The sequence below is a fragment of the Rhinatrema bivittatum genome, chromosome 2 (assembly GCF_901001135.1).
Source record: "Rhinatrema bivittatum chromosome 2, aRhiBiv1.1, whole genome shotgun sequence".
In the NCBI taxonomy this organism is placed as follows: Eukaryota; Metazoa; Chordata; class Amphibia; order Gymnophiona; family Rhinatrematidae; genus Rhinatrema; species Rhinatrema bivittatum.
Window position 1 is genome coordinate 150512345 of NC_042616.1, and position 72089 is coordinate 150584433.

The window sequence follows — 72089 nt, forward strand, 5'->3', positions numbered from 1 at the left end:
TACTGACCTGGGAAGTGTGAACACTTTGTTTCATTTTCTGTTGGTGTTCATGAGTTTCCAGTTCCATTTCCCATTCCCCCAACCATCACCTCAGTGGTAACCTTGGTAACATCAATAGATAAGAGGGCTGCCAGCCAATAGGAACACATATTCATTCCTAACTGACCTTCAGTGACCTGGAAAGTGTCTATTTGTATCATTTTGAGTTAGTGCGCACTAACTCGAGTTAGTGCGCACTAACGGGGAGTTAGTGCGCACTAACTCGAGTTAGTGCGCACTAATCGGAAAAAACGATTTTTAACGATTTTTCAACAAAATAATCGTGCCAAACACGATTTTCTTCTCCTGCCACACGATTTCTATCGTTAAGACGATATGGAAAACGATTCACATCTCTATCCTTCACTGTCAGGTGTAGAAAGTGAACAAAACAGCGGATACCCTGAAAACCCCCCCCATCTTCTATTGTCTTTACCATATTTGAACCATTGTCTGTCACAAAAAAATATACATTTAGACTCCTGGCTTTCCATTCTAGCTGCCACCCCTCCAGCTTCTCTCTTATAACTAGAATGAATACACTTCTCTACTGTCTGATCTCTCCTTAATCCTTCCTGCAGCCAAATTAAAGCCAAATTATTGCTAATAAACAACTTCTCCTCCACATGGTTTTTATGTAAACTTGGGCAACTACTAAGATTATTCTGGACATTATTTCCTCCAGACTATTTCTCTGCTCCTCAAGTTCTGCTTGACTAAATTAAGTAAAGAACTTCTTGACCAGTTCAGTTGCCAGCATCCTCTTGTTATTGTTACCTGTGCAGGTTTAACCACTGATAGCAACTTACATATGCTTTAAGCTTCTAGGCAACAATTTGTATCTTAAGAGCCAAATTTTGGAGAGAAATCCCATAGTCCTCTGGCTGCTGAAACTGGGATCTCCGTACCTTATACTGCAGCTGTCCACATAACAAAAGCAAGAAGAGAAATCATGCTTACTCTTAGAATTTACAGATTATAAGACTGTTTTGAAAATGGTGCCTGGTGTATTCAGCTTAATGAATCTTATCCTGCTACACTCACTCAAATTAATTAAAATCCATTGAATCAATTCCACCAGCATTTGTACAAGTCAATCATAAACACCACCACAGAAATGTCATCAAAATAACCCACATATCAGAAGATACTGAATCAAATTGTGTGATATGTTCAAGTTAATTAATTATGGGAGGTGGTGAGCTTTCTTAAATTAGGCAGCATTGCTGATCTATATCTATTTCTATCCATTTCTCTCTCTCTCTCTGAATCTATCTATATATATATATATATATATATATCTATATATATATATATATATATATATATATATATATAGATATATATATATATATTGTAAGGGCTCACCAGGTGGAGTTTTGCTCCTGGAGCTTCTTTTATTGGTTCTTCACCTCAGTATCCCTTCGTTTCCCCGAGATCTGGCTCCGGGTTCAAACACAGGTGAATCCACACCCACATGGGTTGAAAACAAAACTGGTTAGTCACACTCTGGAATCTCCATGTACAGTTCAGCCGGGTTATGCCTGCCCCATATCCCTGCCTAGGCCAGGCCGGGGTTTAAACACAGCCCTGCCAGTCCGGCTTAGTCCTGGCACTACGGTGCCACCGAATTAGCGCCCCCAAGCTGTGCCAGTCCCTGCACAACAGCCTGTAGCAGAAAGGACTTTTAAAGTTTATCCCCAAAGCTTAGCTTGGTCCTGGCACACTGGCTTCTTTAACACAGTTCAGTTCCAGCTGTCCCCATCCCCCATCCTTTTACTGCTTATAAACCCCAAAAGCCTTTAAAGGCAGTTCCACACAGCTGCTCCTGCTTTCAGGGTTCTCACTCACCACAATCTGTAAGACTCCCTTTGCTGCAACCCCGGGTGGCTCTCAGGAGCTGGGGTGAATTGCCACCGCCTCCTTCAGTAAGAAAACCAACACTGAAAAAGTCACTTTCAAACAAACACACATACCTCAGCGTTTTCCTACTCCGCCCCACAGCAGTTCCCTAAGGGTCTTTTGTGCAGCTAGTATCAGCTGCTTCCACCTTCCCTGTCCTCTTCTTCCTGCTACTCGCACCAGTGCCGTGTGTCTGTCTCCTCTCCTTTAATCCACTCTACACCTGGTTCCCAGCCATGCTCAATGGCCTCTCCCTTCAGGTGCTCAACTTCCTCTCCCTCTGCCCTCTGGGAGTTTAGTCCTCCCCTCCCCCGATTGAGGGGGATGGGAGGTTAATTCAGCCCTGGCTTGCATTCCCCTCCTGTTCACCTGCCGTAATGGGACATATCTCCTCTTACAATATATATAATTTGTATGAAGGATGTGTGAATTGCATAGGATAGTTATTTGTTTCTGCCAGGTTACTGCAGCATTCCTCTTTTCCAGTTCCATGGGAAGCATTGAGGTTTTATTTGGAATAGTGAAGGGAATATGGGTTGTCTGAAGAGGAAATATATAAGACCTCATACCACAATTAATACTTGAATATGCTGTCTCTTCCTGGCAGAAAAGCAGCACATCTATGCACAGTGTAAAAAAGTCTATGAATTATTTCTGTTGTTGAGCTTCCTGAGACTGAATATGTAGAAGCACATATTGATATTTTCTATACAGTGATGCCTTCTTGCAGCTAATTCAAAATGCAGGTAAAGTTTCTCAAAAACATGTACTTTGCTAAATACAATTTGTACATTTGTTGAAATTATGAATGACTACCCCCCTCCCCAGCAAGAAACAAATGTACTGATAGTGACTGAAGAGACAAGTATAAAGAGAATAAGGCTTGTGATTCTGCTTTACTTAGGGAATTCATTCAGAACTACAAATCCACGGATACACTGAGAAGCAGCAAGAGGAGAGGTTTAGACTGTCCCTGCTAACTTCAGTTGTTAGCAGCTTCTTATTTCAGGGCAGCAGGATAAAGTGTTACATTTTTCTATAGTGCAAGTCACAAGGAGAATTGGAATCCTATCAAGAGTTGAAAGATGACCTAATCATAAAATTATATATTTTTATACATATGAACAAATTAAACATTTACCAAAAGAAAAAGAGTTATAATCATGTAAAATATCTCCTTATATTATTCCTGATTTTACCCTCTTTCACCCTCATGAAAGAGTAAAATCAGAAGTAATCTACGGAAATATTTCTTTAGAGAGAAGGTGGAGAATGCATGGAACAGACTCCCAGTGGAGGCAGTGGAGAAGGGAACAGTGTCAGAGTTCAAGAAAGCACAGGGCAAGCACAGAAGATCTCTTGAGGGAGAGGAAGTAATTCCACTTTGGCTACTTCAGCCCTTACCACAACCTCTATTTCAGAATAGTCTAACTTCCCCATGATCACAATATCCAGTGAAGACACCCATATACTCCTGAGTGACTGTCATTTCTTCCCCATGAGCTAGTTTAAAAGGTGTTCTCCTTTTTAAATGTTAGCGCCAGCAGCTGGGTACCAGAAAGGTTAAGATGGAGCCCATCCCATCAAAATAATGTCCCCCTTCACCAACATGTTATCCAGTTCCTAACAAATCCAAAATCCTTATCCATGCATTGGGACTTTGGAGCTCAGCCTACTTCTATACATGAAACATAAGAACTTGGTTTGCTGCTTGAAAATAAAAAAGGAGCGGTTGTCAAGGTTCAAAGTTTAAGAACATAAAAATATAAGAAATACCATACTGGGTCAGGATAAAGGTCCATCAAGCCCGGTATCCTGTTTCCAGCAGTGGCCAAGCCAGGTCACAAGTACTTGGCAAGATCCCAGGGAGTAGATAGACTCCAAGCTGCTTATCCCAAGAATAAGCAGTGGATTTCTGCAACTCTACCTTAATAATTGTTAATGGCCTTTTCCTCCAGAAACTTGTCCAAACCTTTTCTAAATGCAGCTATACTAATAGCTTTCACCATATCCTCTGGCAATGAATTCCAGAGCTTAAGTATTTTATTTATTTATTTATAGCTTTTCTATACCGACTTTCCAATAACAGAATTACTGATCAATTTGGTTTACATTTTAAACTTTAACAGTGACAAGTAATTGTCTTACAATGAACAGGAAGAAATAACTTGGAAATAAATATATGGGGATAATAACATAGATACAATATATAGCCTAATGTAGGCAAAGGCATAAAAACATAGGCACAAGGACTGCCAAGGATTTGAATTGAATTGATGAGTTCTTTGGGGTATTATTTGTGTTGTTCATTGGGGTATTCTTTGGGGTTCGAGGAATGTTTAGAGTTGAACTTGTTTCTTTCTTATATAGATCTCTTGTCGGTTGTTTGAAAACCTGAGTTTTTAAGTAGTTCTCTTATAGATTGATTGAAAAAGACCTAAAGGGGACCTTGGCAGAGATGAATTCAGCCAGCTGAAATTATGGAAAAGCTTGGTGGAAGAGCCAAGTCTTAAGTCTTTTTTTGAAGACAATGGGGCATTGCACTGATTTGAGTTCAGGTGGGAGAGTATTCCAGAGTTTGGGGCCAGCTGTGGAGAATGCTCTTTTGCTTAACGCTGATTTCATTGGATGGGTTTGGAGGTTGTTTCTGTAGGCTTGTCTCACTGGTCTAGTAGAGGTGTGCAGTTGTAAAGGGATTTTGAGCTCGATTGGGGCCAGGTTGTGTAGTGCTTTGTGTATTGATGAAAGCACTTTGAAGAGTATTCTGAAATTGACTGGTAACCAGTGCAGGTCCTTTAAAACGGGTGAGTATGCATTGAGTAAAACAATATTAGTAAAACAATATTAGTTTTAATGTATTACCCAGTAAATTCATTGTGTGTCCCCTGATCTTTGTACTTTTCAAAAGAGTAAACAGCAGATTAACATTTACTCATTCCATTCCACTCATTATTTTCTAGAACGCTATGATATCTCCCTCAGCTGTCTCTTCTCAAAGCTGAAGAGTCCTAACCTCTTTAGCCTTTATTCATAGGGGAATTGTTCCATCCCCTTTATCTTCTTGGTCACCTTTCTCTGTACTTTTCTAATTTTGCTATATCTTTCTGAGATGTGGTGACCAGAACTGAACACAATATTCAAGATGAGGTCTCACCATGGAGTGATACAGAGGTATTATGATATTCTCTGTTTTATTCTCCATTCCTTTCCTAATAATCTCTAGCATTCTATTTACTTTTTTGCCTGTTGCTGCACACTGAGCAGAAGATTTCAACATATTTTCAATGATGACATCTAAGTCCTATTCCTGAGTGGAGAATCCTAATGTGGCACCTTGCATTTTGTAGCTATAATTTGGGTTATTCTTCCCTAAGTGCATCACTTTGCACTTATCTACATTAAATTTCATTTGCCATTTGCATGCCCAATTTCCCAGTTTTGCAATGTCCTCTTGCAGTTTCTCACAATCCTCTTATGATTTGACAACTTTGAATAATTCTGTGTCATCACCAAATTTGATTACCTCACTTGTTGTTCCCATTTCTAGGTCATTTATAAATATATTAAAAACTATCGGTCACAGAACAGATCCCTGGGGCCCTCCACTATTCACCTTTTTCTATTGGGAAAATTTACCGTTTAGCTCTACCTACTCTCTGTTTTCCATCTTTTAACCAGTTGCCAATCCATAATAGGACACTACCACCTATCCCATGGATTTCTAGAAAGATTTGACTTTGTCAAATGCTTTCTAGAAATCCAGATACACTATATCACCTTTATCCTCAAGTTTATTTATGCCCACAAACAAATTAGCAAATTTGTGAGGCAAGACTTCCCTTGGCTAAATCCATGTTGGCTTTGTCCCATTAAACCTATGCTTATCTATATTCTCAGCAATTTTGTTCTTTAAGATAGCTACCATTTTTCTTGACACAGACATCAGACTCACTGGTCTGTAATTTCCTGGATCACCACTTGATCCCTTTTTAAAAACTGGCATTACACTGGCAAACTTCCAGCCTTCAGGTACCATAGATGATGTTATTGATAGTTTACAAATTTCCAATAGCAGGTCCGCAATTTCATTTCTCATTTCTTTCAGCACTCTGGGATGTATACTATCTAATCCAGGTGATTTGCTACTCTTTAGTTTGTCAATTTGCCCTAGTACATCTTCCTGATTCACTGAATTAACACCTTTGAATATCATTTCTGGCATGGGCATATCTCTTACATCTTCTTCAGTGAATACTGAAGCAAAGAGTTCATTTAGTCTCTCTGCTATGGTTTTGTCATCCCTAAGAGCTCCTTTTACAGCTTGTTCATCTAATGGTTCAACTGACTCCCTCAGAGGCTTTTTACCTCAAATGACCTGAAAACGTTTTTAATATGAGTTTTTGCTTCCACGGCAAGCTCTTTTCAAATTCTCTCTTTGCCTTCCTTATCAATGATTTGCACCTGACTTGCCAGTACTTATGCTGTTTCCTGTTTTCTTCATTCAGATCCCTTTTCCATTTCTTGAAAGTGGCTCTTTTAGATATTAAAGTCTCTCTCACCTCACCTTTCAACCATGCTGGTAGTCATTTATCCTTCTTTCCACCTTTTCTAATGCATAGAATACATCTGTTCTGGGCTTCCAAGGTGGTATTTTTAAACATCCATGCCTGAGCTAAACTCTTAACCTTTGCAGTTGCTCCTTTCACTTTTTTCCTAACCATTTTCCTCTTTTTATCATAGTCACCTTTTTGAAAGTTACATGGTGTCATAGTAGATTTCTTTTTTGCGTTTCCTCCAGTTATTAAGTCAAATTTGATAATGTTGTGATCACTATTGCCAAGTGGCTCCAACACTGTTACCTCTCGCACCAAATCCTGTGTTCCACTAAGGACTAGATTAAAATAGTTTCCCCACTTGTTGGTTCTTGTACCAGCTGCTCCATGAAGCAGTCATTTTTTTTATTTAGGAAAGTTACTTCTCTAGAATGTCTGGATGTAACATTCATGCAGTCAATACTGGAGTAACTGAAATCAACTATTATTATTGTGCTGCTGATTTTGTTAGCTTCCCCCCATTACTATTTTATTCCCTTTTTCACCTGGAATTTCTATCCATAAAGATTCAACATTACATTTTGTTTCCTGCAGAACTTTTAACCTGTTTGACTTAATGTTCTCTTTAACATATAGTGCTACTCCTCCACCAATTTGATTCATTCTATCATTTCAATATAATGGGGTAGATTTTCAGAGGGTTACGCATGTATGTTACACGCGTAACCCCCGAAAACCTACCCCAAACCCCCCCCCCCCCCCTGCGGGTGCCGAGCCTATCTTGCATAGGCTTCTGGCATACACAAAGCCTCGGGACGCGCGTAAATCCCGGGGCTTTCCTGGGGGGGCTTGTCGGCGCGTATTGCGACCGGCATGTCATCGGGGGTGTGTTGGGGGGGGGCGTGACGTGGCCAGCGCGTCATCCGGGGGCGTTCCAGGGCGTGGCCGCGGCCTCCAGACCAGCCCACGGAATGGAACATGGTGTGCGGCAGCCAGCCCGGCGCGTGCAAAGTTACGCCTGCCTCAAGCAGGCGTAACTTGTTCAACAAAGGTAAGGGGGTTAGATAGGGCTGGGGGGGTGGGTTAGGTAGGGGAAGGGAGGGGAAGGTGCGGGAGGTGGAAGAAAAGTTCCCTGCTAGGCCGCTCCGATTTCGGAGTGGCCTCGGAGGGAATGGAGGCAGGCTGCACGGCTCACTGCGCACAGGCTGCTGATTTTGGGCAGCCTTGCGCGCACCGACCCCGGATTTTAATGGCTACGCGAGTATCTATTGAAATCCTGCGTACTCTTGTTCGTGCCTGGTGTGCGAACAAAAGTATGCCTGTGCGCAAATTTATAAAATCTACCCCAATTTGTACCCTATTATCACTGGGTACAAATTGGTTATCCTCCTTCCACCAATTATATTTCCTCTTCATCCAGTGCTATACTCTCTAACTACCCCATCTTATTTTTTAGACTTCTATCATTTGTATATAGATATTTCAAAGTATGTTTCTTGTTTGTATTAACAACCTGCTCATCAGTTGACAGGGGCAATTTAGAATTTTTCTGCACTTTATTTAAATGCACTTGATCGCCTTTGGCATTTATTGCAACCTCTCTACTGGGATGCCCTATTTTCCCTGTTCTCTTAGTATCCTTCAAAGATACATCAATTAGAACCATACGCTTTTGAGCAGCTATCGGCTTTCGCCCATCATCTAGTTTAAATGCTGACCTATCTCCTTTTCAAAGATTTGTGCCAGCAGCCTGGTTCCACTCTGAACCAGGCACCCCCTGCCCCAAAGTAAATCCCAGTTCCTAACAAATCTAAAACCCTCTTCCTTGCACCGTCTCATCCACACATTGAGACTTTGGAGTTCTGCCTGCCTCGGGTCCTGCATGTGGAATGGGGAGCATTTCTGAGAACCCAGAGGTGCTGGAGGTGCTGGATTTCAGCTTTCTACCTAAAATCATAAATTTGGCTTCCAGAACTTCCCTCATGCTCTTCCCTTCATTGGTACCTACATATACCAAGACAGCTGGCTCTTCCCCAGCACTATGTAAAATCCTTTCTATGTGGTGCGTGAGGTCTGCCGCCTTCCCAACGGGCAGGCAAGTTACCAAGCGATCCTTCTGTCCACCAGCCACCCAGCTATCAACCTGCCTAATAATTGAGTCACCAATTATAACAGCCATTCTAACCCTTCTATCCTGGGTACATGCCCCTGGAGGCTTATCCTCATTGTGATAGGATACTACATCATCCAGTAGCTGGTCCTAGCTACAGGATTGCTTCCTTCCTCATCAAGCTGATGCTCTCCTTCCAGGTGACCTTTCTCCTCTAAAGCAGCACAGGGCCTACCAGATTGGAGGTGGGACTTCTCTTCTATGTCTCTGGTCTCCTCTATAAACCTTTCTGTCTCCTTAGCTCCTCCAGGTCTGCCACTCTAGCCTTCAGAAATCAGACTCGTTCTCTGAGGGCTGAGTTCTGAGGGGAAGTATGATAGATATCTATAAAATAATGAGTGGAATGGAACGAGTAAATGTTAATCATTTGTTTACTCTTTCAAAAAGTACAAAGAGCAGGGGACACACAATAAAGTTAGTGGGTAATGTATTTAAAACTATTAAGAGAAAATATTTTTTTACTCAACGCATAATTAAGCTCTGGAATTCATTGCCAGAGGATATGGTGAAAGCTATTAATATAGCTGCATTTAAGAAAGAGTTGGACAAGTTTCTGGAGGAAAAGTCCATTATCCATTTATTAAGGTAGAGTTTAGAAATCCACTGCTTATTCTTGGGATAAGCAGCTTGTAATCTGTCTATCCCTTGGGATCCTGCCAGGTACTTGTAACCTAGCTTGGCCACTGTTGGAAACAGGATACTGGGCTTGATGGACCCTTCGTCTGACCCAGTATGGCAAATCTTATGTTCTTATGTTCTTTGCATGTAGGATACACATATGACCTTTTGCCAGCTGAGAGATAATCAATCATGTGGCACTCAGTGTAAAAGAACGGAAAGCTTCCCTCTCGCTGCTGGACTACTTCCTGCATCATAATTTTGTTGATTTGTTATTGATTTAAAGTTTCTAAGGGAGCAGAGATGTAAAGCTAACCTAAAGTATTTAATCTATGGATTTATTTTGTATGTGTCTCGCAATCCTATCTTCCTAGTTTCTCAACTTATTAATTCTTGTTTGAATCAGATTCTGGAAGCTGGGGCTATTTGGTTCAAAGCCTGGATTTCTCTGTTACAATTCTGCCTGGGGTGGGACCACGGGCAGCATCTCACCTTCATTTTGGCTTCTCCTGCAGCCAGGAGGCCGCCGATGTTTCATCTGTGTGGCTGGAGCCACTCCCATGTATCTCTTGCAGCCAGGAGGCCGCTCTGAGATCTCCTGCCTCCACGGCCAGAGCCACTGTTGTCACCGCCACTCCACGGCCTGGAGGCTGCCGCTACTCCCCGCTGCTGCTGCCTTTGTTGCGGCAGGAGGGTCGCAAACTCTGTTGCCATGCAGCCTGGGGGCCGCCCTGGGGCCTGTCTTTCTTGCAGCACAGGCCTGCTCTCTACCGCAGCAGGGAGAACAGTCTTCGGTGTCCTCTTCGTGGCAGGAAGCCGCCTACCACGTCGGGCCTGCTTTGCGGCCTGTTCCTGCTCCTGCTTCACTCAGCCGCAGGGATGCCGCTCTCCAAGCTCCTGCCCCTTCTTCCTTAGGGGCGAGGCCGCGTCTCTCTTCACCTTTTAAAGGGCCAGCGGGGGGGAGAGATTCTTCTGTGATGTCATCGTGGGAGCCTCCTCTTCAGCCCTATAAAAAGGCCCTGTCTTCATTGCTTTGTTGCCTTCACTAGGAGCCAGTCCTCCATAAGTGTTCTCGTCATCCTGCTTCTCGTTGGAACTCTGTTCCATGTTGGAATTCATGTCTTCATCTTTGTCTTCGTTCTCGTCAAGGTCTCTCATTGGATACTGTGTCTTGTCCATCCAGATCCTGATGTTCCTGATGTTCCTGATGTTCCTCCTTCAGAGTCCTTGAAGTCCTGATGTCCTATACTCTGGATGTCTTCACGTCCTGATCTTCTTTTATTCAGAAGATTCCAGAAGATTCCGGCTTTTAATCCACTGAACTTCAGGTTCCACACTCCGGGTACGCTCGAGCTCTATGCCGAGCCTTTTACTCCTAGTCCCTAGGAGCCTGAGGTTCTTCTCCTTTTCCTGTATCCTCTCCGGGTCTTTGGAGCCTCTTGCGTTTGCCTTGCCCACATGAATGAACTCTGCATAACCTGTACCGTAGCAGCATGGTCTGTGCATTGCCTTGACTGGCTGTGGAGGGCATGCCTAGGTGCAGACCTCATCGGAGTCTTCGTCATGGAATCTCCAAGTAACCTGAGTGGGGAACCACCAGCGTAGTCTGTTACCTGCATTGATTGGTTGTGTAGGGCGCGTGGTGTGGCAGTACCTATTCAGAACTCTTGACTTATGACTCCGTCTGAGACCTTCATGTACCTTGGAATACCATCTCAATTCTTCAAGCAACCTGAGTCTCATCTCAGTGCTTCAAGTAACCTAAGCTCCATCTCAAATCTTCAAGCAACTTGATTCCTGTCTCAGTTCTTCAAGTAACTTGAGTTCTGTCTCACCCTTCAAGTAATCCTGAACCTTCAAGTAACTTGTGACTCCGTCTGAGTCCTCTATGTATCTTGAATCTTCGGGCTCATCCTTCAAGTATCCTGACTCTTCGTGTGAAGCCCTCATCCTGATTCTTCATCTTCATCTGATGTCTTCGCCCTTCAGCCTCTGTCTGTCCTGTCACATTTGCTGTTCCATACGGCAGGTCCAAAAGGGCTATCGAGTGGCCAGAGGGCTTCCCCAAAGACCAACATTACATTGCTGGGTCTCTTTGATGCAATTAGGTTTGGCAGAGTCCAGGGTTATACATCTTCAGCTTGTGCTTGGACACTCCTCACCTGCCTCGGCACTTCACAGAGCTCCTCTGTGGTTGTGTTGTTGGCCAAAGAGTACACAATCTCTCAGAAATGGGACCGCCTCCCGCGTTCCCATAACACTCTTGCAGTGACCCCTGGCATTTTCTCCCAGGGGTTGCTGGGTAGAATATGCAAATTAGCCTTCTGGTCCTCTTCTGCTGCAAGTGGTGCAGGGTCTCTGGAAGCTGGGGCTGTAGAGTTTGAACCCTGGATCATTTGGGGAAACATTTCTGAGAAGACAACCATGAAGGTTCTAGATTTCAATTTCTTACCTGAAAACTTAAATTTCCAGAATCTTTCTAGTTTACCTTATTATTATGTCATTGGTAGTCACATATACCATAACAATTTTTTTCAGATCTGCAGGGATATCTTTCCATGGCTGATGTTGACATCATGGATGCTATCAAAACTGTTTCTAGAGTAATTGTGTGTTGGCTGCTTCCACACAAAACATATCAACTTCATATTACCAGATATTTGGTGTGAGGTCCAAAATAAATGTTTGGACCATATAAATGTCATGGTCTCTATGGAATCTTAGTATACTTCCTTAATATATGATCACTGACTGTGAATTTGGGACTGATTTTGTGTCAATCGGGAGTAAATGTGACTAGGTTGGTCTGCTGCTTTGACATGACTCAATTCATTCCTATAGGATCCTTATTTGGGTGCTAGTTTGTATATTGATTGTTCTCATTTACTAGTTGTTGTTGCTTATCCTCTCTGGCTGCCCTTCACTTATCCTAAATCATTGGTTTTTTTAACTTTCCAAATTCTCTGTTGAAATATACATTTTTTCTATTTTTCTTTTCTTCTTCGGACATTTAGCTTATTATATCTGCGCCTTTTCTTGGTCTTTCTAGAACTGTTCCTCTTTTTATATTCTTTTTCTTCTCTTGTCCTCCCTTCTAATATCTAAGGTAGTATGAATATATTTGCTGCAGAAGCAAATTTATAGGCAACATGCTTTGCACTGGTCATTACTAGAGATGTGGTTCGTTTTTTGCCCGAATTAGGAAATTGCATGAAATTTCCTAATTCGTTGTTGTTTTGGAGGCCCCGAAACCCGAAATGAATTTTCCCCGAATTTCGGGGAAATTTCGTTTTTCGGGTTTGCCGGGGGAGAGGGGCACAAATTTTTTTTTTTTAATTAAAAAACACCCCAAACATTTAAATAAACTATAATGCAACACCCCCCCCTGATCCCGATCCCTCCCCAAGACTTACGAACATCCCTGGTGGTCCAGCGGGGTCCCGGGTGCCATTTAATCCTTCGTGCCCATGTTGTGCGCTATTGCCAGGCTTGCTCAAAATGGTGCCGAATAGCCTGAACTACCATGTCACAGGGGCTACCGGCGCCATTGGTCAGCCCCTGTCACATGGCCATCGGCGCCATCTTGTGCTCCTGTCATGTGACTGGAGCTGACCAATGGCACCGAAAGCCTCAGTGACATAGTATGGGCAAAGGCTATCGGCGCCATTTTGATTACTGGCAGCCGACAACGACATCGCTCCCGGACCCCCGCTGGACCCCCAGGGATTATTGGCAAGCCTTGGGGGGGTCAGGAGGGGGCTCTTGACCCCCCCAAGGCTTGCCAATAATCCCTGGGGGTCCAGCGGGGGTCCGGGAGCGATGTCGTTGTCGGCTGCCAGTAATCAAAATGGCGCCGATAGCCTTTGCCCATACTATGTCACAGAGGCTTTCGGCGCCATTGGTCAGCTCCAGTCACATGACAGGAGCACAAGATGGCGCCGATGGCCATGTGACAGGGGCTGACCAATGGTGCCGGTAGCCCCTGTGACATGGTAGTTCAGAGGCTATTCGGCAGTCGGCACCATTTTGAGCAAGCCTGGCAATAGCGCACATGGGCACGAAGGATCAATTGGCACCCGGGACCCCGCTGGACCACCAGGGATGTTCGTAAGTCTTGGGGAGGGATCAGGGGGGGGTTGTATATGTGTACAAAAATGCTCTAAAATGCTTGAAAATGCTTGGGGGTGGGTTTTTTTTTTAACTTCGTTTCCCGATTCGTTTTTTGGTTCGGTTTCGGGTTTCCTCGTTTCGTTTTTCGAAAAACGAAACGAGAAAACCCGAATTGTACCACGAAGTATCCGAACCGAAAAACGACCCGGCAGAAAAAAACGAAGCACATCTCTAGTCATTACTAACCAGGAAAGCAAGTAAGGGACTTTTGTTATTAAAGCAAATGAAAAGCGTGAAGGGATAATTTTCAGCAGATGCAAAGTCTGCAGCCATTTTTTTACTCACAGAGTTTACACTAATTTTCACAGCAAAAGTGAGTGCATACTATTGTTTTGAAAATTGTTCTGGCAAAACTACGCACACACAATTATACCTGCTATATGGTGCACATAATTTTGCCAAGAGAATGTTTGCATATCACAGCTATAGAGAGGGCAATTAAATCATTCCCATCTTTAGAGACTGGCCACAAAGAAGCTGTGGCCTGTTACAGATTTGTTGGGGACATCTTTTGTTGGTGGAATAGGTCAAAACCACCAGGAATCTCCACCAAAGCTAACTGATCTAATCACATGAGTAAATGCAGGAATTTTCCAGTTGCAAGGGGATTCATTAGAACTAACAAATTCACAGTGCTTTAATTATTTATATATTTATTATGTGGATTTATTTCTCACCTTTTTGAATGTGAGTCACTCAAAGCGGGTTACAGCATATTAAAAATTTAGATACAAACAGATCATTTGCAGTTTCACATTACAAAGTACAAGCAGTTTTGAGTAGCAGCAATTTCACATTATTATTCAACAAAATAAAAATGCACCTCAAGGCTTAACTCTAAATAGATCAGCAATCTGGGCTAAGTGCCGATAGCTTTAATAATAAGCCTCAACAATGTTTACTTACTTGGTACTACTTGTACACCTTATTTTAAAGTAATGTTAAAAAATTTTACAAATACTAACATTTGAATACCATGTTTATAAATTCTAAATAGACTTAGTTTTTGGGTATTTGCCAGGTTCTTATGGCCTGGATTGGCCACTGTTGGAAACAGGATGCTGGGCTTGATGGACTCTTGGTCTGACCCAGTAAGGCATGTTCTTATGTTCTTATAGACTTGGATGCAATAATATTTGAGTAAAGCCCAGCCATATGAACTGATATTTTGTAAAAGAGGGGGGATCTCCCCCCCCCCCACCCCCACTACTGGGACTGATGTAATAAAAACTGTACAAAAGATGGAGTTACATTTTTGTGCAGATTGTATTTAATGCATGCTTTAAAGACAGGGGTCCTCAAAGCTTGCAGTAAGATAATGCCATGCAAATCAAGCAGGAGTGAAAAAAGGGCACTAAATGAAAATAAAAGCACTAAAATGTGAGTTAATCTGAAACATCTGCACTAATGCAGACAAGGGCTTTAACAAGTGCTATCAAACAGGAGTAAGGAGGCAGGGGCTTGGAGTTGGAAGGAATGTAACAAAAATGACCACGCATGCAAGATTTGCACTGGGCATTCTAATTAGGGCACAATCTCACATGCAAGTCAATTTGGGCAATGAATGCCAAGTGAAATCAAAGGGTAAGCTCTCTAGGGAGGGCAACTACAACAGAAGAGTGCACACTTTGGTGCCCATTTCAGAGACCTTACCCTTTCATTTTACTTGGCATGCCTTGCCCAAATGGCCTTGCAGGTGAGATTGTGTCCAAGTTGGGATACCCAGTGCTAGACTTACATGGAAGGCCATTTTAGTCCCACCCCTTCCAACATCAAGTACTTACGTTCTTATTCTTTTATTTTCTTAACTACTTGGCCTGAGCTTGAGTAAACGTTAACTCACATTTCTGGTGGCCATGATATTCTGTTTCTGTGCCCATGTGTTCTATTGCTGTACCCACATGGTAGTGTCTAGTTGTTTCTGTTACTCTGGGCACAGCAAAAGAATAACTTTGGCCACCAGAAATATGAGTTTTCTCCGACCCAGCGTAAGTACTCTGTGGCTTGCACCTACAGCTGAGCAAAATATAAAATATAAACTCTCTGGGAAAGGTACTGTCATCTGAATAGTATGCACTTTGGTGTTGCGCATCCTCACTTTGGCACACTATTCAGCTGTAGATGCCCTTCCCAGAGAACATAAGTATTGTTCAGCTACAGTTTCCAGCCCCAGAGAACTTACATTGGAAATTTAAGTCCTTCCTGGTTCTGAATTGGAGAACCATATTGGGCACAACAATAGAAAACACTGGCCACCAGAAATGTGAGTATCTCCACCTCAGACACAGGAGTTAAATTTACATCTTAAGGGCCAGATTCATTAAAGCTTTTCTCCCATTTTGTGTCTGTGGGAAAAACCCCGACAAGTAAAATTTCAAAGGCCCGCACACGCAAAGACGGGCAGTTACGCATTTTCTAAAGGGCCCAGCCACACGTGTAACCATTGATACGCGTACAAGTGCTGGGCCTCTCAGAAGGGGTGGGCCGGGGGGCAGGGTATGGATGGGAAGGGGCAGGGGCAGGCTGGGACAGCGCCATTCAACACTGTCCCAGGGAAGCGCAGGCTAGCAGCCGGCCAGCGCCCGGAATCTACTGCTGCTCCACAGTAGAAGCAAGGTAAAAAATAAAAAAATATTTAAGAGTTAGGTAGGGGGTAGGGGTCGGGAGGAGAAGGGAAGAGGTAGGAAGGGTAGGGTTAGGCATAGGAAAGTTCCCTCCTAGGAAATCCCCCCCCCCGGGACGTGGAGGAGGCCATCTGCCTGCACATGTGCATGCGGATGTTAAAATGTGCTGCTCACGCGTACGCGGATATCATATTATATAATGTGCACGCTGATGTGCGCAAGTTATAAAATAGCCACGTCCATGTGCGCATGGCGGGAACCACGCGCACTTGGACGGGCGCACCGTTCTTTGAAAATCGACCCCTTAGGGGCAAATCTTTAAACTTAAGCGAGGGCGCAGATTTGTTCATGCAACCCGGCGTGAACAAATCTACGCCTGATTTTATAACATACGTGCGCTGCCACGCGCATGTTATAAAATCCAGGGTCGGCGCGCGCGCTGGTTACACAATTGTGCACCCCCCCGCGCGAGCCGAGCAGCCTGCCTCCGTTCCCTCCGAGGCCACTCCGAAATTGGAGCGGCCTTGGAGGGAACATTTTTTTTGGTCCCCCCCACCTTTCTCTCCCTTCCCCTATCTAACCCACCCCCCAGCCCTAACTAAATCCCCCCCCCCCCATTTTATTTCATGTAGTTACACCTGCCTCTGACAAGCGTAACTTGCGCGCGCCGCCGGCTCCCTGCCCCGGCACAGGCTGCTGTGCCGGAGCACTCAACCCCGCCTCCGGACCGCCGTCACGCCTCCGGCCCCACCTCCAGACACTGCCACACTGGCACAGCAATAGAATAATATGGGCCCCAGAAATGTGCATTAAGTTTTACTCCTGCTCTTACCCAGGAATTAAATTTCCAGCATTAAGAAAATGTGCTTTTCCCGTCGATAGCAGGGCTGAATTAGCCATGCTGTCATGGGAACTGTCCATCAGGGCCCAGGAGGCGGAGCTTAAGAAGCAGAGTGTAGAGTTTCGACACTCTGCGGCTGCGCGTGTGTTCCCGCGCGGGAAGAATCAGTTCTCCTCAGTCTGTTTTTTTCCGCGCGCTGGAGCGCAGCGGAGCTTTTTTCTCCTCACAACTTTTTCAAAAATGTCTAAAAAACAGTCCGGTTTCAAACCTTGTCCCTGCGGTAAGATCATGTCCGTCACAGACGGCCATGATCGCTGCTACCGCTGCTTGGGACCGGACCACGATCAAGATATTTGTAAATTTTGTCGACGGATGTCCCCGAGAGCAAGGCGTCATCGGGCCTACCGGATGATGGAGCTAAAATTAACTAATCGACCGTCGACCATCTGCTCCTCCCCCGGTACTGGAGTACGGACGCCTCCTCAAAAGAGAAGATCATCTTCATTAGATCAACAAACCTCCGGGACCGGAGGTAAGCGAAGGAGGGAGGATAACCAGGGATCTGGTTTTCTTGGGCATTCCACTTCCAAAAATCGTCGTGGAGCCGAAAAACGCCACAGCTCGACGGGCCATACTGGGCCGGAGCAGGCGGGAAGACTCCCCTCTAAGACACCGAGTTCATCGAGGCCGGCACATACAACGCTGCAACCGGCGCCGAGGGATCGCGAACCGGCACCGTTGGAGCAAACACGGAGCCATAAACAGCCGGCGCCGTCGGAGCCGAACCCGGGATCGGGCAAGCCGGCGCACTCGGATCCGCATCCGGGGCCGAGAAAATCGGCGCCGTCGGAGCTGAGGAAACCGGAGCCGAGGAAACCGGAGCCGTTGGAGCCGAGACAAGGGCCAAGTAAACCGGCGCCGACTAAACCGGTGCCGTCGGAGCCGATATCGGAGCAGGGACATACAAATCCGGAGCCGATAGTACACGCGCAATCGGCGCCGAAACCGGCGTCGGGAACAAAGCCCTACAAAAGACGGGAAAGATCACGACATTCCCGAAAATCCTCGGGCGATAGCAATCGCACTCCAGCCAGTCCTTCTCGTTCGAGGAAGGATGATGCTGCAGGTAGCGAGACTTCCCAGACAAAAGTCTCGCGCCATAGGTCCTCCTCATCATCCTCCACACATACCAAGCGGCACAGGCGACATTACTCTTCGGATCATACCAGAAGTAGTTCCCTACAATCCTCTTCCTCAAAATCTAGAGGACTGTTGACACCGTTAGAGAGACGACCTATTCAAATAACTTCATCGTCCTCCTCTCGTACACCTTCTAGGTCTTCGACTAGACACTCCTCTTGTAGAAGTTTCACTGATACCGAGAGAAGGCGTTCTAAATCATCTCCTCGGACAGACCACTCGGGACCGGAACTCCCACTATCTCCTCACAAGCGACACAAGATGCCGCAACATACCCAAAAGGCATTCTGGGATCTCTCGCATTCCCTAGCGGGATTTTTTGAGACACTGCAAACCTCTTTTGTCTTACCACCAGAAGATACCTCTGCCCCATCAAAACCGGCAGATTCCGCACTAGAAGGGCCGGTTGATCCGTTACCAAGGTCTGAGACAGTGCACACACAGCCGCCGTCCCCGGTTCACTCTCAGATCTCACAGGATGTGTCTTTATCATCGCACTCCTCTCCTTCCTCATCTACTGGATACCCTTCGGACCCACCTGAAAAACCAGCGGAGCCATATTCTCCCCCGGAAGATCTTTCCTACCCCAAATTCATTGAAAAGATGGGCTCCATTTTGAAGGTGGAAGTGCAAAAGCTGCCGGAACCCAGAGAAGAGACCTTAGGCTTGTTAAAAATATTTGACACACCAGGGGAGCCTACATCTTTGCCCCCCCATAGTATGCTGCACAAGGTACTGCAGAAATCGTGGGAGACGCCCTTCGGGATTTCAGCAGTCTCAAGGAAAACGGACGTAAAGTTTAAGTTACAGAAAACGTCAGAGTACTCCAATACCCAATTGCCACACGACTCTTTAGTCGTAGAGTCAGCTTTACAAAGAGCCAAGAAGGCAAAAACACACGCCTCTAACCCACCGGGTAAAGACAATAAATGCTTGGATGATTTCGCCAAACGAGTTTATCAAAATGCGATGCTAACTTCACGCATTTGTCACCATCAATTCTACATGGTCCAGTACATGTATGAGTGTGTTCAGGCGACAAAAGGGATGTTTCTCACCGCTGGAACCGAAGTTCCTTCCCCTATTCTGGACATGGAAGAATGCTCCCGACATTTGCTGAGAGCAATCTATGAAGGGTTCGAGAATTCCTCAAGAGCATCAGCTACTGCAATAGCAGCGCGCAGACTGGCATGGTTGAAAGCTAGTTCGATTCGAGATGATTTGCATGATCGACTAGCCAATCTTCCCTGCATGGGAGACAATTTGTTTGGGGACCGTTTCCATGATACCGTAAGCAAATTGAAAGAACAAGCACTGGCGGTCCAATCGATAACCACGCCAACTCCTTCCAGGAAGTACTATCCAACGTCTCGTCGCCAATCTTTTTCTCGACGGCCTTATAGGAATTATCAGCCTTTCAGAACGCAGCCTTACCCAACATACCAAAGGCAACAAACACAAACTCCTCATCAGCAACAGCGGAGGGGTAAACCGAGGGCACAAAGACAACAACCACAACAACAGGCAGCACCTGCGGTTAAGCCTTCGCAATCTTTTTAAGCATCAGGCCACCACCACCTCCCTCAACAGCACCCCCAGGCAGAATCACAGCCCGCTTTCCTGCCTGGGAATTGATAACAACGGATCAGTGGGTACTCGAAATAGTGAAGAACGGCTATCAGCTTCAGTTCATCAACAATCCCCCAGTCCCGCATCTAGCGCAGCGAGGTTCTCAAACATCTCAACCTCAGCTCACTCAGGAGATAGCGCACCTCTACCAGCAAAGGGCGATCAGATATGTTCCCCCACAGGAATGGAACAAAGGGTTTTACTCCCCCTATTTCCTAATTCCAAAGAAATCGGGAGGCAACCGCCCTATCTTGGATCTCAGGGAATTGAACAAATGGATAGTTCGAGAAAAGTTCAAAATGGTTTCGTTGAAATCCATTCTTCCACTATTGCAACCCAAGGACTGGATGTGCTCCATAGACCTCAAGGAGGCATACACATACATTCCAATCCACAGATCCTCTTGGCGGTACCTCTGTTTTTTACACAACAACCAGCACTACCAATACAAGGTGCTTCCTTTTGGTCTTTCGGCAGCACCCCGAGTTTTCACCAAGTGTATGATAGTGGTGGTGGCCCACTTCAGACTACAGGGTCTGACAGTCTTTCCCTACCTGGACGATTGGTTACTGGTAGCGTCGGACCCGACATTGCTAATGCATCATCTCAAGATTGCAATCAACTGCCTTCAAACTTTGGGATTACTTATAAATTACCCCAAATCCAACTTACAACCTACTCAGATACTCCACTTCATTGGAGCTCGCCTGGACACTCTTCGCACAAGAGCTTTCCTTCCACAGGAAAGACAGATAACAATTCGGTGTCTTCTTCAATCACTGAAGACAACAAGACACCCGTCAGCTCGACAGATACTAATAGTCTTGGGACACATGGCAGCAGCAAACTTTATGGTACCAAACACGAAACTGCACATGAGACGGCTTCAATGGGGTCTGAAAAGGCAGTGGAAACAACACACACAACCATTGCAGAACCAAGTCACACTCACGATGCAAATGAAGAAAGACATAGAATGGTGGCTCCTAGACCACACCTTGACAAAGGGAGCCCTGTTCAATCCCCCGCCACACAATGCAGTCCTCACAACGGATGCATCTCGGACGGGATGGGGAGCACATTTGGACCTCTTGGAAACTCAGGGTCTATGGATGCCATCGGAACAATGTCTCCAAATCAATCTACTAGAGCTCAGAGCAATACGCAATGCACTGAGAACCTTTCAACAACAGTTAAGAGGACGAAGAGTAATGATTTACACCGACAACCAGGTGGCAATGTTTTATATAAACAAGCAAGGCGGGTCCGGTTCATGGACCCTTTGCAAGGAAACTCTTCAAATCTTTCACCATGCACTCCGGCATTCAATCCATCTTCAAGCAACCTATCTGCCAGGATTAGCGAACGACAGAGCAGACAGATTGAGCCGCATTTTCCATCCCCACGAATGGTCGCTCAATCCAGACGTGGCTCAACAGATCTTTCAACGCTGGGGGACCCCGACGATAGATCTTTTCGCAACGGAAGAGAACGCCCAACTACCGCAGTTCTGCTCCATTCGTCCCAGCTCATCACGCCTCGCCCAGGATGCATTCCTACTTCCGTGGACAGCAGATCTTCTATATGCCTTTCCACCGATTCCACTAATAACCAAGACGCTGCAGAAATGCATTTTGGACAACAGTCAGCTAATCCTAGTGGCCCCAGCCTGGCCGAGACAACCATGGTACAGCTATCTCTTGCGACTGTCAATAACCGACCCGATACGTCTTCCAGACCGGGCAGACCTTCTCCAGCAGAACGGAGGAATGCTAATTCACCCTCTCCACTCCTCGCTTCACCTGACGGCATGGAGATTGAGCAGACATTATTGACAGCACAAGGCATATCATCGGTGGCACAAGTAGTGCTTATTGCATCACGGAAACCATCCACTAGACGCAATTATTCCTTCAAATGGAGACGATACTCCAACTGGTGTATTCAAAAAGGGATTCCACCCATAGACTGCTCACCAATTCTTCTACTTGACTATCTGCGTGCCCTATATGATGACGGGTTAGCAACCTCCTCCATCAGGGTGCACCTAAGTGCAATTGCAGCTTATCACCGACCAGTAGATAACCATTCCATTGCTGTACACCCTTTGTTATCCAGATTCATCAAGGGATTATTGCACCTTCGGCCGCCGACAGCAAAACCACCAGTTCCATGGAACCTTAATATCGTTCTGGAGCAGCTAATGCTTCCACCATTCGAACCGATGGAATCTGCACATATTAAATATCTTACCTGGAAGGTAGTATTGTTAGTAGCAATAACATCGGCACGTAGAGTAAGTGAATTACAAGCGCTCGTACATTACGAACCATATCTTCAATTCCATCATCATAAGGTGATCCTACGAACGCACCCTACCTTCCTTCCAAAAGTAATTTCGGCATTCCATCTCAATCAATCTATAGAACTACCCATCTTTTTTCCAAAGCCTCATGCAAACGATAGAGAACGCTTGCTACACACATTGGACTGTAAGAGAGCATTGGCTTACTATAAACGACGGACTCATGCTACGAGCAGAGTCTCCCAATTATTTGTTTCATTCAACCCAAGAGCCCCGGGACTACCCGTGGCCAAGAGAACAATTTCAAGCTGGATCGTTCAATGCATACAGTATTGTCACAACAAGGGAAAATCCCCACTTCAGTCGCTTCCACGAGCGCATCAAGTTCGGGCTATGGCCACATCTATAGCTCATCTTAAGAACGTCAACCCAGTAGACATTTGTAAAGCGGCCACATGGTCTTCTCTACATACCTTCACTTCTCATTACTGCATAGACAAGCAGTCAGCAACAGACACCACACTGGGTCAGGCGATTCTGCATGCGTTGCCTAAATAATAACCGACTACCACACTCCTATAATCACGCGACCAACAAACAACAGCGTGATCGGGAGCTTGGGACTCCCATGACAGCATGGCTAATTCAGCCCTGCTATCGACGGGAAAAAGCAAGTTTGCTTACCGTAAACGGTGTTTCCGTAGATAGCAGGATGAATTAGCCATGCTGACCCTCCCACCTCCCTGGTAGTCGTACTACATTAATTACAACAAGCTTAATCACAGACTGAGGAGAACTGATTCTTCCCGTGCGGGAACACACGCGCAGCCGCAGAGTGTCGAAACTCTACACTCTGCTTCTTAAGCTCCGCCTCCTGGGCCCTGATGGACAGTTCCCATGACAGCATGGCTAATTCATCCTGCTATCTACGGAAACACCGTTTACGGTAAGCAAACTTGCTTTTACGCTGCCTGCCCTTTAACATACCTCCCTGCATTGCTGGGGAAAAGTTAATGCCTTCTTTTAGATGGGATTTGCATGCATCCGTGCTAGTATGCATAACACAGGTTTTTCGGCGCTTAAACCTATATTACATAGCCGAGTAAGGTTGACACCAAAAAAACAGTGCTAAAACATGAGCAGAAATCCATGGTAGGCTCAGCGCAGCTTTTTAAACTGGCTCTCCAGAAATTAAATTTCTGATGAACTTTTAGAATTATACTTTGATAATGGCCTTATTTTTCTTCTTTTGTTGCTCTGTCTTTCCATGCAATCAAAATTATGATTCTAACATTCAATTACTAAAACATTTTTCTAGCCGTTATCTGGAGCTTCCCATCTATTTTGTCATTTTCTGCAGCATTTTTACTGTGCTATCAGTGAGTCAATATCTTTCACGTTTAAACATAAAAAATAATTAAAATTCTTCCACTCTTATTCTTAAGACAGATGATATTGTTTATGTAAAATCTAATGTGCAATTTGATGTTTTCTAATTTAATAGATTTAAATGAATTTATGGATTCAGCTAAAAATAACACTTTATTAGGTTTTCTAGTTTCTTCCCATCTTATTACTAATAATAATAATTAGCAACAATAACAATTAAATTTACTGTCTAAATAGACAGCTTATTTGATAGATGTTATAATAGATTAGTGTTGGAACAATAGATTTAAAAGTCTAATTATCTTTGACATTATGATTCAGAACATCAAATGGTGAATGCCAAATCCTTGCAAAGCAGAAAAGAAGATTCACATTTGAACTTATAAATCAACAGAAAGATGTGTTAAATGAAGGCGCTTCATTGAAGATTTGAGTGAGTGATTATTGTTATCTAAAAGCCTTCAACTTTTACATTACCCCCAGGTGCAGAATAACTTCTAGTATGCTGCATTTAAAAAATGTGTGTGATTATTTTTTAGGGGTGGGGTTGTAAAATGTGAAGAAAAAATTAGTGCTGGTATGTATCACAACAAAAAGGATAAAAAAATCTTCCAAATGGTCAGTTTTTGGGATCCAGGATGTTTTATTCAAATACTAAACAGCTGGAAATGTCAATTCATTAAAAAAAAAAAAAAAAAAAAAAAGAGGATATATGGAAATGCACACTAAAAGAACCAATGAAAGGTCAATGAAATCCAGAATTAAAACTTTAATTTGCTAAAGCATTTCTTATAGCTGTAATTGTTATCAGCGTCAGCTGCGGGTGGCCGCAGCAGACCTAACTCACATTCTGCTATGCCTGGCCCTCCACACCAGGTGAACTCGTGGCCCTGGCCAACCACTGTTGCCATGTTACTCCTGGTCCTCCCTGCTCCTCATGGTGGCTGGGACTCTGCCGACCCACGCTCTGACTCCGGGCCTTCTTAGGCGTGCGCGCCACCTGTTCTCTATTTAAAGGGCCAATGGCGGGAACTCCTGGGCCGTCCCTGACTGATGACATCATTACCTTCAGATATTTAAGCACCTCCTTTGGCCTATGCAAACTGACTTGGCAACAAGTTCCCTGACCTCTCTGGTGCTTGTTCCTATTTCTCCGGATCCATGGTTCCTGCCTTGGATCTCCACTCTCTGATCTGGACTCTGACTTGGGTACCCATTCCTCAGGGGCCTGCTTGCGCTTCCTTTCCTGAGACCTTGTCTCTGGTGAAGAAGCCCCTGCCTTCTTCACCAGAGGTCCTGTCTGCTTGCTTCCCTGCTCCTTGGGGCAGCCTCTACTTTACTACACCAGAGACTTTGACTCTATGCTTCCCCGCTCCTCGGGCAGCCTACGTCACTACATCAGAGACTTGACTCTGATGTAGTGACGTAGTGACTCTGCTTCCCCGCTCCTTGGGGCCCTACGTCACTATGCCAGAGACTCTGTTGCTAAGCTGTCCCACCCCTCGGGGAAGTCTCTAGATTACTCCTATAGAGATTCTGTCTCTGCGCTCCCCATTTCTCAGGGCCTGCCCAGCGCACCTCTGCATTGAAGGTTTCTTCTCTGGTATATCGTATCTCCAGACCTGCCAAGTACTGCGACTCCTCTGAACTGTGCCTCTCCATCCTGCTCCTCAGGGCGCCTCACAGTATACCTTAGTGCAGGCGCCTGCAATCATGTGGCAGTGACTCAGGACGTCTCCTTCTCTATTGAACCATAGTTGTGTCCCTGCTGCAGCGGGGACCTGTGGGGTCCTACCCTCAGGTAGCATCAACCTCCTCCTCGGGCCAAGGGTCCATGAAACCCACAAAACCTAACTGTTATCTGGAGCTTCCTATTTAGTTTATCATTTTCCCTTGCTCTTTAAAAAAAAAAAGATCAGTTAATTCATCTCTTGAAGCTTAAACATAAACAAAAATAATTAAATTCCTTAAATTCTTATATTTACAACAGATACAATTGTTTTGCATGTATAGTCTAAGCAATAATTTGATTTTTCTAATTTAATGGAATTTATAGATTTAAGCAGGATTATTGATCCTGGGATAAATACCAGTTTATTAGGTTGCCTAGTCTGTGCCCAGCTTACTATTAAAAATAATGTAGGTCCCTAATTGGGATCCCTACTAAGGAGTGCAGTCTAGTACATTGGTTCTCAGCTTAGTTCTCGGTGCACCCCTAGCCAGTCAGGTCTCAGGATATCTGTAATGAATATGCATGAGATAGATTTACATGAAGTACCTCCATTGTATGCAAATCTAGATAAACCTCTGCCTCTAGACCTGGTTCATTTTCACATTACCCCCTCAGATCAAGTACTTAGGGACTTAGGGAGCCAGATAGATGAAAACCTTACAATGAAAAAGCACATAAATAAATAAATTAATAAAGGCTATGCCAAGCTGTGCATGTTGCATCGGTGAAAACATTACTAACCTTCAAAGACTTCCATACTATTCTACAAACTCTAATTTTCTCAAACATAGACGACTGTAACTCCCTATTACTAGGTCTTCCTACAAAACTATTAAAACCATTACAGTTATTACAAAATGCCGCTGCAAGACTTTGATTAGGAACAAGGACATTTGATCTCATTACACCCTTGCTGATATCACTGCACTGGCTGCCAGTACAATCCCCAATCTATTATAAAGCATTAACATTAATATTTAAAATCAGTCACACCAATAACCTTGGTCTACTAGGCGTGACATTACAACCATACAAACCGCAGCAAACACTAAGATTTAAAAAAAAAAAAAAAAAAAAAAGATTATTGACTGTACCTACAATAAGGAGTTCACATCTGACGCAAATAAGAGATCGTATGTTTTCCATAGCGGGCCCAAAGCTGTGGAATTCTCTACCTGAGATGCTACGTTTGGTACCAGAAAGAAAGCATGAGCTGAAAACTTGATTATTCAAAAATGCATATAACCTAACCTAAAAAACATATGAATGCAGAGACTACAATAACAAGGACAAAGATAATAATAACTAACGAGAGATTATAAGTATCTTAAGACAACTTACTGAAGATTATGTGAAAATTGTTGAAATTGAATTTCTGTACTATTAGCCTAGACCTCTAGTTAATATGTATCACAGTAGATTTAGATAAATACTATTCTGTTGATCTATAGTATAAATGCTAATTCTGTAAATTATTGTGATCTTCATTCTCATGCATATTCTTGTGGATATCCTGAAATCCTGACTGACTAGGTTTGCCCCAAGGACTGCGTCGAGAACCACTGGTAGTTAGGTCAGGCAACATAAAGTAGAGCAATGTACCACTTCTGCCACAGCATTCCCACTAGGTATTTCTGAAATGGTTTATTCCTATTTACATTTAAAAACAAGTGATCCTTAATGTCTGTGTGGAATTTTTAAGTTGCATTTGAAAGAGTAGGAATTGCTTCTTTCAGTTTCCTTGAATTTGTATAGTATAAGCCAAGCTCACTTTCATTTTAACTCATATCCAGTAGTTGATAGTTTCTTTCTTTTTGAATTGCTTGCTCCGTGTGATTTTTGTTGAGAGAAAGTTTTAACCCCACCTTGAGAGAGGAGTGAAGAAAAGACTTTTGTTTTTTAAAGTTATTTTGGTGTCCCTAAGTTCGGAATAGTCCCTTGCCAATCTGGCATTTGGTCAAGGATCGAATATCTAGCTGGTATCACACCTGGGAGGACAAAGGAGTAACTGAGTCACTATATTGGCGATCACTAACAGCAAACAACTAAAGAAGTGGACCCAAGGTAAACAAGAGAAGGAGAGGTATTTAAGAAAATTCTTAAGGTTATAGGAGGAACCTATTCAAAGTGTCTAGGGCAGTTTCCAAATCCAAACAAGCAGAAGAAAGGGAATCTGAGAAAGAGATTAAAGGATCACAGATTCACAGCTTTACTAATTTCAATTGATTTATGAATATTAACTAAGAGACTTCTACTAAGAGTCAATTTATTTATATTGAATAATCTCGTCAATAAAGTTTTATGTTGGAATACTAATACCATATCCAGCTTCTTTATTGGCACACAATAAAAGATAACACACTTAATGCCCAGGATCTTGGTGATTTATTCTTCCCCCTATAATTCACTAGGGATGGGTATTTGTTTAAAACAAATAGGCATTCCAAAATGATTGGGACCTTATTTGTTTCTTTCATTGGTCCCTGAAATGAATGAAAGCTGTCCCATGAATTAAACAAATCCTATTAGTCCTATTCATTTAATTCCCCATGCATTTCAATGGGCCATTGAAGTCTATGAGTCAAGGAAATCAATGAGGAGCAGGTGTAATACAGGTAATAATTGTAATTATATAGGGATTTAGCAGCCAGTCCTTCCAGTCACTGCCAGGGGTGGATTTTTTTCAAAACAGGTCCACAGATTATATGTCTGAACCCTTGTGAGTTTTCTATGCTGCACATGTTTCAACAACTTCAAAAAGCATGCCAAGCCAACCCTTGAGATGTCCATCATGTGACCTGTAACCAAAATATCTCTATCATAAATGTCAACTTTTTTCCTCAATAATTAAGAAGTAGAGCATACCCTAGACCAGAGATGAGCAAACTGAACTTCAGTCTTCCTTCCATCCATTAAATTGGTGGGCCTCATATCCATTTGGTTAAATCTTTCATATATATATATATATATATATATATATATATATATATATATATATACTGAATTGTGGCCTGGTGTTGCCAACCAACCTTCTCTTGAACTAGTTGCCAAGCAATGAGGCAAATACACTGCTAACCAGTAGCTCAGATACACATACTGACTCTCTTTCAGACATATACACACATTCTGCTTTTGTGCTGCTGCTTATATGCTCACTTAGGGATAGATTTTAAAAGGGTTACGTGCATAAGTTATGCACGTAACCCTTTAAACCCCCCCCCCCTGTGCGTGTCGAGCCTATTTTACATAGGCTCGACACGCACAGGGGTGCGTATTTTACATAGGCTCGGCGGCGCACAAGCCCCGGGACACGTGTAAGTCCCGGGGCTTTGCTAGGGGGGGCGTGTCGGGGGCGGCGCGGCGTTCGGGGTGTTCCGGGGGCGTGGTTCCAGCCCAGGGGCGTTTTGGGGGCGTGGCCGAGGTCTCCAAAATCTCTTCCGGGTCGTGGAATCGCACGGTAGCGGCCAACCAGCACGCGCGAGTTACACCTGCCTGGGGCAGGCATAACTTTCGCGATAAAGATAGGGAAGGTGTAGATAGGGCTGGGGGGGGGGTGGGTTAGGTAGGGGAAGGGAGTGGAAGGTGCGGCGAGGCCGAAGGAAAGTTCCATCCGAGGTCGCTCCGATTTCAGAGCGGCCTTGGAGGGAACGGGCCTTGGAGGGAACGGGCAGCGCGCGCAGGGCTCCGCATGCACAAGGTGCACAAATGTGCACCCCTTGCACGCGCCAACCCCGGATTTTATAAGATACGTGCGGCTACGAGCGTATCTTATAAAATCCGGCGAACTTTTGTTTGCGCCTGGTGCGCGAACAAAAGTACGCGTGGGCGTACTTTTCTAAAATCTACCCCTTAGTGAATGTCTCCCACATCATTATACGGGAGACATTGATTTTGCTTACTGCCAGCCTTTCCTCAGCCTGCACCACTCCTTCCCTTTCTCTTTCCTACGATAAAGTCTATGGACAGACTAGACCATGGCTCGGTGGGAGCAGGAAGTGGTTGAAGAAGCCCCCATGGGCGGCCAGTTGGAGTTTTTTGCTGTGCACAAACCGGACAGGAGTCCACATTTTCTCAGGAGTCTTTTGTTATACCCGACCACCAATAGTGCCTTTGGAGCATCTCAAGCGTTTGGGCTTGGCCGGGGTGATTGGCCAGCTAGGAGTCATGAGCCCAACGGAGCACATATCCGTGGAGACGGGGGGGGGGGGGGGGAACCACCATTTTCCCAGCTGGCACTGTGATGGTGGCGGAAATGGATATGCAGGCTGGGTCAATGATGTGCCTGGGAGTCTCGGGTGTGTCTTCTGGCTCGACGGAGTGAGAGAGTGCATTTGCACTGAGATTTTTTTACCGCTGGGCGATAGCGCAGCTCGAAGTTGAAGCATGCAAAGAATAGAGCCCAGCGGGCTTGTCGTGGGTTAAGGAGCTGGGACTCCTTTAAATGTTCCAGATTTTTATGGTTGGTGAATATCGTGAATCTGTGTTACGCCCCTTCAAGCCAGGGACACTATTCCTGTAGGGCAAGTTTCACTGCTAGGAGCTCACAGTCTCCTATGGTATAGTTTTGTTCTGTGTAGGAGAATTTATGTGAGTAAAAGGAACATGGAACTAGGGTTCCCTTGGTGGAATATTGTCTCAAGACCGCTCCTGCACCAATAGCGGATGCATTGTCTTCAACTATGAAGGGGCGGTTAGGATCTGGGTGGCATAAACACGAGCCAGTACAGAAGAGCTCTTTCAAGGCATGGAATGCTGATTGAGCCTTAGGGCTCCACACTCGAGGATCACATCCTTTCCTGGTCATAGCAGTGAGTGGAGTGGTCAGCGTGGAGAAATTGGTGATGAAGTTTCGATAGTAATTTGTGAATCCAAGTAATCTCTATAAGGCTCAGAGACCCACTGGTTGAGGCCAATCTCGAATACCCTGGAGTTTGTCGGGATCCATGGTGAAACCGTCATTGGAGATAATATAGCCCAGAAATGGGAGACTGGGTTGCTCAAAAATATACTTCTCCAATTTATCATAGATGGTGGTCTCTGAGATGCTGGAGGTCTGTTTGAACATGGGAACAATGAGACTTTAGGTCTTTGGGGAAGATTAATATATCGTCTAGATACACTACAATGAATGAGAATAAAAGGTCCCGGAAAATCTCGTTCATTAGGTGCAGGAAGACTGCAGGGGCGTTGCAAAGCCTGAACGGCATTACTGCATACTCGTAGTGTCCGTCTCTTGTGTTGAAGAGGTTTTACACATGTTTTCTGGTTGAATCCGTACTAGATTATATGCCCTGCATAGATCTAGTTTGGTAAATACTTGAGCGCCTTGTAGGCAGTCGAACAGTTCACTGATAAGTGGTAGTGGATATCAATCCTTATGGGTTACTGCTTTCAAACGTCTGTAGTCTATACATGGTCTGAGACTGCCATCCTTTTTCTTTACAAAGAAGAACCTGGTGCCTGCCAGAGAAGTCGAGGGTCTTATGAACCCCTTGGCCAAATTTTCCTTGATGTATGCTGACATTGCTTGGGTTTCTGGGAGTGAAAGAGGATAGGTTCTACCCTTTGGAGGCATGGTTCCAAGTAGGAGATCTATGGGACAGTTGAACTCTCGGAGTGGAGGCAAGATATCAGCATTTTGTTTGGAGAACACGTCTTTGAATTCCAAATATGGAGCAGGTAACCCCAGGAGGGTTGTAGAGCTTAGGACTGTCATGGATGGAGACACTTGCCGTAAGCAGTGGGTTTGACATCGAGGGCCCCACTGGGTGAGTTTCAGGGATTGCCAATCAAATTGGGGTGCATGTAGCTGGAGCCAAGGAAGTCCAAGTACCACAGGGTGTGTTGATCATTTCAAGAGCAGGAGGGAGATCTCCTCATTATGGAGGGTCCCAATGGTGAGGCGAAAGGCCAAAGTACGATGAGTGATCTGATCAGAGAGAGGTTCTCCTTGAATTGAGGCAATGTGTAGTGGGACCTCCAATGGTTGGACAGGTATCTGAAGGAGTGTGACGACCTCCTCTAAAATGAAATTTCCACTCGCCCCAGTGTCCACGAGGGCTGTGGTGGCAAATGAATGTGACTCACTAAGGAGGGAGATAGGTAGCAACAGTTGAGGGCCAGAAACTGTAGTGCCCAAGCTCTGGACCCCCGCCGGGCTCAGGCTTTGGAGTTTCCCAGACACACAGGACAAGTCTGGAGGAAATGTCTAGACCCTTGCAATACAAGCATAGACCCATTTTTCTTTGTTGGAGACGTTCCTCTGGAGTCAGTTGATTTGCATTGGTTCCTCAGTCATTTAAGGGGCTGCTGGTAAGGCCTTTATCCGGGGACTCATCAAATGGGGTGGCCATGGAGTAGAAGGTCGGAGATCTCTTATCTGCCGTTGCCTAAGACAGTAGTCAATTCTACCGACCAGGGAAATCAGGTCCTCCAGAGATACAGGGATCTCACAGGTGGCTAGCTCATCTTTAAGGGCAGGAGACAGTTCCTCAAGGTTGAGTTCCCGTAAGCAGTCTTCTTTCCAACCCAACTCAGTTGCTAGAGTTCTGAACTCCACTGTGTATTCAGCGAGCAAGTGCAAACATTGATGGAGGTGGAGTAGGTGGTGGCCAGCGACCGCCTATCGACCTGGGTACGCAAAGGTGTGTCGGAAGACAGAGATGAACTGACGGAGCTGGTGAAGAATTGCGTCGGAACATTCCCAGAGCGGGAAAGCCCATGCCAGCGCCTTCCCCTCAAGGCGTGACAGGATGAAGGTGATCTTAGTCGCCTCGTCATGAAAAAGAGAGGGTTGCAGTGAGAACTGCATATAACATTGATTTATGAAGCCTCGACAGATGCGTGGATCTCCATTAAATTGAGGTGGAGCTGGGAGGGCCAGTGGTGCCCGTGAGGGCAAGGTATGGGTGAGAGTCCCTGGGTTGGCCATGGCAGATTCCTCCATTTGAGAACGCATCCTTTCCACGGAGAAGGCCAATGCTTCAAGTACCCTTTGTTGCTCTCGGACACGATAGCCAGACCAAGGATCGCCTGCAAGGCAGAAGACTCTGCTGAGTTGCGCTGGAGGTGGACCCTTGGTCTAATGCAGGATTGGTACGGCCTTCTGATTGCACCCAGAGAGTGTCTGCCACCAGGAGGCGGAGCACACGAGGAGACAGAGGCTAGCTGGAGCTTCGCCAATAACAGTCCCGGGTTTCCGCAGGTTGAGCCCTTGGGTACCCTGACCACCTGGATTAAGGTGGGCCTCAGATAGTCTTCCGGAGAGGTAGCGGAGGGGTGTGTCCAATATGAGCAAGGGTGCACGGCTGATGCAGAAAGGATGGACTAGACCCGAACCGGAAGCTCCATATACCTCAGGGAGGTAACAGTTCGGGAAGGTTCTCCGGGCAAGACCGGCAGCGCCTGCAGATTTAGTCAGGTGAAAGCCGTGGGTAGGATCCAAGCAGGTTGGCCTGGTAGTCACAGTAGGCCAGAAGAGGTAAGCGCAAGGGTTAGAGCCAGAGTATCAGTCCAGGAGTGGTCAGCCAAAGCAGGGGTCAATACCAAGGTCAGTCTGAACGTAGTCAAGGTAAGCGAGGGTCAGTTCCAGGAGCAGATGAAGAGAATGGTCAGGCAGGCAGTGATCAGTTCCAGGCAGCAAACAAAGAGAATGGTCAGGCAGGCAGTGGTCAGATCCAGGCAGCAGACAAGAGAATGGTCAGGCAAGCAGAGGTCAGTACCAGAGATCAGTCCGGAGAGGTACTACCTGAGTAAGGATGCAGGAACACACGGAGACTCAGGAACAAGGAGATGCTGGAACACAGAGACGCTGGAACAAGGAGACGCTGGAACACAGGATAAGGCAAACTACTACACCACGGTGTCGACCCGATTGCCAAGGCGAGGTCCTGGAAACAGGACCTCGCTATTTATAGGGCTCTCAAGTGATGTCATCAATCAATGCCCATCTTGGTTTTCCCACGCTTGGCCCTTTAAGTTCAAGCATGTTGGCCGCTCGCGTGCCTAGGGGCGTGGCCGAGGCAGACGAAGACGCAGAGCCCCGACAGGAGCTCCACTGCGAGCCTGTGGCATAGAGGAAGCCGGAGAGGACCGTGGTGAGTGATGGGGATGGCGGGAATTGGTGGCAGCGGATAGACCGGAACTGGTTGAGGGCAGTGCAAGATAGAGCAGGCCCGATCGCGACACCCAAGCGGCCGGGACATGCAACACAGAATAGCCACCATTCTTCATACAACATAAACAATAAAATCAAGAAATATAAAGACGATTTACACTTCTCTGGATCATATCCTGGGAGCTAAATAGGCCCTGTGGTCTATTTTAATATTACTGACATGAAGTTGAACTTACCACAGGGGAAATAAATGTATTGCTAAAGCGATTTTACTAGCCACAAAGGAGATTTTGTTGCACTGGAAAGATGATGAGCTCTCATTGTTTAGAGGCTGGAGGTGGTCTATGTTACAAACTGCGCAATTCGCGCACTTACTTAGCTGTAGCAGTACAATAACTTTTCAAGCTAAGGTGAATCAAAGAGTATACTTCCGTTTATGGAAACTGGTTTCTGAGCAACTATAGGTGCATGTACATTAGGAATAAGTCCATCGATATAGGATCCATTGTTTATGCAGGTATATGTGGTACAGCTGTGGTATGAGTATGGTGTGTGAATGTGGGTGTGTGAGGGTGGTTTGCGGCTTTGGGAGGGATCACAAATTGTAAACATTTATAAAAAAAACTAGATAAGTCATATTGGCTTAGCATCATACTGTTAGAGTTATTGTATTCTGCTCAGTTATCTTGGGTGTATTAATTATCTTATCTCTGTTTGCATATAACTGTACTCTTTGCCTGGTGACTTCAATTAAAAAAGATAAAAAAAAAATAATAATAACCTGAATCAGGATCTTGCCAGACAGTTCTGACCTCTTCCTTACACCCCGTCGCCTTCCCTCAAAAAAAGCTACAGGGGCCAGGAGCCTCCAGGTCCACTTACCCGTTTTGTGGAGGTTCTGGAAGGTGAAACGAGATGGGTTGCTCAGCTGACTCCTGCCACATGGGCATCTTTTGAAAATTGTCCCCTATGACTGGCACCACAGAGACAGCACAATGGTACCACTCTCAGAGTTGAATACTACCAGTTTGAAAGGTAGAAGGTGAGTGGGCTTCCCTCTTGTCCCTTTTCTGATCCAGGACTTTCACACAATATGAAAGTGGAGCTAGGAGATCCTCGACCCCTGTAGCTTTTTTTTTTAGGAGTGAGGGAGACCTTGGGAAGACGTTGGGGAGCCCCAGGCAGGCTTTGGGTAGCCCTTGGGAGACCATGGGGAGAAATGGACTGTCGACAGAGGGGTTTTTAAGTATATCTGAAAGAAAATGAAAGCAAAATCAATGAAATTTCATTGGTTTTTCTTTTGTTCCATTTTGAAAACGAATCCACATCCCTATTCCCTACTAGCCAGGTAAATAGCTTTAAAAATCATCCTCCAGATTGATTAATTGACATTAAGGTTTTAATCTATTAAGCTTTTTCCCCATAGACACAGAATATAATAAAAGCCTTAGAAAATATGGCCCAAAGATAACCTTATAGAAAGTGTCAAAAGCACAGGGTAGAATGCTTGGTTAGATTAAAAGAAGACTAGAGGTTCATCACATCCAACCTTCCTTTGTTTGTCTACCAGCTCCATCTGAAAAGTAATCCTGAGGAAGACAACCCTTCGAAAGGCTTGGCAGTAAAAATTCAATTTAAAAATGTGCAGATTCATGCATCTGGTATTCAAAAATCCAAAGGAGATGTGCATGATGGGGAGAGAGGGCAGAGAGAGATGCTTATGTGCACTGATGAGGAAAGAGACTTCAGGCTGATGGTGACTGATAATCTGATGTTGGTGAAGCAATGCAACAAGGCAGTGGCTACACTGGCTAGTGCCAGAAGGATGCTGGGTGGTTTAGAGATGCATAACCAGTAGAAAAAAGGAGGAGATAATGCCTCTGTACAAATCACTAGTGAGGCCTCACTTAGAGTAATGTGTTCAATTTTTGGAGGCCATATCTCAAAAATGAAAAAGATAAACTAGAGGTGGTCCAGAGAAAGGCAATTTAAATGATATGGGGCTATAGGACCTGAACATGAATGTCCTACAAAAGAGGAAGGACAGGGCAGGATATGAAATAGACTTTTAAATATCTGAAAGAAATTAATCAAACCTTTTCCAGTGGAAAAGAAACCATAGAACTAGGGAACAGTTTGAAGCTACTCAGTGGTAGACTCAGGAACAATATTAGATAATATTTCTTTACAGAAAGGATGGTAGATGCATGGAATGCCTCCCAGAATAGGCAGCGGAGACATAGACAGTAGAAGAATTCGAGAAAGCATGCAATAAACAACACTAGGAATGTGCAGAGGCAACATTTTAATTTTGGATCATTTATTTCATAGGTCACATCCTTTCATTTCATTAGTTTCAAATAAAAAAAAATGATGTCTTTGTTTTCCTTTTTTCCTATTAAAGTCAATGGGGGAAGCAATGCAACTTTCTAATGCAACTTGCAGATAGACAACATCATTAGGGGGAAGAGAACCCTAAGGCACCAAGACTGTGACAAAATGACATCAAAAGTGAATTGAATAGCCTAAGGTACCTTAAAGATAGAAAAGGGTATGAGCAGTGACAGGAGTTTTCCAAGGCACCGTCAGAGGAGTAAAGCAGCATATAGAGTATAAAGAACACCTTAAAGCTTCAAAAGAGAGCACGGATAACAGTAACATGAACTCCCAAATGGAGCATGAGATTGGCAAAATGGCACCAAGAGAGATGTGAACATCTTAATGAATGGTCAATAAAACAGCAAAGATGGGAGGAAAAAAACCCCAAGCACATAGAGGGACAAAGCAGCGTTAAGAATGGCATGAAGACTCCAAGACACCATGAGAAGTGCAAAACAGCAAACCACAGTAGCAAGAAAACCCCATGACAGCAAGGCAAAATGACAGCTAGATTCCCAATGTGACAGAAAGACCACCAAGATGTAGTATGAGGGGTACAGCAGTAAGGCAGCAAGACCAAGTTGTAGAGTCTGACATATGGTAGCAAAATAGAGTGGCAACAAGAGCTGCAAGGTGTAAAATTTGGCTTATGGCAGCAAGTCTGCATGACAAAAAGATCTCCAAGAAATAGTCAGGGACATAGTAGCCACGTCCCAACTTCAGACTGGCAGCCCTGGTGCTGCCTTGGAGGAAGAAGGTCTCGTGATTGGAGAGCATCAACCTGGTGCAGCAGGAATGGATCCTGTAGCAAGGACCTGCTCTCCAGGTGATGCATTGTCCTTTCGCACTGAGGATATCTCCCCAAGGCCTACTGCCCAGGAGGGAAGGGGTAGGTCGGCCATCATAGTTGATGATTTGATTATTAGGAATGTAGATAGCTGGGTGGCTGGTGGGCGTGAGAATCGCCTGGTAACATGCCTACCTGGTGCGAAGGTGACGGACCTCATGTGTCACCTAGATAGGATTTTAGACAGTGCTGGTGAGGAGCCGGCTGTCATGGTACATGTGGGCACCAATGACATAGGAAAATGTGGGAGGGAGGTTCTGGAAGCCAAATTTAGGTTCTTAGGTAGAAAGCTTAAATCCAGAACCTCCAGGGTAGCATTCTCTGAAATGCTTCCTGTTCCACATGCAGGTCACCAGAGGCAGGCAGAACTCCGGAGTCTCAATGCGTGGATGAGACAGTGCAAGGAAGAGGGATTCAGTTTTGTTAAGAACTGGGGAACCTTCTGGGGAAGAGGGATTCTCTTCCGAATGGATGGGCTCCACCTTAACCAGGATGGAACCAGAGTCTTTAAAAAGGAGATAGAGCAGCTTTTAAACTAGAACAAAGGGGAAAGCCGACAGTCACTCAGCAGCACATGGTTCGGAGAGAAGTATCTTCAAAGGATACTAATGATGCATTAGAATTAGGGCATTCTGACAGTGAGGTTCCAATAATAAGAAATGTAGTCTAAGTGCCTGTAACTAAAAATTCACCTGAGCTAAAAACTTCTAACTTATCCCTATCAATTAAAAAGCAGAATGAAAATACAAACAAAAAACAAACTTTGAAATGTTTGTATGCTAATGCCAGAAGTCTAAGAAGTAAGATGGGAGAATTAGAATGTATAGCAGTGAATGATGACATAGACTTAATTGGCATCTCAGACACATGGTGGAAGGAGGACAGCCAATGGGACAGTGCCATACTGGGGTACAAATTATATCGCAAAGACAGAGAGGAGCACCCGGGAGGCAGTGTGGCGCTTTATGTCCAGGAAGGCATAGAGTCCAACAGGATAAACATCCTCCATGAGACTAAATGCACAATTGAATATTTATGGGTAGAAATCCCTTATGTGTCGGGGAAGACTATAGTGATAAGAATATATTACCATCCACCTGGTCAAGATGGTGAGACTGACAATGAAATGCTAAGAGAAATTAGGGAAGCTAACCAAATTGGTAGTGCGGTAATATGGTAGGGATGTGCATCTGTTTTCCACGTATTTGTAATCCGCAACTTACTTTGTCCTATCTGTTAAATACGTGGGGAGGCGAAACGCATCGTGACTCCCCACGTATTAAACAGATTTCTGTTTTATTCGGCCTCCTAAATAAAAATTTAAACCCTACACCCTCCTGACCCCCCCAAGATTTACCAAAACTCCCTGGTGGTCCAGCGGTGAGTCCAAAAGCCATCCCTGCATTCTCACACCTTCGTTTGCCGGTTTCATCATGGCGCCGATAGCCTGTGTCACAGGGGCTACCGGTGCCATTGGTCAGTCCCTGTCACATGGTCACCGGCGCCATCTTGTGCTCCTACCATGTGACAGGGGCTGACCAATGGCACCGGTAGCCCCTGAGACATAGTATGGGCAAAGGCTATCGGCACCATTTTGAGTCCTAGCATCGGACGGCCGGCGTGCACGAGGTCGCTCCGGGACCCCCGTTGGACCCACAGGGACTTTTAGCCAGCTTGGGAGGGCCTCCTGACCCCCACAAGACTTGCCAAAAGTCCAGCGGGGGTCCGGGAGCGACCTTGTGCAAGCCGGCCATCCGATGCCAATGCTCAAAATGGCGCCAATCGCCTTTGCCCTCACTATGTCACACATAGTGAGGGCAAAGGCGATCGGCGCCATTTTGAGACGCAAAGGCGATTGTGTCTCAAAATGGCACCGATCGCCTTTGCCCTCACTATGTGTGACATAGTGAGGGCAAAGGCGATCGGCGCCATTTTGAGTATTGGCATCGGATGGCCGGCGTACATGAGGTCACTCCTGGACCCCCGCTGGACTTTTGGCAAGTCTTGTGGGGTTCAGGAGGCCTCCCCAAGCTGGCCAAAAGTCCCTGTGGGTCCTACGTGGGTCCCGGAGCGACCTTGTGCACGCCGGCCGTCCGATGCCAGGACTCAAAATGGCACTGATAGCCTTTGCCCATACCATGTCACAGGGGCTACGGTGCCATTGGTCAGCCCCTGTCACATGGTAGGAGCACAAAATGGCGCCAGTGACCATGTGACAGGGACTGACCAATGGCACCGGTAGCCCCTGTGACACAGGCTATCGGCGCCATGATGAAACCGGCAAATGAGTGTGTGAGAATGCAGGGATGGCTTTTGGACTCACCGCTGGACCACCAGGGAGTTTTGGTAAGTCTTGGGGGGGGTCAGGAGGGTGGGGGGTTGTAGTTAATTTTAATTTTAGCTGGGACACGAATTTACTCGCCGTATTAACGCATCGGGGCGTCATATGTCCGTATGGAACGGAATTGACCCTCCACGAATCCGAATCGCTAACGCAACGAAAACTTTTTGGTTGCACATCCCTAATAATGGGAGATTTCAATTACCCCAATATTGACTGGGTAAATGTATCATCGGTACATGCTAGAGATATAAAGTTCCTGGATGGAATAAATGACATTTTTATGGAGCAATTGGTTCAGGAACTGACAAGAGAGGGAGCAATTTTAGATCTAATTCTCAGTGGAGCACAGGATTTGGTGAGAGAGGTAACAGTGGTGGAGCTACTTGGCAATAGTGATCCTAATATGATCAAATTTGAATTAATGACTGGAAGGGGGACAGTAAGCAAATCCATGGCTCTCGTGGTAAACTTTCAAAAGGGAAATTTTGATAAAATGAGAAAAATTGTTAGGAAAAAACTGAAAGGAGCAGTTACAAAGGTAAAAAGTGTGCAAGAGGCATGGTCATTGTTAAAAAATACCATCCTAGTGTTATTAAAGCTCTGTTGTTAAAGCTGGGAGATAGCAATCTGTTAGTAATGGAGTTGCTGGATATAGCAATCTGTTATTATTTAGAATAGTTGTGGGTGGATCCTTGGACCAGTGGCAGATGACCACGCCCTCGGGGGAGATCCGGAGAGGGACCATTGGTCAGGCTTAATATAGGAGACAGACACACACTAGTTCTTTTATTAGACAATGTATTAAACCACCAAAGGTGGCAGTAGTGAGCAGGAAGTGCCCGATTGGGCTGTAGTCCCTCAGGTACTGGGACAGTGATCCCAAGGTGGCTGAGCTATAGAGAAACTAAGAAAGTGAGTAGATAGGATATGCAGAGTTCTGGAACAAGTCCTTGATGATCACACTCACACCATAGTCTCTTGAGGCAGCCCAGGAGTTGGAATGTAGTAGGCCCTCGAGAAGCGAGTACCTGGTCCCAGGGAAAGCTCTGAGAGATAGATGGAAACTCACTAATGTTGTCAGCAGCGAATACTTCTTAACAGAAGTGGTATTCAGGAGCTGGTCCGGGACTTGGGCCCTCGAGGAGCAAGTACCGGTTCCGGACTGCGACCTGAAATGAAAAAGAGAGAGCGAGGCCCCCGAGGAGCGAGTACCTCTAGTGAAGTCCGAGGAGGCAGAGTAGCTAGGTTGGTGGAGAGCAAATGTCATCCGCAGCAACCTGGAGGAAACTAGGTAGCTTATCCTTTGCTAACTTGTCTTGTTAGCGAAAACTGAGACCTTAAATATCTGGAGCTGATGATGTCATCTCAGGGGGATGCCCCTAAGGTTTGAGCCAACACCGGTACATCAGTCGGGTCGTGCGCATGTGCCCTTAGGCATCTGGTCAACATGGCGGCCTGCAGTGTCGAGCCGGTCTGGGGACGCTGGAGGAGGACGGCCAAGAGACGTCACAGCAGTCAGCCCTCCATCAACCCCGAATGGAGTCGCCAATGAGGTAAGGTGGGCAGAGCAGAGGCATCGTACAACGATGGACACAAACCCTAGAAGCACAGTCCAGATATATTCCACACATTAAGAAAGGTGGAAAGAAGGCAAAACGATCACCAGTATGTTAAAAAGGGGAGGTGAAAGAAACTATTTTAGCCAAAAGATCATCATTCAAAAATTGGAAGTATCCAACAGAAGAAAACAGAATAATGCATTAGTGTTGGCAAGTTAAATGTAAGACATTGATAAGAAAGGGTAAGAGAGAATTTGAAAAGAAGTTGGCCGTAGAGGCAAAAACTCACAGTAAAAACTTTTAAAAATATATCCAAAGCAGAAAGCCTGTGAGGGAGTCAGTTGGACCGTTAGATGATTGAGGGGTTAAAGGGGCACTTAGAGAAGATAAGGCCATCGTGGAAAGATTAAATGATTTCTTTGCTTAGGTGTTTACTGAACAGGATGCTGGGGAAGTACCCGTACTGGAGAAGGTTTTCATGGGTGATGATTCAGATGGACTGAACGAAATCACGGTGAACCTAGAAGATGTGGTAGACCTGATTGACAAACTGAAGAGTAGTAAATCACCTGGACCGGATGGTATACACCCCAGAGTTCTGAAGGAACTAAAAAATGAAATTTTAGACCTATTAGTAAAAATTTGTAACCTATCATTAAAATCATCCATTGTACCTGAAGACTGGAGGATAGCTAATGTAACCCCAATATTTAAAAAGGGCTCCAGGGGCGATCCGAGAAACTACAGACTGGTTAGCCTGACTTCAGTGCCAGGAAAAATAGTGGAAAGTGTTCTAAACATCAAAATCACAGAACAAAGTCAGCATGGCTTTACCCAAGGCAAGTCTTGCCTCACAAATCTGCTTCATTTTTTTGAAGGAGTTAATAAACATGTGGATAAAGGCGAACCAGTAGATGTAGAGTGCTTGGATTTTCAGAAGGCGTTTGACAAAGTTACTCATGAGAGGCTTCTAGTAAAAGTAAAAAGTCATGGGATTGGTGGCGATGTCCTTTCGCGGATTACAAACTTGCTAAAAGACAGGAAACAAAGAGTAGGATCAAATGGACAATTTTCTCAGTGGAAGGGAGTGGGCAGTGGAGTGCCTCAGGGATCTGTATTGGGACCCTTACTTTTCAATATATTTATAAATGATCTGGAAAGAAATATGACGATTGAGGTAATCAAATTTGCAGATGATACAAAATTGTTCAGAATAGTTAAATCACAAGCAGATTGTGATAAATTGCAGGAAGACCTTGTGAGAGCAGTGACCATAGAGAGTGAAGAACAGAAAAGAGGTGGGGAGGGAAGGGGACATTTGTATTCATTTTTCTTTTCTCACATTTTTATTTTGGAGACAGAAACATCAAACAACATGAAAGCACCAAAACTCCCAAGGTGTACATCTGGCACATGGCAGCTAGACATAGCAGGAGCAAAATCCATAAAGTGGTACATCTGGGGCAATGTAGGTAGGTTTAGTGGCAACAAGACCCCCAAGTTTATTCATCAGGGCATGGCAGATAGGCATAGTGGCTGCAAGACCACCAAGAGAGAACAACTGGGAGCATGGCAGCTAGACCTAGTGGCGCCAAGACTCCTGAGGTGGTACATTGTTCCTGATGGGCTCTGTTAAATTGTGTGTCACAGAAACGTTTCTTTTGCTGAAGTAGGGCAAGGGTCTCTCTTGCCAACTGCTTTATCTATGGCCTGAATCAGCAGAGATGGTTATGTTAGGGCAACATGACTTTGAATATTGAGGTGGTGCAGAAAGTGCTAGCTGACAGGCTGCGACCCAACCAGCGCAACTCTCTGGGATGGCCACTATTTCCTGTGTTACATTCTCAATGTGGCTCTGCCTCTAGCACACCCAAGTATTTTCCTCATGTACGTGAGATACTAGGACTGGAGGGCGAGATTCCCTTTCACCCATGGATTACAAAGTATGGCAAACATGTATGCATTCTTTTGTTTGAGAAGTTTCAGTATCACTTGCATTTCCTGCTGCAAGGAGTCCATAAACTGCAACATCTCTGCTTCCATTCCCTCTTCCTTACAGAAATCCTCTGATTTTTACTCCCAAATATTTACTATAAGATTGACTCTGCCCAGGATGGCACTTCTGGACCTCAGATCCTCCATGACATCCTTAAAAGGCTTCAGGATTTGTATCAGCTACCTCATCACTACCCAGTCATGATGCCCTAGGGGGGCATTTCACACCTATCGCTATTTCCAAAGACAGATCATGAAAGGGTGTATAAAACTCCATTAAATTCTTCAGCATCACAAAGGTGGAATTATGGCGGTGCCAACATCTTGAATCAGATATTTATGAGGTACCCCGCATTCTTCCTACTTCTCATGGAGAAGCTGACTCTCCCCTTCATGCTTTGATGGAAATGTCCAGCTATTTTCCTGCACCTTTTTATTAGGTCATTCAGAAGTAGATTCACGTATTCCTTTGGCTCGAGCCTGAGGACATCCCTCACTGCCAGGTGCAGCAAGTGTGTGAAGCAATCAATCCACTGAAATTCCCCATCTTCCATTGCTTTTATCATATTTGCACCACTGTCTGCCACAAAGAGATCTACCTGAAGGCTCCTGCCTCTCCTGTCTTCCTTCCAACCCTCCAGCACTTTTCTTATGGTTGATGGAATATTGCCCAAGATGTGATGGCTATCCATCACCTGTGGGTGCAGCACAGCCCAACTGCATCCTGATACTCAGTCCCAACTAAAACTGCTACCTGTCCCAGCCTCTGCTAGGTCCAACCAGTGTGCCATCAGAGAGAGGTAAGCATATGTAGAATTTGCACTGATCCAGATACCGCTAGTGAAATGCCTTAGCTAGCTTCACCTGTATGTGACTATGGCACTCTTTGTACAGGGTGGGGATAAATTGTCTACTAAATGTATTCCTAGAAGGCATTTTGTAATTGGGGGCTAACACATGCAGCATATACTTTAAGCCCATTACTCTACTACCTGCAGGGACTGGTCATCCAGGGCAATCATTTCCACAATGCACCTCATAATTATTTTTTATGCTACTTGCCTCTTGCCCCAGGACAGTACTTTGGAACACAATCTCATTACCTGTATGGTGGGTTGCCACTGCAGATGCATGGCTGGGGACTGCTGGCCTGCCACCTGAGTGGTGGCAGGGGCTGTGGGATATGAATTTTGCATTGAGTGGCAGATGAGACCCCCCCAGGCTTCTGATGCCAATCCTAGCATGTACTGATTCTGCAGTTATGCTGCATATCAGCATTTGTCAGGTCCCCCAGTATCTTCCCTTGACTGTAGGCTTGCCTACAGTAAATACACTGAGCAAAATGCAGACTTTCCATTACATTTAAGTGATTGCAGACAAGAAATTTCGTATCTGATCTATTCTCTGTATCCTTGGGATCTGATGCTGGCACTGAAGATGAGGTAGATGGAAGACTGTGAAGAAAAAGGCAGTCTCTACCCACACTGCCTACTCTCCTAATTGTTGCTTTCAACACTGTCAGTATCATCATCTCACCCATTACTTCACTGGAGGATAAGATGCTACAGACCAAACCTCCCAACTTTTCTTTGGCTACTATGGCTTCAATTTGTGATTCAGGAAATCCCAGACAAGATTCTTCCTCAGAATCAGTTGTTGAAAATACAGTCTCTATTGCCTAAGAAGCAGTAACCATAGAGGAGCAGGCTGCTGGTTTTGGGTATTGCACTTCTGCTGCCCCTGTCCATGCCCCTACCCTGCTAATGCCAGCCTGGTATGGTTCTCCCATATTTTACCTTTGGTCCAAAATGAGAGAGAGAGAGGAAAAGGTGGTAATGGCACATGCTCTCCAAATTTCAATTTCTTCAGGCTTGAATTAGCTTCCACTGCTGGCATTCTGCAGCTAAAAATGTCTCTTTTCAATTTAGAGACAAGACTGCCTTTTTTCTCACTGCTGTTACTATGGCTGATATCTCTCAAAGTTGGACTGGCTCTGCATCAAATCCTCTAGCCTTGTTATTTTCTCCTCTGCCTTTTCCTCACACTGGCATGATGGAATTTGAAATGCCTTCTGGGGGGGTTTATATTACAAAGACATTTTTTGATACTGTACCACCACTTGCAGAACCATTCTAGTGTGTGCAAAAATGTCTGTAACATACACACAGAGATTCATACATTTTATGTGTGTGCACTGCTGATTGACTCCTTTTCTACACACACAAAAAAACCCTGCCAAAAATGGAACCAAGAAGTTTAGCATCCAAGCAAAGCTCTTCATCCCTTCATCTGTTGCTAAGCTAAGTGTACTGTACTGTGCTATATCAGACAGAGACAAAACAATCACTGGCACTGCTTCAATCTCTACTGCACTCTTACCCTACCCTCAGTGAACACAGAAAGTACTGCTACATCCTCTCTGTTTCTGTTATAGTGAGAGACTTCTGTATCAGAGAAGATCAGGAAAAAACCCTTTACCAGAGCCAAAGCCTACTATTTAAAAGTTTATTTTCAACTCAGAGAGCGCTTCTGAAAATAGTTTTATCTCTGCCAACTGCCAGACAGCAAATAGAGAGTATCTTGCACATGCTCAAACATTTCAGAAGGAAGATATTAGTGTCAATTGATCCAGATTGTAACTATAGGCTAATAAAAAAAACTGTTTCACTGTGATTTTTCCTCTTTCTGTTCACCTTGCCAACTTGTCCCACTTGAGACCCAGGAGGCAGTAGGATGCAGTTAGTTGCTACAGTTACCAGTTAGACCTTACTAGGGATGTGAATCGTTTTTCAACGATTAAAATTATCGTCCGATAATGTTTATATCGTCTTAAATCGTTATAGAACACGATACAATAGAAATTCTAACGATTTATCGTTAAAAATCGTTAAATCGTGTTAGTGCGCACTAACGGGAGTTAGTGCGCACTAACTACCCGTTAGTGCGCACTAACTCGATTTAGTGCGCACTAACTGAAAATGATACAAATAAACACTTTCCAGGTCACTGAAGGTCAGTTAGGAATGAATATGTGTTCCTATTGGCTGGCTGCCCTCTTATCTATTGATGTTACCAAGGTTACCACTGAGGTGATGGTTGGGGGGATGGGAAATGGAACTGGAAACTAACGAACACCAACAGAAAATGAAACAAAGTGTTCACACTTCCCAGGTCAGTAAAGGTCACTTAGGAATGAATATGTATGTATGTATTCCTATTGGCTGGCTGTGCTCTTATCTATTGATGTTACCAAGGCTAACACTGAGGTAATGGTTGGGGGGATGTGAAATGGAAACAGTTGGAAGCTTGACAAAAAAAGTAATGTAATGATCAGCACTCACGTGACTAGAACTTGTTTGTTTATTATTTTTGTTAGCAGGCACCTGAAATGCTAGTGCATGCTGAATTTGCCAATCACTGTGCATTTTAGAAAGGTGGTCCTGGCTGGAACTGTACACAGTTCAAATATATGTAATTGATTGTTGGTAAGTGTATTTTTTAAGTAGCCACACTGGCACAAGTATGTTTACTTTTCCGCCTACTTAACTCACTAGCTCAGCTTTGTAAGAAGGGCTTCTCTGCTTGTGTGTTGTTTTTGTTTGGTGTGAGGAGAGCAGAAACATCAGATCTTTATTCAATCTACTACAGTCATCTCTTACAGTGCCCTATCCCTATTAATACAAGGAGTGTTGTGATCTTCCTGCACACAGTGCCCTAACCCTGATACCAGTCTGAGACAGCTCCCTCCCTGCATTACTAGTGAGAGGCTGGCTTCACAGACAGGGGGGAGCTGCCTGACCCTCACTCCTGTCTTCCCCCATGTCCCAGCTAGTGAATGGTGTGTGGGTGAGGGGGGGGGGGAGGATGGTGAAGTCTGAGACAGCTCCCTCCCTGCATTACTAGTGAGAGGCTGGCTTCACAGACAGGGGGGAGCTGCCTGACCCTCACTCCTGACTGCCCCCATGTCCCAGCTAGTGAATGGTGTGTGGGTGAGGGGGGGGGGGGGAGGATGGTGAAGTCTGAGACAGCTCCCTCCCTGCATTACTAGTGAGAGGCTGGCTTCACAGACAGGGGGGAGCTGCCTGACCCTCACTCCTGACTTCCCCCATGTCCCAGCTAGTGAATGGTGTGTGGGTGAGGGGGGGGGGGGAGGATGGTGAAGTCTGAGACAGCTCCCTCCCTGCATTACTAGTGAGAGGCTGGCTTCACAGACAGGGGGGAGCTGCCTGACCCTCACTCCTGACTTCCCCCATGTCCCAGCTAGTGAATGGTGTGTGGGTGAGGGGGGTGGGAGGATGGTGAAGTCTGAGACAGCTCTCTCCCTGCATTACTAGTGAGAGGCTGGCTTCACAGACAGGGGGGAGCTGCCTGACCCTCACTCCTGACTTCCCCCATGTCCCAGCTAGTGAATGGTGTGTGGGTGAGGGGGGGGGGAGGATGGTGAAGTCTGAGACAGCTCCCTCCCTGCATTACTAGTGAGAGGCTGGCTTCACAGACAGGGGGGAGCTGCCTGACCCTCACTCCTGACTTCCCCCATGTCCCAGCTAGTGAATGGTGTGTGGGTGAGGGGGGGGGGGGAGGAGGGTGAAGTCTGAGACAGCTCCCTCCCTGCATTACTAGTGAGAGGCTGGCTTTACAGACAGGGGGGAGCTGCCTGACCCTCACTCCTGACTTCCCCCATGTCCCAGCTAGTGAATGGTGTGTGGGTGAGGGGGGGGGGGGGGGGGATGGTGAAGTCTGAGACAGCTCCCTCCCTGCATTACTAGTGAGAGGCTGGCTTCACAGACAGGGGGGAGCTGCCTGACCCTCACTCAAGCAGAGAAGCCCTTCTTACAAAGCTGAGCTAGTGAGTTAAGTAGGAGGAAAAGTAAACATACTTGTGCCAGTGTGGCTACTTAAAAAATACACTTACCAACAATCAATTACATATATTTGAACTGTGTACAGTTCCAGCCAGGACCACCTTTCTAAAATGCACAGTGATTGGCAAATTCAACATGCACGTGTCTGCTAACAAAAATAATAAACAAAGAAGTTCTAGTCACGTGAGTGCTGATCATCACATGTCAAGCTTCCAACTGTTTCCATTTCACATCCCCCCAACCATTACCTCAGTGGTAACCTTGGTAACATCAATAGATAAGAGCACAGCCAGCCAATAGGAATACATATTCATTCCTAAGTGACCTTTACTGACCTGGGAAGTGTGAACACTTTGTTTCATTTTCTGTTGGTGTTCATGAGTTTCCAGTTCCATTTCCCATCCCCCCAACCATCACCTCAGTGGTAACCTTGGTAACATCAATAGATAAGAGGGCTGCCAGCCAATAGGAACACATATTCATTCCTCACTGACCTTCAGTGACCTGGAAAGTGTCTATTTGTATCATTTTGAGTTAGTGCGCACTAACTCGAGTTAGTGCGCACTAATCGGAAAAAACGATTTTTAACGATTTTTCAACGAAATAATCGTGCCAAACACGATTTTCTTCTCCTGCCACACGATTTCTATCGTTAAGACGATATGGAAAACGATTCTCATCTCTAGACCTTACTATGGATGGGCATTCGGGAGAAACAAAATAGGAAATGTGATGACATTTTCTATTTTGTTTCATTTTGTTCTCAAAGCAAAACAATTAAAAATATGATGAAATGTCATTGGTTTTCATGTTTTGATTTGAAAACAAGAAAGTGATCCATCAGACCTAGACCCATGCCCAGGCCTGAAGCTGGGATCTTGCCTAGGGAACAGGCTGAGGCTCACAGCATGGGCCTCAACCTATACCCCAATGCAATGCAGGGCTGTGGCCTGAGTCTAGACCCGAGGCCGGGGCATTGTCTAGGTGAAGCCGTGGCCCAAAACGGAAGTTATGGCCTAGGCCCAAGTGGAATGCCAGAGTCTCAGCCAAGACCCCCAAAATTGTGCAAACTTATCTGCTCTGTCAGGAATCCAGCGTTGCAATTCAGGCCCAATCCCAGAGCCCATTCCAGAGGTTGGGTCCAGACACTAGGGCCTCGGCCCAAACCCAGTCCCAATGCAGGGGATCAACCCTGAGACTGGATCCCAACATCTTGGCCTCGGCCTAGGTCAGGGCCAAGCTGATGTAACTATATTTACCTATTATGATTACTGTAAACCGTTCTGATGGCGAAACCGAATGACGGTATACAAAACATGTTAAATAAATAAATACATAAAATAAATAACATATTGGGGCCCAGTCCTGATGGCTGGCTTCAAACTGGACCCAGGCCCAATGCCGGGGCTCAACTCAAAGTCTGGGTCCAGACTCCTAGGCCTTGAACTAGGCCAGATCCCGGGCCCAGGCCCAACACTGGGGGCCTTACTTAGGGGCTAGGCTGAAGTTGTGGTGACCTACCATGTCCCAGGTTTATGTAAAGCCAAGGCTTCAGCAAGGGCTTAGGCCTCGTCATTGGATGCCCCCTGCACTGGGTAAGTGGAGGCTAGGGAGGATCTGGCCCCAGCATTTTTTCAGGTTGGAGGGATGAGTGATGGAGCCAGGAAGCTCCATTTCTTTTTTTTTTTTCTGTTTTTGTGGGGTTTTATTTTAATGTTTATTTTGTTTTTATTAAACTAAAGAAACAAAATAAACATTAAACAAAATGAAATTTGTGGGGGAAAATACTCCCCAAAAATGAATTTAAAAACAAAACACAATTTTTCTTTTTCCCCATTCCTAGACCTTACACCTGTTTATGTCTGCTTAGCACAATCATAGTCCTGAATAGGTCATAGACTTGAATAGAAAACAAATGAATGAGCTAAAAAAAAATAATTTAAATTTGTGGGCACCCTCCTAATGTTTTGGCGGTCTACAAATGAAACAAAAATGGACTCATTCATTGCATTTTACTCATTCATTTCAAATGCATAAACCTAATAAATACCAGAAAAAAATTAAAGTAGAATCAGTTTCCTCACAGAAAAAATTGTGAGCTTAACTACATCAAGTGCCCTTTATAACTCAAATATGAATTCCCAGAAACATTTTATTTTTTACTGTTTATTGTATAATTCAAAATGATAATACAGGTTGACATTCAACGATAAGGAACATTGAGTGGATAAACAACATGAATAAATATAATAAAAACAAAGCAATCACTGCTTAACTTTGATTAATATGTCCTTCCAGTCTCAAAGTAAAGCATCCATGACTCAATAATTGTTTAGTGCTAGATCTAACTGCTGCCTAAAAATAGCACTATGTCCCAAAGATTTTCAGATAACATTTTGAGAACTTATTTCCAATGCATGAATATTATCTAAGAGTGTCACCAATGTGTCCCTTACTAAAGGCTTCAGAGTCTCTACAGACTTTGGATGTATGATGTCAGAAAGAGTAGGACTTTGTGTGTTCCCTGTCAACAGGCAAACTAAGCTTGTGTCTAGGGTGGCAAATATCAGCTTGGCTCAAGATTTCTCTGCCTTCTAGCTGAATCTTACTCAGCAAAGAGCAGCCCTCTGCTTTTTGATCAAGCCCCTCCCTTCCAAGGCAATAGTCAGGGAACAGGACAATTGGGGTGAGCCAAGAACAGACATAGTACAGCAAAGAAGAGCTACTCTGCTTCCTGATCCAGCCACTCTCCTCCTGTCATTCAGACACAAAAAAAGGACATGGAGTAGACCGAGCAAAGTGGGATCATTTTGGGGAGGTTGCTGAGTGGGTGGTGGGGGGGGGGGGGGTGTTTGTGAGGTGAGAGGCTGGGGGAATAGAAGGGAAAAGCCGGGGGGGGGGGAGGGCATGTGTCTGTGTGTAAGAGAGAAAGGAACAGGGGGAAGGAACAGCATTTGGGTGTGTCAGAGAGAAGGAGCTGGTCCCTGGTATGTAATGTATATGTGCATGTGTGTATGCCAGATTGAACGAGGTGGGTTGGGGGGCAGGGGTGTACCACAGCATAGTAGGCATGGACATCTGCTCCAGCCCCCTTACCACAGTTCAGATCCTCTTTCACTTGATTTCAGATTTTATCCCCTAGATCATGGAACTTCCGTTCCTTCCTATCTCTTACTTCTACAAGATCCTGGAATCCACTCCCAACCTCTCCTACTCTCTGCTCTCCTTCTTCAATCCCAGAACCTCCCTCCTGTTTCCCCGGCCCAGATTTCTAACCTCCTTCCATTCCTTGAGGAAAACAAAAAAATGGATGCCACAAATAAGTATTTTTCAAATCTTTAACAATGGAGACATATGGTGTTTGTTAAAATTCGCCCAACTCTGGCCGAGTTTCACCACATGTGGTGGCTGCCTCAGGGGCTTAATGGTGAACACATTGATAAAATCAAATATGAAAATCGATAAAACATCCGCACTAAAACATATATCTTCAATAAACTGAGTAGTGTTTAAAAATCTATCGATTCCATTCCTTAATGGTGCCGTATACGTTTAGTTGCATACTTTCGTGAATCGTCTCCACAAGTATCGGTTCAAAGATTTTATCAATGTGTTCACCATTAAGCCCCTTTTCCTCACCCAATAAAAAGAAAATACATTTTACAAACACAAGCAATGTTGGGGAAAATACTTTTATTTTGTGATGCAGAGCAAATGACGGAAATGTTTGCCAAGGTGCTGCAGAATTTTCAACATTTTTTACAGAATTGAACCATGAGGTGTTGCAGAAAACTATGAGACTGTGTCTTAGACCTCCTACTCCCTGTTGTCATACCTTACAAGAGGAGGGGAGAGGGGGAAAGCATCAGTGCTAAAATATTAAATCTGTCACTGCCTAGTGGGCAGTGTCTCTCAGGAAGTGTGTGTGCGTTTAACAGAAAACAAGAGCTCACTTTGGCTTGCGTTCTTTTTCCTCCGTGTCCTCTTCTGAGAGGGTGGCTGAGACTAAAGGTGGGGGGTTCTTGCCTTTTTGTGGGGGTTGGGGGAGGGCAAGTTAACCAAGCTCCACCCATTCCCTCAGTCCCCAATTGATCTTTCTCTCTCCCCTGCCCCCATGTCCCTTCCTTCTTTCCTGTACCCTTTTCCTCTTCCCCTTTCCCACCCCTCTCTCACTCTGTCTTCCTTTCTCCTCTCCTACAATTCCACATTGTCCCTGTCCATGTCGTTCAGTGGCATGAGAAGGAGAAGAGTGGTGCCTCGGGCTGTGCCCTCATCCTCCTTCTCCTCTGCTGAATACCTGCTTTGAACCACATGGCTGTGCAGTTGGAAGCAACAGTTGGATCCAGAGTTGGAGGATGTGGCCGATGCACTGGTCTCTTCCTCCTGCCGCCAAACAGTTGCTGCCTGCCCAACCCTGCTACAGATCTCTTGTATTGATCCTGCAGGAAGGGCCAGATTTTGGTCAGGCTATGGCCCCTGGGCCCACTTCATTCTGACACTTAACTATTCATGGGTTTTTAGGATATGGAAGATTTTCATGGGATCCAAGAAAGGTCTCAAGAGGGCAAAGATCCAAGGGAATCCAAATGAAGAAAGATAGTTAATCCCATACTCCTTGTCTGTTTGTAAAGATTTATTCTTTGGATTCTGAGAAGTAGAGTTCTTACTGGAGGCATAGGGAGGACTGCAAGCACTGAATGCTTGCATCTGAGCTGCTGTGTGAAAGAAGTTTGCAGGAGCTAATCCTTACCATAGGCTATGTAGGGATAAAAAATGTATTTAGGGGGTTTTTTTTGTTTGTTTCTTTGTGGGGGGATTCCCATGAATTTCATTTTGTTTTATATTTTTTTTGTTTCTTTAGTTAAAAAAAACAAAAAACAGAAAAAGAAAAGAAATGGAGCCTCTCAAATTCTTCTATCCCACCACACATACCTCCCACCTGGAAAAATGTTGGGGCCAGGATACTTCCCGGCCTCCACTTACCCAGTCTGAGGAGGGATCCACTGTGAGGCCAAGGCCCAAGCTGAAGCCTCGGCCTTGCACAGGACTAGGTGGTGGCAGGTTTCTGCAACCTAAGGCTAGGCCCTTTGCAAGGCCGAGGCATAGTCCCGAAGCCTCAGCCTAGGCCTGATGCCAGGGCCTGGCCTGGAGGATGGGTCCCAATGCCTGGGCCTCAGTCTAGGCCACAGCCTGGATCCAGGCTCGATGCTGGGGCCTGGCCCAGAGGCTGGATCCTTATGTCAGGGCCTTGGTCCAGGGTCAGGCCTAGGCCCGGAGGTCAGAGCTCAGGCCTCGGAGTCTTTCTTTTTCTGTCTTCTTTCTTCTTGAAATGTTTCCATCTGCTGGGGATACGCCAGAGTAAATGAACTCTGAGCATCCTCTTAAGCGGAGGGCACCATTTTTCTGTATGGCGGTTCAATTAACTGCCCTTTGCTGAGGAGGATGCCCTGGAGTTAATTCACTCTGGCATGTCTCCATCGATGGTGTCATTTCAAGAAAAAAGAAGACAGAAGAAGGAACAAGGAAGACTCCAAGGCCTGGGTCTGACCCTGAGCTGAGGGCCTGGCCTTGGGACCCAGAATCAGGCCGTGGTCCGGGTCTAGGCCCAGTTGTCAGGACCCAGCCTCCAAGCTGGGCTCCGGTGTTGGACATTTTCAGGACCCATCCTCTTGACCAGGTCTTGGCATCAGGCATCTTCTTGGCTGGGCCTAGGCATCGGGCCTGGGCTTGGCCATGGCATCAGAACCCTGACAGATCATATAAGTGGGGGTTGGAAACTTTTCTGACCCCGGTAAACATTTTTGGGCTGGGCTTTTATTCAGGTCTTGGCCGAGGCCCCTGTGTTGTATTCAGGCATAGGCCATGGCCCCTGCTTTGGGCCTTGGCCTATTCCCTAGGCAAGGCCCTGGCCTCTGGTCTTGGCAGAAGCCCGACAGGAGATTACTTTTTTATGAACGAAACTAATAGGATTCATTTAATTCAGGGGCCTCCATCAATTTGTTTTTGGACACCACAAAAAATGAATTGGCCATATTCATTTCATTTTGCAGATTTGATTTATCTAAATGCACATCTTGACTTTACCAGTATAAGAGAGATTTCCAGTATACTTCCACTGAACTACAAGAATCTACAGCTAAGAAATAGGCACTGTTGCAAGGGGAAATGAGAGGGGACACTGCCCATAAAAATAACTTGTGGGGAAACCTAGAGAGCACATGATTTATACTGTTTTACCAGTGACTGAATCTGTTATTGTTTTGGATTTCCAAACTTTATTTTCTGCATGGATGGTTGGAATGTGCAGCCAAAACATTTTTTTTTTGTTTCTGTTTCATTTTTTTATTTTTTTTCTCATTTCTTTTTAGTGTGAACTAAATGTTTTAGCTCACACTAATTTCTAAATAGTATACACTGTTTTGATTTAGTGTGCACTAATTTAATTAATGTGCACTAAAATATTAGTGCACACTAATCAAAACAAAACAAAATATTAGTGCACACTAATCAAAACAAAACAAACAAATGCACATCCCTAATGGCTGGCAGTATTCCTTATTGTGCACTCTATTGTTTTTGATAAAACCTATATCAGTTCTTCCCGCAATTGATTTATTTTGAACATCAGACTGTGTAGCAATGTTTTTCTTACTGGAAGGTGTAAGGAAACCACAACACAGTCAAGGGTCTTGAAAGACTGCAACCTCCCCCCATCAGGAAAGAACCCTAGGGAGCATGGGATGTTTGATTGCCCTACTGATCCCGAATGTGCTGTGAAATTTTAGTATTTGCTATTAGATCACAGCATATATAGAACAAGAAAGTCAGGAAATATATTTTCATGGAAAGGATGGTAGATCTCTAGAATGCCCTCCCATAGGAGATGGTCTAGACAGAAATGGGATTGGAATTCTGAAAGGTGTGGGATAAACACAGAGGAACCCTAGTGGCAAGGGGATGATAATGAAGCTTTGGGATAACCAGCAAGATTGTTCAGCCCAAAACTGACAAGCCCAATATTCAAAAAAGTATTTAGCTGAATAAGTCGGACTTATCCAACTAATTGGTGACACTGAATATTTGACTACAGTTAGCATTTTGCCGGATAACTAAGTGGCGAGGAATAAGTGGATATAGCTGAATAAGTTATCTGGCTAATTCCAATATTCAGAGTTCGCCAGATAATTTATCCAGCTGACTCTGGTCAGCCCATACACCTGGCCTAGCCGGATAAACTTATCCGGCTAACTTTAGGACATCTGGGTTTATTCAGCGGTGCAGCTATACCACTGAATATACAGCACAAGTTAGCCACACAGTGACTGAATATGGACCCTGACATGACTGCATTGTGCTTCCAATACGGCATTGGGGTAGTCTTCATATAGCAGCAGTTACAACCCTAGACGGATGGGGTAACATGCATGGAGTGGTAATTACAATCCAAAAACATAAGGCATACAGTAATCTGAGCAGAGTGATTACAACTAGGGATGTGCACAGCAAAAATTGTCGTTTAGTAGGGATGTGCAGCAGGGACGGATTCGTCCCATTCGGTATTCATATTTGTTGGGACCCAAATCCGTTGCATCCATTCTCGGGGGACCCCGATCCATTCATTAGTTACATATGTATTTGTTTCCCCCCAAAAAACCCCATCCCAACCCTTTACATTTAATTAACTACAACCCCCCACCATCCTGACATCCCCACCAGGGACTTGCCAAAAGTCCCTGGTGGTCCAGCGTGGGTCCGGGAGCAACCTCCTGCACTCGGGCCGTTGGCTGCCAGTATTCAAAATGGTGACGATAGCCTTTGCCCTCACTATGTCACAGGGGCTAACCAATGGCACCGTAACATAGTAAGGTCTGTAACATAATAAGGTCAAAGGCTATCAGCGCCATTTTGAATACCGGCAGCCAACAGCGTGAGTGCAGGAGATGGCTCCCGGACCCCCCGCTGGACCACCAGGGAGTTTTGGTAAGTCTTGGTGGGGTCATGAAGGTGGGGGGTTGTAGTTAATTCAATTTTAGCTGGGAAACGAATAAGAATGAACGCATGAACGTATCGGGGGGCCCCCTTGCCGAATGCAACATATCTGCCCCCCCGACGAATACGAATACCGAATGCAATGTATGCCGTCCCTCTGCACATCCCTAATGCATGGATTTATACCTCTGATTATCTTAGGGAAATTAATAGAAACTCAAACCCATGCAAGCAAAACTGGATCAGCTAGTTTGTCTGACTTTGCAGATTGTCAGTAGTGCATTGGACCATATATTGACTTTTTAGCATGCATGTTTTTGAAAGGACTTAGGCCTGGATTCACTAACACTGCTGGGATCTCTGAATCCCGCAGTAACGGGTTGCAGGGGGGCGAAGTGGGGGGGGCAGTCCTGCGATAGCTGGCAGCGATCGCACCGCGGCGGTGCGATCACTGCCGGCGTCGCACCAAATAACTACACCATAAAAGGTGAAGTTATTCGGCGCGAAAATGAAAGAAAAAAGGATTTGTACCTTTTGCTGTCTGAGAAGTCTTCGCAGAGTCGGCACTGGTGCCGCCCCGACTCCTCCTCTTACGGGGCCGACTCCGCCCCGAGCTATCTATTGCACATGTGCAATAGCTTTAGAAAATAACCCCCTTAGTTACCAGCAAGAATTGTAGAGATGACAATATAGAAGTGGCAGGTTCTCAGCTACACTTAACTTTATTTAACACTGGGCTAACAAAATAAGCAGGTTCACAAATTTCAATAACTCATATACAAGCTTTGTTGATCATGGGTTATAACAACACATTCAAAATTACTTGTAGGTATGAGGGATGTACAGGAGCCAATTTTTATTTATTTTTATTTATTTCAGGTTTGGTTTTCCTTGATTTGGTTTGCTTAATTTTTTATTTCAGTTCAGTTCATTTGCTGAACTAAAATACACATTATATACCCTCCCCCCCCAAAAAAAAAAATACAATGTATAAAAAAACAAAGAGAAATTTTGCCACCCTATAGCCCTCCCCACCTCCCACCATCCACCTACTTCTTTTGTAGAGCTACTGGAATGGTAAATATTCCTGCCTTGCTGGCTCTGTTTTAAAAATGTCACTGTGTTTCTTTATAGCCATAAAGTAATAAGGCACTAAAGCAATATGGCTGTGAAATAATCAGTAAATATGAGAAAATATGTTTTTAGTACAGTAGTTTGTTCATTAAAACCATGCCTAAGTGGCATCAAATATAAGGCTAAGTAATTTAGCAGGACAAAGTGAAAGTTACAGCAATTTCATTTGTTACAAAGAATAAAATGAGAGACTATTAATGGAAAATGCCTGTCATGTCAACATTTTATCGTGCCAAATACTTAAAATATTTTTTGCAGTACGGAATAACATGACTGCTAGTGCTACTATGTCTTTATTTGTTGACAAAGTGATTCCTCATGATGCTTGAAGTATACATTTACTGCTGTCTTTAGAAAATAATAACAACAGATCTTGTAGTCATGTGCAAGATATAATTATACCCCCAATGGCCACAGTTCAGACAGTAGGTACAACTGTCTAAAACTAGGTAGTTATATCCTTAAAGCATTAACATATAATTATCCTTCACTTCTTCCATTTCTTCAGTACATTCACTGCAGTCTTCTTACTCTACACTGATTTCTGCAGAATAAACATTAAACCTTTTAAAAGGAAGTACATGACTGGCTTAACAAAAATATTGTATAGAAGTTATATGGTAAAATGCAATGGGCCTCAACCCAATCCTTTTGGCTAGTCTGGTTTTCAGAATATTCACATGGAAGGAATACGCATTTTGCATGACATTCATCTGTATACAATGAAGACAGTGCATGCAAACACATCTCATGTATATTCATTGTGCAAATCCTGAAAACCAGACTAAGGGCCTCATCTTCTAAAGTATCGCAGGCCTGCGATACTTTAGAAAATGAGGGGCGGAGGACCGAAACGGGGGGCGGGCCTGTGCTAGCCGGTAGCGATCGCACCGTCGCAGTGCGATCGCTGCCAGTTTTGCACCCAATAGCGCCACCATAGGAGGTGTAGCTATTGGGAGCGAAATAAGCAGCGAAAAGGCACCTACCTTTTCACTGTCCGCTGCGTCGGCGCAGAGTTGGCCTCGGTGACGCCCTGACTCCTCCTCTTCCGGGGCCAACTCTGCCCCGACTCCCCCCACATCCTGGTATCGCACGTGATAAGGGACCTTTCGCGTGCGAAAGGTCCCTTATCACGTGCGAGCGGCTTGGAAAATGAGGCCCAAAATGTACAGATGCCAATGACTGGGATGCAAACATAGAAACATATAGAAACATAGAAATGACGGCAGAAGAAGACCAAACGGCCCATCCAGTCTGCCCAGCAAGCTTCACACGTTTTTTTCTCTCATACTTATCTGTTTCTCTTAGCTCTTGGTTCTATTTCCCTTCCACCCCCACCATTGAAATATCTAGCTTGATTAGTTAGGGGTAGTAGGGGTAGTAACCGCCGCAATAAGCAAGCTACACCCATGCTTATTTGTTTTACCCAGACTATGTTATACAGTCCTTATTGGTTGTTTTTCTTCTCCCCTGCTGTTGAAGCAGGGAGCTATGCTGGAAATGCGTGATGTATCAGTCTTCTCCCATGCTGTTGAAGCAGAGAGCCATGCTGGATATGCATCGAAAGTGAAGTATCGGACACAATTGGTTTGGGGTAGTAACCGCCGTAACAAGCCAGCTACTCCCCACTTTGTGAGTGCGAACCCTTTTTTCTTCTCCCCTGCCGTTGAAGCAGAGAACTATGCTGTATATGCATTGAAGGTGAAGCATCAGGCTTATTTGGTTTGGGGTAGTAACCGCCGTAACAAGCCAGCTACTCCCCTCTTTGTGAGTGTAAATCCATTTTTCCACATTTCCTCTTGCTGTTGAAGCTTAGAGCGATGTTGGAGTCACAGTAAGCATGTGTATGTTTATTGAATAAGGGTATTGTCTCCAGGCAGTAGCCGTCATTCTGGCGAGTCACCCACTCTTCATTGGCGGCCTCTTGACTTTATGGATCCACAGTGTTTATCCCACACCCCTTTGAAGTCCTTCACAGTTCTGGTCTTCACCACATCCTCCGGAAGGGCATTCCAGGCGTCCACCACCCTCTCCGTGAAGAAATACTTCCTGACATTGGTTCTGAATCTTCCTCCCTGGAGCTTCAAATCGTGACCCCTGGTTCTGCTGATTTTTTTCCTATGGAACAGGTTTGTTGTTGTCTTTGGATCATTAAAACTTTTCAAGTATCTGAAAGTCTGTATCATATCACCTCTGCTCCTCCTTTCCTCCAAGGTGTACATATTTAGATTCTTCAATCTCTCCTCGTACGTCATGCGATGAAGATCCTCCACCTTCTTGGTCGCCCTTCTCTGTACTGCTTCCATCTTGTCTTTGTCTTTTTGTAGATACGGTCTCCAGAACTGAACACAGTACTCCAGGTGAGGCCTCACCAAGGACCTGTACAAGGGAATAATCACTTCCCTTTTCTTACTCGATATTCCTCTCTCTATGCAGCCCAGCATTCGTCTGGCTTTTGCTATCGCCTTGTCGCATTGTTTCACAGACTTCATATCATTAGACACTATCACCCCAAGGTCCCTCTCCTGCTCCGTGCACATCAGCTTTTCCCCCCCCATCGAATACAGTTCATTCAGATTTCCACTCCCCATATGCATGACTTTGCACTTCTTGGCATTGAATCTGAGCTGCCATATCTTCGACCACTCTTCCAGTTTCCTTAGATCCCGTCTCATTCTCTCCACTCCTTCCGGCGTGTCCACTCTGTTGCTGATCTTTGTGTCATCCGCAAAAAGACAAACCTTACCTTCTATCCCGTCCGCAATGTCGCTCACAAAGATATTGAACAGGATCGGTCCCAACACCGATCCTTGCGGTACACCACTTAAAACCGCTCTCTCTTCAGAGAAGGTTCCATTTACCATCACACATTGTCTTCTGTCCGTCAGCCAATTTGCAATCCAGGTCACCACCTCGGCCCTCACTCCTAAGCTTCTCGTTTTATTCACCAGTCTCCTGTGCGGAACCGTATCAAAAGCTTTGCTGAAATCCAAGTATATGATATCAAGCGCTCTTCCTCGATCCAATTCCTTGGTTACCCAGTCAAAAAAGTCAATCAGATTTGTCTGACAGGATCTTCCCCTGGTGAATCCATGTTGCCTCTGGTCCATCAATTCTCCGGACTGTAGATAGTTCACTATTCTCTCTTTCAGCAGTGACTCCATTACTTTTCCCACCACCGAAGTGAGGCTAACCGGTCTGTAGTTGCCAGCTTCCTCCCTGTTCCCACTCTTGTGAAGCGGGACCACCACCGCTCTTCTCCAATCACTCGGCACCACTCCCGTTTCTAGGGATCTATTGAACAGGTCACACAGCGGAGCCGCCAGAACATCTCTGAGCTCCCTCAATATCCTTGGATGAATCTCATCAGGCCCCATGGCTTTGTCCACTTTCAGGTTCTTTAGCTCTTCCCACACATTTTCTACTGTAAAAGGATTTTCATCCATTCCACTTCCCTCCAGTTTCTTGTTGTGTAGAGATGGTCCTTCTCCAGGGTCTTCTTTAGTGAACACAGAGCTGAAGTATTTGTTTAATATTTCTGCCATTTCTTCGTCTCTCTCCACACATTGATCATTACCACCTTTCAATTTCACTATACCACTTTGGACCTTTCTCTTTTCGCTGATGTATCTGAAAAATGTTTTGTCACCATTTTTTATCTCCTTGGCAATCCTCTATTGGTATCGAACACAAATAGCTTTTTTCTTCTTACTGTCCATGCTTTTAAAGCAAGTTAGATTAATTCATGCTTGAGAAAGCTATCAGCTTAATCTAAGACACATACAGATGTTTTATGCTCTCTGTATAAGTCATTCTGATTTTCAAAGAAATTTAGTGTACAAACTGATACCACCTGGCAATGATCCACTATTTTTGCCCCAGACTTTTATAAAATTTAAGCAAAACACAGCAGCTATATTTAAAAAATCTTACTGCCTTAGGCCTATATTTTATAAAACACCGCATCGTGAATCGCGCGGAGCAGGGGGCGGGGGGGAGGGGGGGCGGACCTGCGATAGCTGTGCGCTAGCTTTAGAAACTGACCCCCTTAGAGTCTCAACAGTCAGCTGGCAGGCACTTTTAGGCATCAGATTTCTTTATATTTTATTATTTTTTGCTCTTGTCCATAATACCGACTACATGAATGTTTAGTGCCAATCCATTATCACTGAACCAGCCTAAGATTTTGCAGTGGTTATCATTCTTTCAGGGATTGTAGTCTTCCATCATTGATATGATGCTCTCTATGCTCACTGGCAGTGGTAACAATCTTACTTAGTGTTGCTTATGGGGGCAGTTTTCAAACTATCCATGTTGGGACAAAAGTTTAAAGATAGTTTTTAAAATTGGACTTTGCACCAAATTTCAAAAAGAAAATATCCATGTACTTTCAGTTTGAAACTTCCTTTGGGCACAAGGTACTCTCAGACATTTCTATCTGCATGTTATATGGATAGATTATCTTCACAAATAATGTGCAGATATTTGACAATACAATCTGGGTGCATTATTTTCTAATCCCAACATTATTTTCTGCACAACATTCATCTCTTTGAATGCCTTCCCTAAATGTGGCCAAAGGTCCACAATGTGTATTCTTTCAACCATATTGAAGGAAGGCAATTTTCAGACATCCAATTTATATAAGTAAATCACTATTTACCCAAGGAAATGGCTTTGAAATGTTTCCTTTAAACTCACATTTTTTTGTTTGACTTGAATTGTGCAATTAACTGTGAAGTATTTCTTGAAGCATCACTGGTATAGGATCTATCTGTTGGGACCTGATTTAATAAGGATTTTTTTCCATTCTGATGTCATTATTCAAAGGGTTTGTTTGTCGAACTTTTGGAGTTAACTGAACAAACTCAGGTATTTAAAATTCCCCCCTCTCATTAAATTTTCTCTGGGCCCGCACTAAATTTAACCTGATAAAAATATGTAGCACTGAGGGTATTCACTTTCAGGGTCATTTATCAAAATGCGTTAAGACCCTAATGTGCATCAAATGGCTCTAATGCATGGTGTGTGCTTGATAAATATTGCAACGCAAGCTAGCATGCAAATTTTAATTTTAGCATGCAAGTGGGAGGAGTTAATGCAAATTAAAGTGTGCTACTGCATTCCGTGATAGATTAGCATACACGAACATAGGATTTAACATCAGAAATAACTACACCTTTTTTTTTTTATGAATTGTGGCTATTATTGCGTGACATAAAATAAGGCCTTCTATCAGACACACAAACCACACCCTCCTGGATCAATAAAAAAAACCTTTCTTTTTTACCTGGCCTATCTTGCTAAACCTATTATGTTTGTGGCAGGTTTACTCATTGGGAGATACTGACTACTTCAGGACACTCGTCACAGACAACAACAAAAACAACAACAACAACCACCACAAGAACAGGTAAGGAAAGTTTCAACCCTGCCTAGGGAAATCTCTGCACCAGAGCCACTGGCCATGCAGGGAGAGGGTTGTGGTCCATGGTAGTGCTTGGCACACAGGTGGGTATGGAAGAGGTGATATAAGGGCACATCTTTCCCCCACGAGCTTCATTGATGGGCATGCTGGAAGATTAGCGTTAGATTAGCAGGTATCGCCTCATCTCTCAGGCTATCCTGGAATTATATGAAGAAATCCAAGGGAATTTAGATCCAGTCATGGAAAGATCCCACACTGTACCAGGACTCACCAAGCTATTGGCTACCCTGCCTTTATTCGCATCCAGCCTTTTCCAGACGACAGTAGGGGTTGTTGGGGGAATGTCCCAAACTACTTTTTCCCGCTGTCTGGGCCAGGTCATAATAGTTGTATCTGACCGCATTAATCACTACATAGCACTTCCTCAGGACTGGCAGGACCTGATGGAACTGAAGAGAGGCTTTTATGTCATCACTACCCCCCCCCCCCGACCTTCACCCCTTTCGTTCTCCTCCCCACCCCACCCCTCATCCCCATTTACTAATATATATATATATATTTATTTATTTCTACAGTTTTGTACTCTCTTCTTAATGTTATGTACTTTCTCTTACCATGCTATACAATCTAATCGTTCCATGTAATTTCTCTCTCATTATCATATGTTCAATGTAAACCGATACGATGTGCAAACGGTTTTCGGTATATAAAAACCTTTAAATAAATAAACACATAACTAAATAAATAAACACATAAATAAATAAATAAATAAAATCACTAACTTTCCCAATGTTCTGGGAGCTATCGATTGCACTACTGTAGCCATCATCCCACCATGTGACAGGGAGGTGATCTTCCGCAACAGAATGCTCTTCCACTTTATCAACATGCAAGTGGTCTGTGATGCTCGAATGCACATCCTTGACATGGTGGCCAGGTACCCGGGCACCTTGCATGATTCCTTTATATTTAGGAAATTGGGCCTCTTTGAAAATTTTGTGGACAGCCTCTATGGTGATGGTTGGCTCATAGGTAAGAGAGATGCTTCTTTCTCTATTCCCTCTCTGGCTATCTGTTTGCAGGAAATGGTGCAGACATGGGTGGGGGGGGGGGGGGGGGCTGTGGGTGATGTAACAGCATTGTTAACATGACAAGTGGCTCATAAAATTAGGTTTGCATGCCATTGCATTCAGGGCCTGGCTGTCTCTCCCCATGCTCGAGAGGCCTGCTAATTTTTTGAGGTCAAACAATGCAGTTGCGATAAAGCTTTTATGTGAGCAGCCACTTTCTACAGGTTAACTTTAAACATTGGCCTTTTCCAATCCTCCCATTTGGAGCAATTGGAATCTCACTGGTTAATCACAAGCTTTAAGTATTCACACTGCTGGGACTCGCAGATCCTGTGTGCCCTGTTAGTGATGGGTCAGCCAGGATGTCAAGCGCAGTTTGTCTTACCCATCACACAGGTAAACCAGAAGAGGCAGCCTGTGCATTTGTATCACTGGAGGACATACTGCAGAGCAGCCAGGGACATGCACATTCAGAGCACGAGGTAGAGGTTTTTCTGCTAGGCCAGTTGTTGCAGCTCTGATGTACTGCTTCAGGATTTGATGACTGCTATGAATGAGTAGCCTTAGTGAAATCCCCCTCCCAAGGGAGACAGAGGATAAAGAGCATACTACCATTAAAGTGAACTGCAGCAGAGAAAAAAAAAAGGACAAGGCAGCTATGTAACATGAGCCGCCAGCCCAGGAAAACCAAGAATGAGATTGAAAAGGTTGCCAGTAGGTGCTTAAATGACCATTGAGTAGATGAGTCAGAGACTCAGGTAGGGGAATCTGCATGTCACAGCCCCCTGGACTACTGTTGGTAAGTTGCAGAGAAATATTACTTTAAATCTTACAGAACTATGGCTGGAAAAGTCCCACATTGGAGAATTCTGAATGAAAGAGGAATTTATGAGAGAAATGTAAAGAAACAATAGTCCTAGGAAACAAAAAGATTCTCACCCTGACTATCAAGAGGAATCAGATTCTTGGGTACCCAGTTCTCAGACAACAGAAAGAAAAAGAAAAAAAAGCCAGGCAGGATAGAACAGTATGTACACATTCTCTTCCCATTGTCCTGCCTGGGTCTTGGCCTTTTTTACTAAAATCTGAGACTATGGAGAGCCTGAATCACTGAATCCTAAACAAGCCATGTGCCTAGTGGTGCTATAAACCTAAGCCAGAAAAAACCCTCCTACCAAGGGAGAGGAACCAAAGGACAGCAGCAGATCTGGAGGCAGAGTGCTCCCTCAGGAGGGTGTGGATACCAGTGGCATATTGGGAGGTGTGGCACATCGAGCAGTCCTCCAGGAGGGCATAGACACCAAAGACAGTTCAAGTAGTCCCCCAGGAGAACATGGACCCCAGCAGTAGATCGCGTGGTCCCCCAAGAAGGCATGGACTTCAGTGACAGATAAAGAGGGGACCTAGCAGCAGATTAAGTGGTTCCCAGGAGGACATAGACCCCAGCAGCATTCCAGGAGGTGGAGTCAGGTCCCCAGGAGGGTGTGGACTCTAGCAACAGTCCGGGAGGAAGTCAAGTTCCCAGGAGGATCCAAGCTTTGGCACAGATCTTTCAGCAGAGAGTAAGTGGCACCAAGGATATGGCAGTGGTTTAGATAAAACGGATTCCCTCATAGGCTAACACTGCCCACCAGCCCAGTTGCATCTTTTCACATGTGTGAGACTTGTGGAAAAAAAAGGGGAGGATAATAATAATATTTGATTAAATGGGAGCACAAGAGGTCCCTTCTATTCTATATGGTAGTATACTGCGGAGGCAACACGCAACATGATAAAGTAACGCACTTCATGAAAATAGCCTATGCTATGCGTTACAAAGGAAATTAGCCTAACCATGCCCATTTTTTTTATTGCGGGCACTATTTCTGCTATATTTATAGCATTTTGATTAATCTAGGCCTTTATCTGACTAGTACTGATATTCAGTGCTAGCCAAAGTTACCTAGGACATTGTAGTCTGCCATGTAGTAGACCTAAAGTTACCTAGATTCCTAAGATAAAATTACTAGCAGGCCAATCTCTACCTACCTCAGCCTGCCCTCCCCCAAGATTTAATAAATTGTAGCGGACTGAGCAATTAATACCTTTCCTTCTAATCCCCAAGATGTTTATGTTTATTCAGACTTAATATAAGGCCTAAATAAAGATCTGTGCTGTTTACAAAGAATAATAAAACATGCATAATTAGATAAAATAAATATACAATTTAATATATAGACAAAATAGAGAAATCATAATAATGTCATTCAAAATTAGTTAAAAAAATATAACCATATTTTCTTATTATTCCCCAATAATATTATGGGAACATCATTTGACTTGTTTCTACAAGATTCATAACCACACTTATTTGAACAGATAATATAAAATTCAGTAGCTATCACTAAAATAAAAGAATAAATTAATCACAAAATGCCTGAACAAACATCCAAACTTTTACCTGTTTCCTGAACTTTAGGTAATTCACTTCAGTTCAGATATTCAAGAGTAAGGCATTCTATAGGCCAGGCATTTGGTAACTAGATCCTCTTCCAGAGATTTGCTCACGCCCCGCCTGACCACCAGCAAGAAACTTCACCAGCCCTTTTCTCCTGGCCTAGGATGATTGCTGATCCCACCCCTTTGGTGATGTCATCAGGCATGGGGTCGAGGGACCTGTGAGGTTGCCAGAGGCACCATACACCAAGGCCAGTGTGCGCTCCTTCTAGCGCTTTGAGTGCCTGCAGTGAAAAACCTTTTCTGCTAATATTTACCTGTCCATACTAGCTAAAAAATTGCTCACCTTTATAGCAAATTTCAGCCTTCCCACTAACTGACACTGGGGCCAATGCAATAAAGGGGCATAGAAAGCAGGCGCTGAATAGTCAGCGCTTGCTCTCTTAACACGCACATGGTGCCCTAAAGGGGGGGTGCCATGCAATTTTTAAATTAGGGGCATCACTCTAGGAAGGAGGCGCTAAGGTCACTTGCCATGGCTGCCTGTCTGCCAGTAATGAAAACGGCTGCCGAGTTTATCGGCAGCTATTTTGATCACTGTCAGATGGCCGCTTATGAAAACCGATGCCGATTTTACCGGCGTCAGTCTTCATAACTCGGTGGTCTGCCAGTTTTTGGGTTTTTTTTACTTTTAAAAAGAAGTACAGAAAAGCATTTTTTTCTGCTTTTTTGTACTTCTTTTCAATGCGCTCAGCTATTAATGCCTGCTCCAGGCAGGCGTTAATATCTGAGTGATAAATGTGCATCTGAGATGCACATTTATCTTTTTGCATTGGGAGTGAATGAGTAATAGGTTCATTCACATGCAAGAGGAAATGTGGAAAAAAGGATTTGCATCCACAAAAAAGCAGGGGAGTAGCTTGCTTGTTACGGCGGTTACTACCCCAAATCAAATAAGCCTGCTACTTCACTTTCAATGCACATCCAGCATAGCTCTCTCCTTCAACAGCAGGGAAAATGAAGAAAAGATGATTTATATTCAGCATCAACCAACAAGGAATGAATTACATAGTCTGGGTAAACAAATAAGCATGGCAGTAGCTGGCTTGTTACGGCGGTTACTACCCCAAATCAAATAAGCCTGATACTTCACTTGCAATGCACATCCAACATAGCTCTCTGCTTCAACGGCAGAGAGAATGAAGAAAAGATGATTTATATCAGCATCAACCAACAAGGAATGAATTACATAGTCTGGGTAAACAAATAAGCATGGGTGTAGCTTGCTTGTTACGGTGGCTACTACCCTGAATCAATTAAGCATGATACTTGACTTGGAATAAGTATCCAGCGCAGCTCACTGCTTCAGCAACAGAGGGAATTAAGTAAAGAGGATTTTTATTCAGACAACCAACAATGGCTGAATTGCACATGCAGGGTAAACAAATGGGAGTAGCTTGCTTATTACGGCGGTTACTACCCCAAACCAATTAGCTAGATACTTCACTTAGATGCAGCTCCAGCACTGCTGTCTGCATTGATGGTGGGGGTGGAAGGGAATTGGAACCATAAAGTTACCAATAAGGTGCCCTGACCTCAGCAGTCAGAGTAACAGACTATGAAAACAAATAGGTGTGAAAGCTTGCTGGGCAGACTGTATGGGCTGTTTGGTCTTCTTCTGCCATCACTTCTATGTTTCTATATATGTTTCTATGTAAATTAATGGCTGGTCTTGATCTGTACTACAGATTATATGCTGACGACATACAGAGGTCCATATTCAATAGTCATTTATTTATTTATTTATTTATTTATTTATTTAGGTTTTTTATATACCGGCATTCATGATACAATCACATCATGCTGGTTTACAGTATAACAGGGGTGAAAAAAACTTCTAACTGTATCTAAGGTGCGGAGAAAAGCAGTTACAAATAACAAGGGTGATTGAACTGGGCGAAGAGAGAAATAGCAGGAAAGGATAACGTCAGTAAGATAATTACAGATTTCAGCGACTAGACAATATGTTGACAATGTATTGACAATATGACAATATGTTGACAATGTTGATAATTACAGATAGGTAATTATAGATAGGTAATTAGATAGGTAAAGTAATAGTTATCCATCTAAATGGTTTATACATTTATATTTAACCCTTATCCAGCTAAATTCTAACTGGATAACTAGTTACCCAGCTAGAATTTAACAAGATAAGAAGGGGGCGTTCTGTGGGTGGGCAAGAGACGTTCCGAGGCGGAATTAGCCTCAGAAGTTAAGCAGCTAACTCTGATATTTGGAGTTAGATGTTTAACTTATGCAAATAACTCTGGTCGGGCCTAGGGCTGTCCTAAAGTTAGCCGGTTAGATGTGGATGAGACTGGATGAAAACTGGCTGGGTTGTATGATCCAAATGAACTTTTTTCAAGGTTGGGCGAACTGATGCCTGCTTGATGAGTGGCGGTGGGGTGCCTTCTCATATGGATGCATTCACTAGAGAAGCTAGCAGACATAACCAGCTAACTTTAAGATAGCTGGGTATATTATTCAGTGGCACTGAATATTAACCTAGCTTTCTCACTGAAATTTAAATTACCGTATTTTTTGCTCGTTAAGACGCACTTATTTTTCCCCAAAAGTGAGGGGAAAATGTCCGTGTGTCTTATGGAGCGAATGTAGTGTCTCTCCCTCTCACGTGCCGCCCCCCTCCTCCTCCTCCCCACTCAGCCCAATCAGTATGGCACAGGTCAAACATCAGCTGTTTGAACTGCGTGCGCTAAGGAGGCCTCTCCAGTTTAAACAGCTCCCTGCCGGTCTGCTGTTCCCAGGGTGCCGCCAACCTTCGCAGTAAGATGCGCCCCGTGGCACCAGCAGACCGGCAGGGAGCTTTTTGAACTGGGCCTCCGTAGCGCAGGCAGTTCAAACAGCTGATGCTTGACCTGCACCTCGCCGAGCTTCACAGTAAGATGCACACCGGGAACAGCAGACCGGCAGGGAGCTGAAGCTCTCCCGGCAGAAGACGATACATGGCATCAAAGTTAGTACAGGCCATTTCCTTCTCATTTGTTTAGATATATTAGATGTTTCATGTATTTGACCTGCACCACCATACTGCACCACCATACTGATTGGGCTGAGTTGGGAGGAGGAGGAGGGGGACGGCGAGCAAGAGGGAAAGACGCTACATTCGCTCCAGGGGGAGCTCCGTACAAAGCCCGTCATGTGGACAGAATTTTTTTTTCTTATTTTCCTCCTCTAAATCCTAGGTGCGTCTTATGGTCAGGGGCATCTTATGGACCACAAAATACGGTAGCTTACTTTTGTAAATCAAACAAAAACTGAAATTAGCCTAGTTTTTCTTTTAAATCACACAATGAAAATTAAGCTAGATTTCTCTTTTAAATGAAACACACACATAGAATATCAATTTACTCATAAGAACATAAGAAATTGCCATATTGAATCAGACCAAGAGTCCCTCGAGCCCAGCATCCTGTTTCCAACAGTGGCCAATCCAGGATACAAGTACCTGGCAAGTACCTAAACATTAAATAGATCCTATGCTATTAATGCCGGTAATACGCAGAAGCAATTCCCTAAGTCAACTTGATTAATAGCAGTTTATGGACTTTTCCTCCAGGAACTTGTCCAAACCATGTTTTCCCCATTTAAATTTTGTATTAATTGATAACTTGTTCCAAATTACAACATATGTTCTTGCACATAGCATCCTGCACAATTGCATTCTAAACACTAAACGTTTACAAACATCTATCATAGCTCCCCTCAGCCATCTCTTCTCTATGTTGAAGAGTTCTAACCTCTTCAGCCTTTCCTCATAGGAGAATCATTCCATTCCCTTTATCATTTTGTTTGGCCTTCTCATACCTTTTCTAATTCTGCTATATCTTTTCTGAGATGTGGTGAACAGAACTGCACACAATACTCAAGAAGAGGTCATATCATGGAGCAATACAAGGGCATTATAAGAACATAACATAAGATACGCCATACTGGATCAGAACAAGGGTCCATCAAGCCCAGTATTAGAGATGTGAATCATGTGCCAGATCGTCTTAACGATCAGATTCGGCTGGGGGGGGGGGGGGGGGGGAATCTGATCGTTAAGATATGTGAATTGGAATCGTTTCCGATTCCAATTCACATTGCTAATTTTTTTTTTAGGGAGGCCCGCGCCGCTAAAAAAAAACAAACCCACCCGACCCTTTAAATCGACCCCCCCCCCACCCCCCCAAAACCTTTTAAAATGACCTGGTGGTCCAGGGGGGCCTCAGGGGGCCTCAGGGAGAGATCCAGGGGGGCCTCGGGTAGAGGAGAGATCCAGGGGGGCCTCGGGGAGAGATTTCCCGTTCCCAGGCATCAGCTGTTCTAAAAAAAAATGGCGCCGATGCCCCTTTGCCCTTACCATGTGACAGGGTATCCATGCCATTGGCCGGCCCCTGTCACATGGTAGGAGCACTGGATGGCCGGCGCCATCTTTACTCATCAGCTCCTATTATACAGGGGCTGATGAGTAAAGATGGCCCCTCTGGACCACCAGGTAATTTTAAAAGGTTTTGGGGGGGGGTAGGTGGGGTCGATTTAAAGGGTCGGGTGGGTTGTTTTTTTTAGCGGCGCGGGCCTCTCTAAAAAAACAAGGGTTGGGAGGGTGGGGGGAGGCTAAGGGGGGTCAATTTAAAGGGTCGGGTGGGGTTTTTTTTTTTTATCGGACCATTGGCGCCATTTTAATTAGTGGCAGCCAAAATGGTGCCAATGGCCCGAGAGCGGGAGATCACGCCGGGACCCCCCCCCCCCCACTGGACCACCAGGTAATTTAACATTTTGGGGGGGTTCGGGATGGTGGGGGAAGGTAAGGAATTGGTTTTAAAGGGTCAGGGTGGGTTTAGGGGTTGTTTTGGTGTGCCGGTTTTCCCGCCCTCCCCCAAATAATTCCCGTGCTCTATTTAACGATACAATACAAATGCCCCTGACGATAAATCGGGGGCATTTGTATTGTATCGTGCACTCTAACGATTTAGGACGATTTTAAAATTATCTGACGATAATTTTAATCGTTCAAAAACTATTCACATCCCTACCCAGTATCCTGTTTCGAACAGTGGCCAATCCAAGTCACAAGTACCTGGCAAGTACTCAAACATTAGATAAATCACAAGCTACTATTGCTTATTATTTACCATACTAGCATTTTATGGATTTTTCCTTAGGAACTTATCCAAACCTTTTTTTAAACCAAGTTACACTAACTGCTCTAACCACATCCTCTGGCAATGAATTCCAGAATTTAACTATGCGCTAAGTGAAAAAGATTTTTTTTATTTGTTTTAAATGAGCTACTTGCTAACTTCATGGTGTGCCCTCTGGTCTTTCTATTAATTTACATTAACTTATTCAAGTCCTTTCATGATTTTGTAGACTTCTATCATACCCCTTCCCCCCCCCCCCCCCCCTCAGTCATCTCTTCTGCAAACTGAATAGTCCTAACTTCTTTAGACTTTCTTCATAGGGCAGCCTTTCCTTGCCCCTTATCATTTTGGTCGCCCTTCTCTGCACTTTCTCCAATGCAGTTATATCCTTTTTGAGATGCGGTGACCAGAATCCCACACAGTATTCAAGGTACAGTCTCACCATGGAGCAATACAGCGGCATTATGACATCCTCCATTTTATTCACCATTCCCTTCCTAATAATTCCTAACATTTTGTTTGCTTTTTTGATTGCCACAGCACACTGAGCCAACAATTTCAATGTTTTATCCACTATGATGCTTAGATCTCTTTCCTGGGTGGTAACTCCTATGATAGAACCTAATATTGTGTAACTACAGCAAAGGTTATTGTTAGGATTCGTGTGTTTTCATGAACCCTTGGCCCGAGGTGAGGGTTGATACCACCTGCGGGGAGGAGTCCCACAGGTCTTCACCGTCAGGAGGTGAGGTCAGCTGCAGCAGGAGATAGAGTGGTAATGGTAGGAAGATAGGGCATCCTGCGTCACAGCCACGTGATCGCAGGAGCTTGTAGAGAGAGCACTGTGAGGAATCCCGAGGAGCGGGGCAAGAGACAACGTTCAGAGGGAACCCACAGTATTCAGATAGAACTGGAGATACAGGTACCAGAGCGAAAGCCTCCGACTGAGAAGCGCTAGGCCAGCCCCGAGGAGCGGGGAGCGCGAGACAGGAATGCAGCAGAGACTGTCCTGAGGGGCGGGACAGCATAGTTAGAGAGGCTCCAGTGTGATGTCATAGGCTGACCCACAGAGCGGGGAAGCCCGAGTCGATTCTCCACAGTAGTGACGTAAGCAACCCCAAGGAGCGGGGCTGCGCATGATGGAATCTCTGGTAGAGAAACAGAGGCACTACCCCGAGGAGCGGGGAGGTGCAGAGCACAGTCACTGGTGTAGAACATAGGCACTGCCCCGAGGAGCGGGAAGTGCAGGGTACAGCCACTGGTGTAGAACGTAGGCACTGTCTTGAGGAGCGGGAAGCACGGATTACAGTCACTGGCATAGGCACTGCCCCGAGGAGCGAGGGAGCCAGAGTCGAGTCTCCACAATGGTAAGGCAGTTCGTGAGATAACCCCGAGGAGCAGGGAAGCCGGCAGGCAGGACCTCTGGTAGGCGCAGGGGCTAGGCCGAGGAGTGGGGGAAGCCTGGAGACGAGGTCTCCAACTGGAGTGCAAGCAGGCCCCCGAGGACCGGGTACCTGAGCCAGAGTGTATGGAGATCCGAAGCAGGAGCCA